We start from the raw sequence: 72,089 nt of genomic DNA on the forward strand, positions 1-72,089 counted from the left end.
ACGTGATCACCCGTCACACTAAAACTAGTCACACCCAAAAATTAGTCACGAAAAAACTGGTCACAACCAAAAATTCGACCAATTTTTAATTTTTGTGTGACCAATTTTCGGGTGTGACCGATCTAGAGCGACCGGTTGTCCTGTGACCGGTTCACATTTGACTAGTAATCACCGAACCATAATAATATCGTCGAGCACGGGTGTTTTATATGCCTTTGTTTGTGTTATGATTGTGTATCTGACCACAGTGACGGGTTAGAGTACTCTGTAATGTCAATGTGGTTAATATGTTAAATAATGGAAAAAAGTTCTAAGAAAAAAGCTGGATTTATAAAAATAAACGGAATAAGTTTATAACACATTTATTAAAATTACTATTGACACATTTTTCTAACATATATATATAGGTATATATTTATGTATAGCGTAACATAGATTAAGAACATTTTAAATTGTCTATTAAATAAATATACTCTTTCATCAAATCGACAGAAAAGTCGTACGAAATATCGTCTAAATTCATTGCGCTAAATTTATTTATCTTTTCCTCTAAATATCTTCTTCTGTCTAACGACACTTCCATGCCGATAACGTACATAAGATCTAATTCAATTTTGCTAAAGTTATTCGTGAATATTTTGGAGATCCACGCGTGTCTGTCGTCGATGGCCAACACGAACAAGAACCGTAAAAAATTATAACTAAACCCGTTGACGCCTATGTGCAAGTTCTCATCCAGAGAATACTTTTTTATAAACTTGTACTTTTCTTGAGAGAGCGACGACACCTTCACGTCCTTCTTCATAGACCGGCAAATGTCTTCGAAGCTCAGAGCCACGGTTTTGAACGGGTTATGCGGAACTATAAAGCCGTATTCAGTCAGCAATTTCAAATTGCAATGATCGCCGTACGATATGTAGATCTGATCGTACTTTTTGACCTCGGTCAGGGTCTTCAGCTCGAAGTACAACTCGTCGAGTATGTTGATCTTGTGGAGCGGCCGACTCTCAGACGTCTGGTCCTCCGGAATCAACTTCAATCCGGTCAGAGTCTTCGCTTCGGGCGAGTGATTGAACAGATCTAAATACGGGATCAGACCTAAATTAGGCCGGTCTGAAATTATCGTATAGAGATTCCTTTCCGTGGAATCGCACGTTTTGCATATATTCGTAAGGTCCATATATACACATCTAGTGTTCACAATGAAGTACGCCCATTCATACGTATCTAAGGAGAATTTTTCTAGAAAATAAGAAAACTTATCATTGACTTTGGCTACTTCTAGTATAATATTTCTAAAGTAAGTGTAAGACGTTGAAACTCTCTCTTTCTGAAATTCGACTATCTTGATTATGCTCTCGTCTAAAAAGTCCGTGGATGCTGATTTGTAAAAGTACGGCAGGGTGAACTTTTTAGGCAGGGTATTCAAGTAGTGTAACCAGAAAGGATATTCTGCAATGTGAGTCTTAACGTAGGCCAGATAAAACGCCACCAATTCTTGAAAGGAGCATTTGGCTCTGTCGGCGACACTGGTACCGAAGAGTAGGCTTTTGAAATTGGCATCATTTTCCAGTGTGATTAGACAGATGATTCCTCTGAAGGGCACTTCTAAGAGGACGTCCGAAGACTTGACATTCTCCAAAGCCATGACGCCTCGGCCCGTCTCGGGGAATTCGACTAGTCTTACTTTTTTGGTCAACTTGAAGCCAACACGCTTTATCCATCTGTTGAGGTTTACGACGTCGGTCTGATCGTCTATGTGTGAGATTTTGTCTTGAAATCGGGTTGCAGATTTTCTGTTTCTGTGCGTTTTTCCTTTTCGCATAGTGTCTCAAATACCCAAGTGTGAAATCAAATGTATAATTGTTACAATTCTGATGAATACAGATCCAGAACATTGACAGTTAACAAAACAGGCACCTAACCAATCTGACATCTGAGAACTGTCAAAATTAATTTGGCCGAAATTTATTTTACGGCCATGTTACTTTCGATATAAAACACAGTAAAACATGATTATCCGGACTAAATTGGGATCAGATTGTTCAGGATAATATAAATAATAGAAAAAAATGCATATAATAAAGGGCACATTTGAATTTTTAAGTTAAAAACATAATCCCCATTAATTAATAAGATTTTTTTGCCTTTAACTATGCTTATTTTTACCACTTACTACATAATTTATAATTAGCCAGCAGTTTGGCTTAATGGTAGCGTATATATTTAGCACCACTCAGTGGCGTAGCGTGAATTCCAGGCACCCCCCCGCAAAATATTTTAAGGCGCCCCCCCCCCCCCCCCATATATTCATATTATTTCCTTACAGCAGAATAACTTTCCAAATTAATAATTCATACCTTTTTTACGTAGAAAAACTTCATTGGCAAACACGACTATTTTGTTAAAATTTAATACTAATCATTGCTAATACTTTAAGACGATGTTGTGGCGTAGTTGACCATAAGTAATTTTTAATAAGTTTCAACTTGTAAACGAGCGCTCCGTAGTGGCTACAGTTACCGGAAGCGTGAGGAACAAGATGATTTAAATGAGGAATTTAAATTATAAAAATTACAAATGATGAGCTTTGCCAAATTATGAACACGCTGATCTTCTTTATTTTTACAAGGTTAATTTTCTTTTAAGCACGAACGGAAATCAGTATCTGATCGGGCAATGATTTGTCAAAATCATTGACATATTAGTTGGCTAGAGACATAGCTTCATGATATACATATGTACATATATATATGCAGTGGCGGACTGGGACTGAAATCAGTGCAGTTCGACTCGTCAAACTGCTGGTTAGATTTGGGGGTTTTGTGACTCAGAAATCCTAGAGGAATGCTACAAGACCTTGCAACAAAGAGTAAAAAAAAGTAGGGCTTACATTGAGCAAAACAAAAACAAAGGCTATCACAAACCAAGCCAAGAGTATCATCAAGGTAGACAGTGAGCCTATCGAGTATGTGAAGTCCTATGTATACCTCGGGCAGATTGTATCTTTCAATGACCATATGGAAGCAGAAATAGAGAAGAGAATCACTAAAGCGTGGAAAAGATTCTGGTCCCTGAAAGACATAATGAAGGGTAAACAACATGCCAATACAATCAAGAGAAGAATATTCAGCACCTGCATACTTCCAATCATGACCTATGGATGTCAAACTTTGGCTACCACTCAAAAAAACTTCCAGAAACTTATAACATGCCAGAGGAGCATGGAAAGAAGTATGATAGGATACACCATAAGACATAAGAAAAGAGCAGTAGACCTAAGAAAAATGATCAAAGTTGAAGCCAGCAGTTTGGCTTAATGGTAGCGTATATATTTAGCACCACTGCGATCGATGGTTCGACTCGTCAAACTGCTGGTTAGATTTGGGGGTTTTGTGACTCCAAATCGATCGTTTCTCTATCAGAGTTTGCCAATTTTATCTGATCATTGTTGAAACGGTTCCTGAAAATTGGTAATAGATCATTTCCTGTTGTCACAGAAATCTGTGTGTATAATTTGTAGAAATTATATACAGAAATCTGAAATCTATAGATGTCTCTGTAATTTCATGTTTATTATGTGTATAAAAATTGTAATAATAATTGTGCACAAAATCTAAAAATAATCCATAGATGTCTCTATGACTATTAGTTCTGTACTTGATTAATTATTGTATTCGATGTTTATTGAACGTACTGTATACGTTGTCTGACCGTTCTCGTACACTCGTCGCATTGGAGCGATCTGTTATGACGAGTGTACATTGATTGTAATAAAAATAAAATAAAATAATAGGGTTCCCGGAATAGTAGCGCAGTTTTGAGAAGTCCTAATTTTCAAAGGCGCTCAATAAGAACTTACGCAATAGAATTTCACACAAAAGGGTTAGCTCCGCCGGATAACATACAAATACCCCTTGACGCTTTTTTGTGGACTTCCATTGCGTTTGTTCTCCTTGAGCATCTTTGAAAGTTTGGATGTCTCGAGAGTGCAACCATCTTGAGTGCATTTTTCCGGTCACCATATAATAGTAATAGAGGAATATACATATATAATTGAACTTTATTTTTACTTCATCTATGTACGCAGTAACAATAGATGAAGTTTTGTGATCATGCGAAAATTCGAACTCGAGATTTTGACTGATTCGAACTCAGAATCGATTACTGATCACGTTTTAATGATCTAGAAAAAATGTGTGTGTGTCTGTGTACTTTGGGGATTTTTTCAACACCGAACCGAAACTTAGTATCGGTTAATGAAATTCTTATAGACACTACGTACATTTTTTTTCTAATTTTTAAGTTGACCGGAAATGGTACCTCCCCTTATAGGTGTCCTCTTTTTTATAAGTTTTTGAATTCGATTTTCTCCCAAACTACAAACTGAATCGGACTGATTTTTTTTTACATGTACTAGAAATAATAATTTTTATAATTTTATATTTGTAAAATATTTTTATCTGAACCGGAAGTAGTACTTTTACTCTAGAGAATCGAGGTTTTTTATGTTTTTCTCAAAAGCCTTTTGATTTATCGAACCAAAATTTCATATCGATCAGTTTAAGCTCAATACCAAGTTATGTGTAAAATTTGGTAAGCGTCTGTCGACCGGAAGTGGCAGTTTACTCTTGTTCGATTTTTCTTCCACTATTTTTTTCGACCCCTTAAACATGTGTGGTCTTCACGAAAAAATGCAAGTATAATTCTTGTATCAATGTGATTAAAATAAAAAAAAACCACTAAATTTAATAAACCGGAAGTGGGATTTTTTCCCTTCCGGAAGTATCCGGAAGGAAGGTCAAAAATGTTGTCGGCTGGATCCTGACCACACCCCTGAACGTATTAAGCTGAAAATTTATATTTATATTCTTTGTGTACTAACTTAGATTTGGTAACGTTTTGGTCAGAATTCGTAAACCGGAAGTAGTATTTTTTTAAAAAACAATATTTCATTATTTTATTTTGACCTTTTAAATTATTTTAAGCTTCTTGATATTTATTGTGTATAATAAAAATAGTGATTTTAAGTAAAAATAAAAATAAAACCATCAAATTTAATGAACCGGAAGTGGGATTTTCTCCTATTAGAAAAGTCAAAAATGTTGTCGCCTGGATCCTGTCCACACCCCTGAACGTATTAAGCTGAAAATTTATATTTGTGCTGTTTATGTACTAACTTAGATTTGGTAACGTTTTGGTCAGAATTCGTAAACCGGAAGTAGTATTTTTTTTTAAAACAATATTTCATTATTTTATTTTGACCTTTTAAATTATTTTAAGCGTCTTGATATTAAATGTGTGTAATAATTATACTGATTTTAAAAAATTTGAACAAAATCCGCCAACCGGAAGTAGAAATTTTGTCTTGTGCAAGTATTTGCATATATTTGCGCTCAATTTGTATCGCTATCATAGTTATTAGTTCAATATCGAATTTTGTTTTGTAACCATCTTATATTCCTCAAATACATAGATAAAGTCATGGGTTGGTCACACCCGAATTTTTTAACTTGAATTCAGCCATTTTACATTTAAAATTAGATATAATTTATTTAGTATACGTATATTATTCTAAATATTAATGTACAGCAAAATAGGAAAAATAGCTCATAAACGTATTTACAATTCTTGCACATTAAAAACAACAATCTATCTATCCCGTTGTCCCCAAGAGAGTTAATGGGTTAGCGCTTGAAAATTACATGCATGTGCCATTATACCACAGAAAAACATTATGTTATGTTTACAATAATAATGAAAAGCCGCATGAAAACTATCAACCACTCATCTGATATTAAAACATGTTTACAATAATAATGAAAGACCGCATGAAAATGATCCGATATTAAAGCCATCGTGTTCTGCTTAGATAAAAACTAAGCAAATCTGCCATGCATCTTTTGCATTCAAAAGGAACCAATGTTTAAAGGTTAATGAGATAATATTCGCTTGATAATTAACGCAAAAATATATATTCTTCAAGAAAATTTCAATGACATTGGAAAAACCGAAGATGGTTGATCAGTGACAATCTTCAATATTTTTCTTCACTTATTGTATGTATGTATGTAGGTCGCAAATAATTCTTGATTAGTTTTAACTGTGAAAAAGTTATTTTTCTCCTAACAACTGAAACTGGCAAAGTCACAAGTATTCTCAGTGCTATTAGTATAGTTGGAAAGAGTTCCTCTAGGTAGTTGTTATATATCAACTTCATAACCACATATGATGTACTACCTTCTTCAATTTATCGAAACAACAATTTCAACTTCTGCTTCTACATATATCCTTCGTTTCTTTGTCACTTAATACTTTTTATAATGATCTAAATATTTCTTTCAGTTGTTTGTCCTCGATTGTATCACTCTTTTGGAATGAAAAAGTCTCTTGGATTGATATTTGCAATATTGGCACATTGGCACTTGCATATTGGCACATTGTCATAGCCTTGACTACGAAGATTTATATTAGATAAATCATTTTGTTTCAAAGAATTTAATATTTATTCAGTCATCTTTGCCCCAGTTGTGAGTACAATGTTAATAAATTCTAAAAAAATTTCTTTAATTTCTGCACTAGAATTTCGCATCTTGGCTGATTTTTCGATGTGAATGTAACGCACAACAATTGAAATTTGTTATTTATGACTTGCATGAGGTGTACCTTACATACATATCTTTTCCCAAGTAATGTGACTTCTGTAAACGGGCAGTAATGCCCGTTTTACATGCTTCTCTAACACCGGATCATATTTTGAGAACAACTCGACAATTTTAACCCTCTAAATGCAATATTTTCTGAGTAAATCGTTAAAATAATTGAAATTATAATCTTGAGCAACTCATCCCAATGTTTGATCTTGCTCAAACATAAATTATTTGCTATACAATCGATAGTTTGATTTGTGGAAAGCACTATACACTTTTCATAGCAATCAAAACGATGAGTGCTTCCCTCGTGTCCAGAGGCGTCATTTTAGCTTTTCCCAGGGGGGGGGGGGCAAAATTATCAACCAGTAAAGGATGACTTTATGGGGAGGGGGCGGGTGTGTTGTATTAAAAAAATGAGTGTATATGAATTTTAAGGGTTTGGTGTAAACGATTGACAAGCGCCAGACAGACTGAACCACAGATTAACTGGATGGCTGCTTTAAACGCAATTCTCGACTTCACGAATGATAGATTGTACATCAGATGACGAGTAACCTTTCGATGTGCACAGATGCAATTATTAAAATAGTAATTATTATAATTGAGTTGGATCTTTCTGGCGAGTTTAATAAGGCAAAATTCGGAACTAAAGTATCAGAAGCACATAACGTATACAGGGTAAGTATGTTGGGACTTCGGGTGGATTTCGCTTAGTGTAAGTGCGAGCAGTGCGCACGCATAAGGTACACGTGTCGTAAATCTGTGGTTCAGTCTGTCTGGCGCTTGTCGATCGTTTGCACCGCATCGAAATTTTAACTATTTCTTTTAATCATTTTTATATTTATCGTTTGGTTTTTTTATAATTATATGAAATTATTATTATAATATCATTTAATTTACAATATTACAATATTATAATAATCATTAAACAACGTGTATAGTCCCATTCAAATCTAGAGGGAGGGGTGCGGCTGAATACATTTAATTAAAGTTGAATAATTTGTATTTCGTATGATATATTAGTTATGAGTGTGCATTATTTTTTATGAAAGTTAATATGGTTAAAATTAAAGTTCAATTAATTAGTACCCATTGTAAAAATTAATAAATTAATTCATATAAAATGTGCGAGGTATTAACTTCTTTTAGAGATACATACACTCTTAAATAACCAAATTTAAATGGAACGCTACCTTATATTTACTATATATTAGTAATTGACCTACATATATCGTTTTTTTTTTAATATTATTTCTATACGATGTTGTATTTTTAAAAACTGTTTTCGTAAACGTTTAATAATAATATAATTTCATAATGAATACATTCTTACAATATTCCAAAGTTGCCATTGTAATCCATGTACAAAAAAAACCCTAAGATTATCAATATCGTGAATATTTTATGCTAATTTATTTATTTGAAGAAAGGTTACGTTAAAGGTATCATTGAAAACAAACTTATTATAAAATTATTATAAAAACACACATAATTATGAATTTACATACGTATATCCGCCCCCCTATGTGCGCGCTTGCATATAAATATGTTTATGTATGAATATTCAGTACCTCAGAATTATCAAAAAAAATTGAAATATTCGTTGAAATTTATAACTCGCATACATACAGTCCCTGACCATAATATTACGCCACCCCTCTCGAGATGCGTTTGGGTAAATTTGTCACGGTCGTAAATAACTCATTATGGGAACTATTGGCCTCATTTTTTTTGTGATCTTATCCTTAAATGCAACTCTATTCACTAGCAAAAAATATCGGTGGATTATCCCTTAAAAGGTCTTCAAAAACAAAAGAAAGATGTTTGAAATCGGTTTGCGTCTGAATTTTGTTCAATATTGACGTGCGTTTCCGTTAAAATCATTCATTATTTTGTGAAAAGTGTTTTTTTCTCTTTGCATATTATATATAGTATATACCTGAGGGATATATATATATATATATATATATATATATATATATATATATATATATATATATATATATATATATATATATATATATATATATATTTGCATATTATATATAGTATATACCTGAGGGATATATATATATATATATATATATATATATATATATATATATATATATATATATATATATATATAAATATATATATATATATATATATATATATATATATATATATATATATATATATATATATATATATATATATATATATATATATATATATATATATATATATATATATATATATATATATATATATATATATATATATATATATATATATATATATATATATATATATATATATATATATATATATATATATATATATATATATATATATATATATATATATATATATATATATATATATATATATATATATATATATATATATATATATATATATATATATATATATATATATATATTGAGTGAATGCGACAATATATATCAATATATTATATTAAGTGAATGCGACAATATATATCAATATATTATATTAAGTGAATGCGACAGTTGCGCCTCGACCAGATAATACCTATGTTAAATCGACAAAATCGAGGTTTCGTATTCTCCAGTTTTCTCCTCCAAAACTGGACCAATTTAAAAAAAAATTTCATCATCGGTATGAGAAAGATATTTTCTATGTTTGTGTCTTTTTATTTTTTTCTTTTCATGGGTGTAAAAACGAAGCGATTTTATACATGTTTGGTGGCTTCTAGCTCCTAAAAAATATAACTATTCAAAAATAATAAAAACATGAAAACATGCCTATGGTAGATATCCCTAGCATTTAAAAAAAATGATTTCTCTAGTGCCATAATTGCGGAAGGGAGACGTGTAATACGTTTGTATGGACAAGGCGTTGGTGTCCAGGCCTCTTAATGGATACCTCTATGGAAGATGACGTAGAGTCTGTTCAAGAAACGAGCGACCTGGTTGACAGTGTTCGTAACTACCGGTTGACTACCGGTTGGCACCACGAAAGAAGATCCACCAGTTAGAATGCCCACCTGCTAAGTGATCCAGACAGTAAAAAGCCCAGATAATAAAACGTCCAACCGAAAAACATCCACCCTTTTAAAGGTCCAGCCACAAAAAGTCCGAAAACATAATTTTGCGTTTTATTAAACATTATTACTATGTTTATTATCTATGTTTTATATCTAACGGGTGGATCTTCTTTCGTGGTGCCCTTGTCGTTGGATCTTATAGCTTTGGACCTTATGTCGTGACACGGTTGTAATGGTATCCTGGTAAAAAAAATCAGACTATCGCGATTGAATGTATTAAATTTTGTTTGTATTTGCAGTGGTTTCGCATATTGTTTTACTTGTCATGGCCAATGATGATTTGTGTCTTATTTAGTGGACGCCTTTTCCTCAATGACGACTACGTTTATGACCCTATAATCTCTGGCGTATACGTATCTCTCCACAGACCCGTATTTGCTTTCTTTGCAATGACTTTTATTCTTGGAGCTATTCACAAATGCTACAGTAAGCATATAGTCCTTATACAATATTAGCAAAAAATAAAATATTAATTTTTGTAATTTACATTGTTTGTAATTTACAACAGATATTTCGAGAGGATTTTTGGAATGGGACGGTTTCCAATTGTTTAGTAAATTTTCGTATTGCGTTTATGTAATACATTACATGGTGCAAAGGTATTCCAGTGGATTTTTTTACCAGCCATATCATATTGCATTTTACAATTTCGTAAGTACATATTTTTGTAATTATTCATATTTAAATTGTAAATATTTAATTGAAACATCTGCAAATCCATGACACGTTTTGTGCACTATTATAAAGTTGAAAAAATAGTACATATTTAAATTTTTATTAGTTGATCAACAATTTGCGATCATGGTAAAACAAAATATGTGATTTTATATATGTATGTACATATGTATGTTTGCAGTGTATGTTAATCAGTGCAGTGATCTAATTGTGCAGTGCAGTGCAGTGCAGTGAGTTAATTAAAGCAGTGATCGTTTTCACATATGAAAACGATCGTAGTATATACCTGAGGGATATATATATATATATATATATATATATATATATATATATATATATATATCAGTGGCGTGCGGTCCATGGATGCGGTGGATGCGGCGCATCCCCTATAACTTTAAAAAGCCAAGAGTATTTTTAATAAATATTTGAATTTCGCTTCGATGTATTCTTAGTGATGTACGTGATTATGATGTAGTATATGATATATATTTCACATATCACGTGTTTTTTGTTACATGATGCATTATATAGGATCTTTTGATAATTTTTATTAAGGATTCGCATAGGCCGCATTCGCATAGGCCGGCCACAGGCGAGTGACGCTGGCGAGTAGACGCGCGCGCGACTGAAGTGCGCGCGTGTCATGGATTCGGAGTTCGGACCGATCCCATTTGCGCATGCGCACTATGAGGCTGTCATATTCGCGCGGACGCGTTGACACTTGTTTAACCTCTACGGTGGATTCGGTTTCTCTGTTTGCTTATCTATTGAGTTTCACTTGGAAGCCGCTGTTGATCGATATTTCCGCACGCTACGCCCCAAGTTATTTATCAAAAAGCTAGCCGATTCATTTCTTTAGACGAAGTTAATCATTTATACTGTAAGTTGGTTATTTTTTACTTTTGAATTAAGTTTTCATTTAAATTAGTTTCGTCTAACTTTATTTTTAGTTTACTGTTCCACTACTTACGAGTTTTCATTATTGCCTTTAATATGGATATCGAAAATAACAATGAGAGTGGACTTGTCGTCGAGATCAATAATAATTGCAATTGTTTAATTGAAAATGTGCTGAAAAGAAGATTTGCTTCTCTCCCATTTAATGAAAAGGAGATTATTGTTAAGAGCCCCAAACCCACACCAATATTAAATATTCAGTCTAAAACAAAAACATTTAAAAGGTATTTTAACACAGAAACATACGAAAAAATTTCATGGATTTGTGGATGTGCTCACTTAACGAAATTATTCTGTTGGCCATGTATTTTATTTTCTCAAGAAGTGAATGTCTGGAGTAAATTTGGATTTTCTGACCTAAACAATTTAAGTAAATCGCGCAAGAGACATGAATGTTCTCAAGCTCACATATGTTCTGCTGCTCAATTTAAAAAATTTGGAAAGGGACCTCGTATAGAAAATTTTTTAAGTGCTCAATTTAAAGCAAATATTGAAATGCACAACAAAGAAGTTACTGCAAATAGATACATTTTGTCGAAATTAATAAGCGCGATCTGTTTTTTAGCAAAACAAGAACAACCTTTACGAGGACATTTTGAGCACCAGGAATCGGAAAATAGAGGGAATTATATTGAATTGCTGTATCTGTTGAGTGAATCAGACATAAAATTGAAAACTCATTTAGATAACTCTACGGTGTTTACTGGACTATCGAACCATATACAAAATGACTTGGTATCCGCAATATCAAAAGTCTTGCTAGATGAGATTAAAACTGAAATACGTGCATCAAAATTTGTTTCCATAATTGTGGACGAATCTACAGATATCAGTCGCAAAGCTCAGCTATCTACTATTTTTAGATATGTAGATGAAAATAATGAAATTCAGGAGAGATTTGTTGGATTTGTCGATGTTAGTCCCAATAGAACAGCTAATGCTCTTTTTCAGCACATACGTGAGACCTTGGAAGAATTTGGTTGTTTGGACAAATTAATTGCACAAACGTACGATGGAGCGGCTGTAATGTCCGGGGAGCATAATGGAGTGCAACGAAAAATTCGAGATATTTGTCCTAATTCTTTATTTGTCCATTGTTACGCTCACAGATTGAATTTAGTTTTGTCGCAATCTGTTAAACATATATCCGGATGCAAACGTTTTTTCAGCCGTATGTTGTCATTTTCAACTTTTTTTTGTAAGTCTTCAAGAAGAATTTCCCTTCTCGATTGTCAAATAAAAAAACGATTTCCCACTGCTGCCCCTACACGATGGAACTACAATAGCAAAATTTTAAATATGATATTAGAATATCAAACAGAATTAATGGAAATATTTAATCAAATAATTAATGACGAAGACGAATGGGATACTGATGCTGTCATAAATGCTGAAGTCCTTCATCGTTATTTAAAAGAGTTTGAATTCAATTTCAATTTGCATTTATTTTCTGCAATATTTAATTCGGCAGATTTTTTATTTGAAATTTTACAAAAAAAAACCTTTGACATATCGTATTGCGTAAGTGAAATTAAAAAATTTGTAAAATATTTAGATAACAAAAAAGACGATTTTGATTCATTGTGGAACAAAGTAATAACTAAAAATTTTAATAGAAAAAGAAAATATGCTGAATGTGAAGAAGATGTGAAAACAACGTATAAACTTCACTATTCTGAAATTTTAGAAACTCTTTCAGTAAATACAACCAATCGATTTCGAGATATCGAAAATTTAAAATTTCTCGAATTTTTTAACGTCAAAAAATTTAAAGAATATGAAAATAATTTTCCAGATTTCCTATTTAAATCACTCCACCTAACTTATGGAAAATACTTTGATTTTATGAAATTAAAAAGCGAATTAATTTACATGTACTCAACGCAAGATTTTCATTTGAAATCTATAAATGACGTAAAGGAATTAATTGTGAAAGATGATCTAATAGACGTTTTGGAACAAGTATTTAGTTTAATACAATTAATTTGTACGATACCTTCCACGAGCGCATCGGCTGAACGATCATTTTCGACTATGAAAAGAATTAAAACGTTCACCAGAAGTAGTCAAAGTGAAGAAAGACTCTCTGGTCTTGCTTTAATTGCAATCGAAAAGAAAATAATGTCAAATTTAAAAAACAATAAAAAATTCTATGATGCGGTTATCGATGAATTTTGTAAAAAGGAACGAAGAATAAAATTAAATTTTAAAAAATAAATTGGTCGGTTTTTTTTTTCAAACAAGGGACAGCATCCCTTGTTTGAAAAGTCACCGCCCGCCACTGATATATATATATATATATATATATATATATAAATATATATATATTTATATATATATATATATATATATATATATATATATATATATATATATATATATATATCCCTCAGGTATATACTATATATAATATGCAAAGAGAAAAAAACACAGTGCTTTTCACAAAATAATGAATGATTTTAACGGAAACGCACGTCAATATTGAACAAAATTCAGACGCAAACCGATTTCAAACATCTTTCTTTTGTTTTTGAAGACCTTTTGAGGGATAATCCAACGATATTTTTTGCTAGTGAATAGAGTTGCATTTAAAGATAAGATCACAAAAAAAATGAGGCCAATAGTTCCCATAATGAGTTATTTACGACCGTGACAAATTTACCCAAACGCATCTCGAGAGGGGTGGCGTAATATTATGGTCAGGGACTGTATGTATGCGAGTTATAAATTTCAACGAATATTTCAATTTTTTTTTATAATTCTGAGGTACTGAATATATTTTGAATACATACATATCAGTGGCGTGCGCTGACTTTTCAACCAGAGGATGCTGTCCAAAACACGATAAGTTTATTTTTTATACGATACAAAACACGATAATTTATATGTCTGATGTCTATATTTTTCATTATAACTTATTGACATAGTTTGCTAAAAACACAAAATGGAATTGTTTACAAACATTTTTCGAGCATTTACCACCTCAATATATCTTCTTCTTGTTAATGCCTTGTCCGCATCCGGACGTTGGCGACCACCTCGTCGAATATTTGAATATATCCGCATCGGTCTTCAGCGGCTCGGAACAGTCTTCGGCGCTCATATCGGTCCACATGCGCATGTTTCGAAGCCAAGATAACTTTTTCCTGCCAATCCATTTTTTTCCTTCTATTTTCTCCATGGTTATCAAACGGAGAAATTCGTATTTTGGACCCCGTATCATGTGTCCGAGGTACTCCATCTTTCTCCGCTTGATGACAGAAACAAGTTACCTGCCTCTCCCCATCATGCCGAGGACAGCTTCGTTTGATATCTTTTTGGTCCACGGAATCTTCAGCATACGCCTATAGACCCACATCTCAAAAGCTTCAATGCGGCTGATCATCTTGGTTTTCAGAGTCCACGTCTCAGATCCATGTAGTAATACTGTCCAGACGTAGCTCTTCGCGAATCTCAACCGCGTATGAAGATTGAGATGCTTGTTTGTAAGCGCCGCCTTCATTTTTACAAATGCTGTTCTAGCCATCTCGATACGGATTCTTAGATCTTCATCTGGGTCCATCTCTTCATTCATCCAGGTACCCAGGTATTTGAATCTTTTTACTCTTTCTATCACCTCTCCATCCAAGGTTAGATTCCCGGTGTCTGTTTGCATTCTATCTACTATCATAAATTTTGTCTTCTTTAGATTTATGCGCAGACCTCTTCGATTGCTTTCTTGATGTACACGGTCTAGAGATCTTTGCAGGTCTGCTAAATTTTCAGCGACTAGTGCCGTGTCATCAGCATATCTTATATTGGTGATCGTCTCGCCGCCCACCTTGATGTCCTCCGCCTCTTGGAGAGCATCGTGGAAGATGGATTCGGTGTAGGTGTTAAAAAGAGTAGGTGATAGGATGCATCCTTGCCTGACGCCCCGTTCTATAGGAATCTCATCAGTGAATTGATCATCGACACGTACTACTGCAGTCTGATTCCAATAAATATTTCGTAGCAATCTGACATCTCTGTCATCCAGGCCAATATTTTTAATGTTTCCATCAGGCGAGCGTGTTGGACACGGTCAAAGGCCTTTTCAAAGTCTATAAAGCAGATGTACACAGGTTTACGGACTTCTCTGCATCTTTGGAGTAGTGTTTTCATACAGAAAAGGGCCTCTCGGGTACCCAAGCCTTGTCTGAACCCAAACTGCTCTCTGCTAATCGCCTCTTCACACCGTGAGTAAATTCTGCAATATATTGTAACGTATACTAAACAGAGCCGCCGAGTAACTGCGATCGGATTAAGACGGGTAGACGTCCTGAGAGACCGTGAGATCGGTGTAAGTGGTTTTAGGGATTAGCGACAAGCTAAGTGCATGAAAGCTAAACAATGATTGCACTTCTCATACCGTGGGAATACATATCCGAATACGTGACTATACAGTAGGTAAACAGATTAGACGTCCTGAGAGATCTACCCCTTATAAGGCGGTACGTAGGCGATATCATAGTATTCTGGACTGAACACTGGCAATACGTGTATCTCCTTAATCATCAATAAATGCTGTGAAACGACTGTTGGCCTTTGACTTGGATCCTCCACCCACCTCTACGCAACAATATGTATATGATACCTCAATATATGTATATGTAATATTTGAATGCTATTTTTTACAGTCAAAAACTAGAAAATTATGTTAAACGAGAATTCTTTGCTTGGAATTTTATAACTTGGAATTTTATAACACTTCTGTGAACTCCTAGTTCTAACTAAGCGTGCTATTAAGTACATACATATACATATGTATTATACTTGTGTAATGTTCGGAAGATATCTTATTTTTTTTTACATCATCAACTTTTAAGTAACAGTAAGTAAACTATATAGTATATACATATGTATAATACGTATCACAGAAATAGACATATATGTAGGTTTGGTATATTATATTTATATGAACATTTTACATATATTTTTGGCATATATTATATACACAATTTTAAACATATGTCAAAAACAAAAAAATAATTGTTAATAAATTAGTCTTCACTAACAGTCAATATGTTTTCCGTTTTGTTTCTTTCTTCCTCTTTTTTAGTAGGTTCTTGTATTTTTTTTTTTTTAAATGCTAGTACTAGTAAATTTTGAGTAGGCAATTCAACAAACAAATACAATATGGACGATATGCAGAAAGTCACGAAGAAAGTTCCAAAGAATAATATATTCTGTAAAATAAAATATATAACATTACATATATTTTGTTGCAACACTAATCATAATTGAGAATAATAATTAATTAAATAATTATTGACATCAAACTAATCAATAAATTATTTATTTTTTATACTAGCTATTACATATAATAAGTGTATTTTCAAATCAGTTAACATTTAATTTTAAGATCAGAAGAAAATTTTTTTAACAAAATAGATATTATGAAGAATTTACTTCATTATCATCATATACAGTCATTCGTCATCCACTACTGGGTAAGGGCCTCTTCAACACGCTTCCATACGTCTCTTTTTTGTACAACTTTCATTAATCACATCCCGTATATTGTTTTACTATTTCATGGCCAATGTTGTTCTTGTAATTGTACTAAGTGGAAGACTTTTCGATCAACTTCGTTTATGACCCTATAATCGCTGGCGTATACGTATCTCTCTCACATGTACCGCTATCTGTCTTTCGTTTGTCAATGACTTTTATTCTAGAGCTAGTTCACAAATGCTACAGTAGATTAATACTCCTTCAAGTAGAATATATAATTAAAATAATTTGTCTTGAACTGCATATAAGTTTGCGTTTTGTAAATTCATCAGATATTTCGCGAGGCTTTCTGGAATGGGACGGCTTCCAATTGTTAAGCAAATTTACTTATTGCGTTTATTTAACACATTTCATGATACAAAGGTATTCTTCGGAAGAATACCTTTGTATCATGAAATGTGTTAAATAAACGCAATAAGTAAATTTGCTTAACAATTGGAAGCCGTCCCATTCCAGAAAGCCTCGCGAAATATCTGATGAATTTACAAAAAGAAAATTATATGCAGTGACAAATTTTATAATTATATATTTACTTGAAGGAGTTTTAATTACTGTAGCATTTGTGAATAGCTCCTAGAATAAAAGTCATTGCAAAGAAAGCAGATAGCGGTCTGTGGAGAGATACGTATACGCCAGCGATTATAGGGTCATAAACGAAGTTGATGAAAAGTCTTCCACTTAGTACAATACAAAACAACATTGGCCATGAAATGTAAAACAATATACGAAACCACTGAAAAAACGTACAAAAATGTTACAATATAAGTTAAATTAAAAAAAACAAACTGTTGTTGTTTAAATGCCTTTATTTTCGCCAATGATATGTCTTTTTTTTCCATGTAGTAATGCAAATAACCAGCGGTTATGCCAATTGTAGAACCAAATAGATTTCCTGACACTGTTGCATATATATTTGTGAACGTTGGATTGTTCTTGAAATGATTCAACGTGCGACTGCAATTAAAAATATAATTGACAGATCGGCAAATGCACATAAACATCAGTTAGAAAAATATTATACAGTAATTATATGTATATAGACACATTCAAACATTCCGTATTATGTACATGGCGTAAACAGCAGTAACTGACACTATCTATTCATATTATTCAGCAGTACATGTCACCAAAACTTATCAACCAGAACTGGGTTTCTTTAGCCTCTGTGGAAAAATTCACGATTTTGCTTTGCACTCGATTAAAACATGTTTGAACGTGCCGAAATGTACGCTGCTGTATAGTATGAATAAGAAGTATTCTTTTCCGATCGTCTGAATTAACAATGAACTAAAGAATGCACTTTCCACCTGGAAGCCAAAAGGACTAAAAAAACACGTGCTGCGTGCCTCTCTATATGTTTTCGCCCTTAATTCGTAGATGACCGCTATATGAGTCATGCGAAAAATGTCAGTAGTGAGAATGGCGTGACTCACTATTTAAAACAATTCAGGTGTCAATTGACATAATCGGTTGAATAAATATTACAATATATATTTATGGTCGAAAACCCGATTTACAAATTCGCTGAAAAGAACCGCGGGTAAATGTTTAAGGTATACATGTTTATTCACGAATCATTGATATTTTACAGTCAGTATTGTTACTTCGAGTAGAAAAATTGAGTTCAGAGAAAGTCATTTTTTAAAAAATCATTTTATCAAAACCAAATTCTTTTTTTATATATTTTTCAATTCAATAATCAAAAAAAGAAAAAGGGGGCGCCTTGCAGCGCCCCTTGTCTATGGCACTCCTAGGCACGTGCATAGTCTGCTGCACCATTGAACCGGCCCTGGCACGTCAAATATATAGCAAAACACACCCCGTGGAGTTATTTAGGCAATAGTTTATCCTTATATTGACAGTGATCGATACATTTCAATTAGAATTACCATTAGAAATGTATGAAAGTAATAAATAATGCAAACTTACTCAGAGTATGGTGGAATTATTGGGTAATAATTGAAAATATACGTTTGAAGACCAGGAACGATAATTGCAATGATCATTAATAATCCAAAAACGTAACGAGATAATGATGGAAATTTCCATATAATCATCATTACTAACGTTCCATAGCAGAATAATTGCATATCAGCTGCTAAATACCTGAAAAATTACATTGAATTGTATAAAATAAGTATTTTTGTATACGTATGTACCTTTATTTTTAAAGATGATAATAAAAAAACAATAGCGTTATTGTTATGCTGCGAGTGACGTTCAAGTCACTCATCCAAACTACTCGAATCGTGTCAACGCGGAATATGTCATAAAATTTTGAAAGGTATAGATTACCAAGTTATGTCGTAGCAGGCTGTGGGTACGTCCAAATAATTATTTATGTAGATAAAATGTGTCCACCATAATTGTCGACACGCGTCTGCTTCGATTACTATATTGTCTTGCCATAATGGTCCAGATCCCATGTAATCATACAGAGTACACAAAAACCCGAGAACCACTGCATACACTGGAGTCAATCTGTCAAACATAACAAACTAATTTTTTAAACCAAATTTGGTTCGAAACATTTCGAATGCAATTGTTTTTTTTTAATCGTATATATAAATAAAAATAATATAAGTAATTACCGTAACCATCGTTCTAGTACCAATCTAAAATATGTCCAAATACTTTTTATTTGATTTTTTTCAACGCCAGTGAGAAAGTTATAAGCCAACAAAAAACTCGACATACAGAAAAAAAACTGAATGAGCAAGGTTATGTTAATCGTACCTTCCATTCCTCGAATCTGAAAATTAAAAAAATTATTATATTTAAACTTTATTATATTTAATTAAAGTTATTATCTTACATATAAAACACTAAAGTATGTTCGTATGTATGTACATATGTATGTTTGTATGTACCTATGTATTTTTCGTCAATTTAATTAATAATCGACAGTCTATTGTTCTGACGTCATCGAACAAATAATTCGCTTTTTTCCGATTCAAAGGATTCGAAGTTCCCGGGGGCGTAGGCGCTGAGGGCGAAGCCCTAAGTCTTCACCCCCTAGGGGGCGCAAACGCCGTGTGGGCGCCGAAAGCGAAGCCCTAGGGCTTCGCTCCCTAGGGGGCGCAGATGCCGAGGGCTGAGCCAAAGGGGGCGCAGACGCTGAGAGCGGAGCCCTAGGGGGCGTTAAACGCCGAGGGCGGAGCAGACCCCGGGGGTGTACATATAATTTTTTATAAGAGACTTACAATATATGCATGTTTGTTTGTTCGTGACAGTCAATTTAATAAAAAAAAAACAAATGAGTATTAAAATAAATTAATATAAATTAAAACTATTCAAATAAATTAAATGAAATGTTTACTATTAGATGAGTCATGTTTAAGCGGCTTATATTACAAATACCGAGCGAAGCCGGGTAATAAAGCAAGTTATTGAATAAAATAGTTTTTTATTATTATTTTAGGGTGACCTGGCATGTCACAAAATATATTAAAAAATAATTAAATATAATATAACGGGATGGCACATATGCTTATAGTTGTACATAGATTATATACATTTTTAAATATATTTTTCAATTTGGCATTAGACATGGTAAACATAGTTTAATTAATAATATAATCTAATCTAATTCTAAAATTGAGGCCATTTTGAATTCGAAACAGATTTCATCACTTTTCATAGCGCGAAATGCTTTGACGGCTTCTATTATACAAGAGACAAATCTCTTGACGTTTTTAGGATTCCAAATAAAAAGATGTTTTATACATAATAATTCTTACCGAATCAATTTTTATAGCATTATCGATATACGACGTGACGTATATAATTGGTGAATGGACAAACAAAAGACAACAGATTAAGAAAAAGCGTAGTCCATCTATTGGCTTAAAGGTTTTTTTTCTGTTTGATATACTTTCGAAAGTCATATTTCTTCTCCAATTAGATATGATAGAAAATGAAAGAAGGAATCTGTTTTCTGAAACAGTAAGAGTATTTTTAGTGTTAAATACATACAATTTTTAATACGGATGATACTGATCAATAGTACTGAGCAACAAAAAATACATGGAACGGAGACTATTCAATATTTAATAAATTATACCCATTCAAATTCAAATATAACAATGATTTTCATTGCTTTCTTCTCGTTTCTGAGACATACACGTTTTAAAGAATGCACAATTTTGTATTGAAATCAATAATAATGTGTTTTTTTGTTAATTGCGATTTTTTGTTGTTTTTAAATACTTTAGTGATACTAATTAGGGAATTTTAAAAGCAAAAAATATATTTTCATTTTAAATTGTTTTTTTACGAAATATTTCATTTTATTTTTATTTTTTCATAGGCTTATTTTATTTTTATTTTTTAAACTCGAACGGCAAATAATTTTAAAATTGGTAAAAATGCGATTGTTTGTGACCGTATGCATGATGCAAGAGTAAGATGATGAATGGAGAGCGCATCACTCCATCTCACTCGCTCACTTCCGAGTTTTGAGTACCCTTGCCTAGAACATTTTGTATTGGAATTTAAAATGTTTTATCACTTTAGTTAGTGCGATCAGATTAATTTAAAAAAAATAGAGATTGAAAACAGCTTTTGTAAACGTAGTGAAATACATATATAACTAGTCCAATAATAGCACAATAGCTCGATAAAAAATGTTTTAAAAATATCTTTTGCTTTTAGAATTCGCTAGATATTTAATTATACTTATTTTCTCAATCAATAGAAATAACATTTGACTATTGATTCTGATTCTCACTTTCTGCACAGTTATACTAGATTTTTAGATAAGGACTGCGAAAGCCAAAAGTATTTTTTTAAACACTCATATCTAAAAAACGAAATACAACCAACAAAATTTTAGTGAAGATTGATTAGACTCCGCTCCGGTGAGTAATCAATCAACCGGTGTGATTATGGTGATAATATTGTTCATGCTTGGAACGTTATTTACTCGAATGTGAGTTTGTTTATATGTATTCGAAATAATTAAAAAAATAAAAAATAGAAGAAAAAGTGAAAAATAACAGAAATATGCAAAATTTCAAACAAATATTCGGAAATAAAAATTCTTACCTAATTTAATTTCCCGCTTTTTCCGCCACACGTCATAAACAGTTCCGATACCATTCATGATCACTATACCCAAAATGATAGCGACGTAAACCCAATCAAAGATGTTGAATGATCTCGAGTAAACTTTGTCTTCACAATATCGAACAGAAACATTTCCTTCCAGTTGATACGCTTCTTCTAGTTCTCTAGTCATACATTTTGTAAGAAAACTTTCCACTATTTTCTTATCATATGTTACATTCTTAGAATGCTCCTCGGAGACATTGCATCTTTTAGTTACACAAATGCCTTTATGAAGTATATCGTGCCTAAGGTGAGCCAGTGGTTCCGAACTATAGTTCTAAAAAACAGTTGGTGATAAATATGATATTCTTACTATGAAAACGTAATAACTTGTGATAATTAAAGAATTAGTAGAGCGAGTGAAGATATTGTAATAGATCACATTTTCGTACGCTATGTATATGACAACACTGACAAAAACCAAGGAAATAATGTGTTATAGGCATACTGTGATAATATAAAAAAGGTCCCATTGAATATTCAGCAATAACAAGCGATAAAGTAAATGTAGGTACATTTCAATGTGCACTGATAAAGCTAAATGCAAATTTAAGGTATATAAAAAAATCTTAAAATAAGGGAAAATATTGTGGTTAATATATTGTAGGAAATTCTAAGATCTGTTACCTCCCACAACTTCAAATATTTAAATAAAATAGGTTTATATGAGAACCATTGCAATGATTTTGATGATAAGATGTTCTTACTATTGAGATATTGTATATGTCCATACCTTTATGAGATACCATATGTCATTGACTGTCTGAGCTTGCAATTGGATGTCAACGACACAATATAATCCACCTGGTTCCAAAAAGCATTCTTCATAAGGATCCAATGTGAACAATTTTGGCAATTTACTATATTCCAATTCTGTAAATAATTTAATTTAACATTTTTACACTTTTTGTATCGATATTTCATGTGAACAAATATAGTGTTTTGATAAATTAAAATACTAAATAAATTATTTTACCATAGATATCTCCTGAATAACATGTTTGAAACAAGTTCACGAAGATTACAATGGCAATTGCATTCTTTGCATCTTTGAGTGTCGTGGTTTGCATTTTGCCAAAAAAATCTGAGATGCTACTCAGCGGCTATCACATTACTGACTATAGATGAGGTATCATTCATTATAAATTAAAATATTCTTAAAAAAAATTAACAATGTAACCGCTTAATGAATATTTTAATATTATAATGTTATTTTAATTTGATTGCAAATATAATATGTACTTGTTGGATACGTGTAAAATATCATACATATGTAGATATATTGACTAAATAAACGTTATTATTTTAATACAATAAGCTGGTACGAGGTTCAATTTTTTTAGTAAATTTTATTTTTTAATATCATTTTCTTCTCAACCTAACGTGTTAAATATGTATGTATATGCATATACGACTTTTCAAGAGAGCCCATTATTTTAATTTTATATCAAACATTAATTTTTAAAAATGACAAACGTATGTAAAAAATTTTCATAGCATAATATTATATGAGCGTTTCATAATATAATATTATGTACGCACACACATTCACTCACTTTCAGTATTTAAAGCACTTTCTGCAATGGGTATCGTAAAGTGATGGCATTAACCGAAATGGTTTGTTAAAATGTTTGTTAAATGGTTTGTTACGTTGCTAGGTAGCATACTAACTAGCTGGTTCGTTGTTTTGATTGTCCGATATTCGGATGCTTTTTTCGAATATATTATCGATTAATAGTGTCGTGTTTTTGCATTGTGTGTAGTGTTATTGGTGTTGCTTTCATTTTTGATAAAAAATTTGCAATTGTGATTTAAATACAGTGGTTAAACTGATTTCTGAAAATATATATCGATAAATTATTATATACTTAGTACGGTAAAAAATAACAAAAGAAGAAAGAATAAGAAAAAATTGTCATTTGTTATTTTTTTTATTTGAATTTTTACAATGGGCGATTGTTGTAAAATGTGGCGTGAACTATGTGTCAATGCAATTGATCGTATTGAGAAAAGATTTTCATCCTTAGAGCAGTTAATACGAGGCTTGAATTCTCCTGTACTTATTAGAAGTGTTGTGCCTTCTCCTTCTGTTTCTCTCGTTGCTGATGCAGCCGTGAAGATGGGCAAAAAGAAAAGAAATAGACGTAAATCTGGTCTGCGAATTAATCATGAAAAACCTGGACAACCCGCATTACCTGACCGACCTTCGGCTGAACAACCTCCACTTAGACGTAAATTTGAGGTGGGAACAGCAGCTTCTGGAGTTATTGTTTCCGTCAAAAGGAATGTCAATATACATATATGGAAGCTCTCGTTGGACACTTCGTGTGACGAGGTTTTGACTCACGTTAGTGCCATCTGTGGATTAAAGGATGGCATTGTGGTTTCCCCTCTTAATGCACGAGGATCATATACATCCTTTAAGGTATCTGTTCCTGCTTCTGTCGCTGGCCTGTTATTTTCTGCTGGTTCTTGGCCTGCTGGTGTTCATTTTGGTAGATTTAAAGATTGGGGAATGAGCATTAAGAATATAAAATCGAATACTAATACTACTTCTATGTCTGCCACTGACGTTGTTTCATCATTAGAGCTGCGCCCAAGTGTTTCATTTGCTGATGTTTGTTCGGGAGCTGCTAAATGTTTGAAGCCTGATATTAAAACTACGTCTGCAAGTATTGGTGAATCTTCTATGGAAACGGTCGCAGTGACGTCTATGTATGCCTCTTCTCCTACATTTGCCTCTTCTCCTACATCTGCCTGCTCAAATGGTCCTGATAGTCGTGATGCTGTTGTGACTGTGTTGGCTTCTTCTTCTGCTCCCTCTTCCGTTTCGTCTCCGTTGGCTCAATCAAAACTGCCATTTCTTGTCTCAAGGAAAGTCACGCGCCAAACTGGGAAACCGAAAATTGGTAATTTATTACCAAAATGTACGAGGTCTCAGGACAAAGCTGGCTGCGTTTAATTCAGCCGTTTCTACTATTTGTGATGATATGGTAGCACTAACGGAAACATGGTTGACTTCATCATTTTTTGATGCTGAACTTTTTGATTCTTCCTGGAGGGTGCATCGTCGCGATAGAGTTGATCGACGTGGTGGTGGTGTATTATTTGCTTGTCGTGATTGGTTTCGGTCAGTCCGGATGACAGATTTTGAAACTCTATCTGGTGAGGACTTATGGGTGAGAGTTGATTTTATATTTTTGAGAATGTTTATATGTGTGGTTTACATTCCGCCTGCTGCGAAAGAGGACGTATACGAGTTATTGTTTGTGAATATGATGAATGTGCGTGATTTTATGAATGAACGTGATATATTGTTAATAATGGGTGATTTTAATCTACCTAGTGCTAATATTCATGTCCGCAATAAATTTAATTTTGTGATTTCCTATTGCGACATAATACAGATTGGTTCACCCATTAATCCAAGTATGCTTGATATTATGTTAGTGAATGAATGTAATGTGTCAGCAACGATGATCCAATGCCCAAAAGGAACTGCGATCATCCCTGAGGACCTATATCATGATGCATTACATATTGAGCTTTTGTTTATTTCTTCTGTGAGAGCTGCTTCAGCTTGTTCATCGGTTGGGGTTTCCTCACTGCGATGGAATTTTGCTCGTGTTGATTCTGAATTGGTTTATAATGAGGTTCGTTCAATTGACTGGCGCCAAATGTACCTCATGAATACTGGTGATGCTGTTGAATATTTGTATTATACACTTTATAATATTTTTGACAGTCATGTTCCTCGGTTCATCAGTTATCCTAATTCGGAACAACATCGGCGGGTATTTCCGCCGTGGTTTGGGTGCAAACTTATAGCTGATGTTCGTGCAAAATGGTTGTCTCATAGAAGATGGAAACGTAGCCAATCATTTTGTGACTATGAGAAATTCCGGACTCTTAGGAAGATCGTGAAACGTGGTGTGAGTGAGCGATATACTGTCTATCTTAATGAGATGGAGAGTGCTATTGCGGTTAATCCTAACCACTTTTTCAGATTTATTAAGAGTAAGCATATTTCACATGGTCTTGAGCATTCATTCTCATTTGGTAATAAAAGTTTTGACGGTCCTGAGATCGCCAATGCTTTTGCTTCATTTTTTAGCTCTGTCTTTGACCAGAGAAAACCATCCCTTAATGCTAGTTTGGCTTCACAAATTGGTACTGAGGGTGTCGGTATAGACATTCCGCGGGTATCGCTGGGATATGTTAGGATGGCTATTATGAAGCTGAAGGGGTCTGTTGGGCCTGACGGTGTGCCCCCTGACGTATTAAAGGTATGCTGTAATTCGCTTTTAGAGCCTCTTCAGTTTATTTTTAACCTTATTCTTGCTTCTGGTAATTATCCTGAAAAATGGAAATTATCTAGAGTCATTCCTATTCATAAGAGTGGCTCTAAAAATGAGGTTGAAAATTATAGACCTATTGCTATTATCTCGGCTATTCCCAAAATTTTTGACATCATCCTTCACCGTTTGATTCTTGCGCAGTTTAAAAGATTATTGTGTGATGAGCAACATGGTTTTACACCCTGTCGTTCCACTACCACTAATCTCGCCTGCTTCACACATTTGATCATGTCTAAAGTTGACGTTGGTCAGCAAGTTGATGTAGCCTACTTTGACTTTCGTAAAGCCTTTGATCAAGTCAATAATGACGCTCTTTTGATCAGGTTAGCTGAAGTGGGTTTTTCAACGCGTCTTCTTAAACTCTTTGCTTCTTATCTTAGTGATAGGAAGCAATTTGTTAGATATGGTCTTTATGAATCTCCTTCATTTTTTACTCGATCTGGTGTTACTCAGGGGTCCACTTTAGGCCCATTACTATTTACAATTCTTATTAATAACCTCCCTAGAGTTTTATGTAATGCATCATGTCTCTTGTTTGCTGACGACGTTAAATTATTTTTTGCTGTCAAGGATGAGAGGCAAGCCTCTCTCCTTCAAGCTGATATTAACGCTGTCTTGGAGTTCAGTTCTAGTTTAGGCCTTGAACTTAATTTAAACAAATGTGCAATTATGAGCTATGGACGTGCACATTCACTCTATTGTCACGGATATTCCATTAGATCCGTCTTGTTGAAGCGTGTGGAATCTATTGTCGATTTGGGTATCACTTTTGATCCTCAGCTCACCTTTCACAACCATATCAAAAAAGTCGCTGACGTTTCCTTTCGTCGACTTGGATTTGTTTAGAGATATGCAAGATTATTCTCCAATCCTTTGTCTTCTCGCTTGCTTTTCAATTCGCTTGTGAGAAGTAAGCTAGAGTATAATGCGATTGTGTGGAATCCTGCAAATTACTCTCTGATGATTGAGAAAGTGCAAAAAGCATTTCTTCGTTTCCTATATAGGAAAGAATATGGGTATTACCCATATCTCTACCCCACTCCTTTCCTTTTGGGCATGCTTGGGTATAATTCCCTTGAACTTCGGAGAAACTTCTCATTAATTCGTTTCGTTCTCCTGCTCTTACGTGGTAATACGTCATGCCCGTTGTTGCTGTAGCAGTTGGGGCTTTATGTCCCTATTCACTATGTGCGTGGTAGACATCATCATTTGCTGGCTGTACCTCCTGCCCGCACAGTCCTTTTTCGAATGGCTCCTATTCCAAGAGCTATCCGACTTCTTAATGAAATCGTTGCTGCCGAGACTGAATGTGATATTTTCCACCTTAGTGAGCGTAAATTGTCGGAAATTACTCTAACCCATTTATCTGGTAGTCTGCGCTCATCATTGTTTTTATGATTGATTGTGATTTATGAGTGAAATTTTGATTAACTCTCTTCCATTTGGGCCTTACAGGGATGTTTTGTATTTGTAGTTGTTTCTTACATATTTATTGAAACTGGCTGTAGGTGCAAGGCATTCCTTATGCTATATTTTATTTGATATTTTTACTTTATCTGTTATTATAAATGCTATTTTTTATGTATGTATGGATGTATTTATGTTTATGTTAATTGTTATTTTGTTTTTTTTCTTTTTTGTGTTATATTTTTTGACCATTGTGGCGCTTTAGGAATTCCTGTTATGCCACAATGGTCTGTTTAAAATAAATAAATAAATAAATAAAATGGAAGCTTTGACCAACATTTTCGTACTTTGAACACCTTGCTACTAGAAATACAAAGATTTTCAGACAAAGAAATCTTTGGAATTGTCTGAGTTTAAAAAAATAACGTAAAAACTAATTTGACAAATTATTATACACATATATTTGTACATAAATGTCGTTTGCGGAATTAGTTGCAATGGCGTCTATTCAATTTATTTGATAACTAAATTGTACATATAATTTTACATAGATGTCATTAGTGAACATTTATAAGGACATCTAGGGAATTATTTCATAATAATTAATATTGTGTCATATAGATGACACTAACAATAATTTATTTACTGGTAATTTATTGATTTGATTTTTGATTTTTAAATGCATTTTATTATTACCAAATTCTGTTCTCAATCAGTGCTGGTTTTAGGGGGGGGGGGGGCTAGGGCAGGCGAATATATATATATATATATATATATATATATATATATATATATATATATATATATATATATATATTAATTTATACATATGTTTAATAAAAATAAACAATTGCATTCGAAATATTGCAATGGTATAATATTCATCGACTATCTTAAAAAGGGAAAAACCATAAACAGCGACTATTACGTAGCGTTATTGGAGAGTTTGAATGACGAAATCGCGGAAAAACGGCCCCATTTGAAGAAGAAGAAAGTGCCGTTTCATCAAGACAACGCACCGTGTTACAAATCAATGAAAACGGTGACAAAATTGCATGAATTGGGCTTTGAATTGCTTCTGCATCCATCGTATTCTCCAGATCTGGCCCCCAGCGACTTTTTCCTGTTCTCAGACCTCATGTGGATGCTCGCTGGACAGAAATTTTGCGCCGATGAAGAGGTAATCGCTGAAACTGAAGCCTATTTTGAGGTTAAAGACAAATCGTACTGTTACGTATACTAAAATAAGAGGGTAGTAAAGAGCCACCGGTTAAGGACAATCGGATTAAGTCAAGGCGTCGAGGCCATGAGACCGTGATAATTGGTTTCAAGGATTATATCTAGACCCAAAGTGCATGTAGGCTAAAAAATGGCGGCCGAGTTGGCTGTTATTGGTCCTTTCTCAGAACTGACCCATGTCGTGGGACAGAATGTCGTGGGAATACATATCCGAATACGTGACTATACAATAGGTAAACAGATTAGACGTCCTGAGAGATGTACCCCTTATAAGGTGGTACTTAGGCGATATCAGGTCATTCTGGACTGAGCACTGACAGTGCATGTATCTCATTAATCATCAATAAATGCTGTGAAACGACTAAGGCCTTTTCTTGGATCCTCCACCCACCCCTACGCAACAGTACTATAAAAATGGTATCGAAAAATTGTATGACCGCTATAATCGTTGTATCGCCCTCGAAGGCAACTATATTGAATAATAAAACCAAATTCTAACAAAAAAAAGATTTTTTCTATGCTAGCCTACGAACTTTTCAGCCCAACTGTAATTATATGTCTGATGTTTATATTTTTAATTATTATTTATTCACATAGTTTGCGAAAAACTGGAATTGGAAGTGTTACAAACATTTTTCGTGCATTTACTACCTCTTTATATGTTAATGTTAGGATTTACAGTCAAAACCTAGAAAATTTATCGTCATGAATATGAATGTACATAAATATATGTAATGCGGATTCTTTGCTTGAAATTTTTCAAAATTATCAAATATTTGAGACACTTTTTAATTTAGTCGTGCTATTGAGTATATGTACATACATATGTATGTATTTATTATTCTTGTCTAATGTTCGGTAGATATGTTATTATTTTTTACATCCTCATCTTTTAAATAATAGTAAGTGAATTAAAAAACTGGAAAAGACTTCGATAATGGTTTAGATGTAGTTTATTGATATTTTAAAATTATACACGTGGAATATGAATCAGCAAAGCGTTCGAGACACAGACAACGTCCTCGTCCGCCGTCCCAATGCTGGCTACCTGACCGGAGCGGTTGAGTCGCTTCGGCTACGATTTATCAGTGACGCCAATCGACACATTAGTTAACGAAACTGTGTGTAATGAAAGTCGGAACATAGTCCCACATAGGAAAACTGTTGAACAATACAGTTATTCTACAGAGTTACCGCATCACTGATGAATCGTTTACAACAAATCATAGCTCTTAAAATAATTAAATAGAGGGTGAGTAATGAAACCTTTTGCCTCATCCAATGTGAGGATATAATCAATTTATTGGTTCAATGATATCTAAAACTTAAAGGTATACCTCTGGTGAATGTTATATTGATTTACATTAAAATTTTTGAAATCTCTTTTGAAGCTGTGAATAAGCATTACAAGATAAGTATACTTTAAAGAAGAGAGAGTGGACTGTATAATTTAAAATTTTAAGCATTCCTCCTCTTGATGTTAACTTAGATCATACAATATTGAAACTATTACAGCTCTCTAAATATTAACCAGTGAGTGTAATGCTCCTAAGTTAACTTGATTTCATCAATAAGCAACACAAACATTGCTGAATTAAAAGTACATTAGAAAGTCAATCATTCATTCCTACAAGCAGGAAATGAGGGTGAGCTATGATTATAGATGTCTCTACGTTAAACATTGAAATGTTCAGTACTATGGTATTTACTTATTCTATGATTCACATAGATAATATAAACAGTAAGAGTTAACTTATGTATTCATAACAAAGATACATAAGACCTGCGGATAACTACCGGCAGGTAGACATGAAATAATTTAAGATGCTCCATTAAGTTGGCTTGGAGACTAACGCTAACAAGATCATGAATATAACTTTAACTGGCAAATTTGAACAGTAAAATTTAAACTCGGAGATAATACTGTCGAGTGATGACATGAGACAAGTCTTATATTATAAAGACAAAATGATTAGATTAAATTCGGAGATATATACTGCCGAATGTTAAAATGAAAATAGCTTAAATTATACACACAACACAATTAAAGTGAATTACGGAGTACCACTATTAACATTGAACGATTTAAACTTATGATTACATCTAATAAGTAATATACGTTGGGGGTAGTATCTTCGGGTTAAATTAAGCGACCGAAGTTGACGGAATTGAAGCTGCTATTTCTCCTCCATCTTGCTGATCTTCGTTCCTGTCAAGTGGTCCCTGTGGTAGAATCGGCAATGGCGCCACTAGATGACTGGACCGACGAAACTCTCCGTTGGCAGTAAAGACGTCGACGACTCGAACTCTGCCATCTGGTCCGGGATACAATTTAGTGACTCGACCATCCATCGGGTTGGCAGCATATGTTCTTCCTTTAACAGGACCATTTGACCCACACTCAGATTGTTGCTCGAGTCCTTCTTCCATTTGTGTCGTAACTGCAAAGAATGTAAATATTCCGCCGACCAACGTTTCCAAAATGCTGCTGTGGTCAATTGTATCTGAAGCAGATTGGCATGGACATTAGTGTTATATTTAACCTCCATTGGAAGAGCGAGTAAGGATCTGCCAATTAAGAAATGTCCAGGTGTGAGGGGTAAAAGGTCTAGTGGATCCGATGACATGGGACTAAGAGGACGGGAATTCATGCAAGCTTCTATTTGAGTCAATACTGTACAAAATGATTCGAAATTTAAGGTGGTGGCCTTTAACACCTTGTTTAAATGATTTTTCATGGATTTAACCGCTGCTTCCCACAGCCCTCCCATGTGAGGCGCCCTTGGCGGGTTAAATTTCCAATGAATCCCTTCGGAGGCTACATACCGTAGTAGCTTCTCCTCATGAGGACGTTCATAAATTAATTTTACTAAATTAACGAGTTCACGACTTGCACCCACAAATTTAGTAGCATTGTCGGAATATATCGTATTGGGCCTGCCACGTCTGGCCACGAATCTTCTTAAACAATTTAAGAAATTTGAACTCGTTAAGTCTCCGACAAGTTCCAAGTGGACTGCCTTGCTGGAAAAACACACAAAGACTCAAACGTAACCCTTAATTATCTTAGAATTCTTATTGCAACCACTCTTCACAGGAAAAGGTCCTGCGAAGTCTATCCCCACATGACTGAAAGGAAAATTTGCAGTAGTACGTTCAAGCGGGAGTAATCCCATTAATCTATTGTGTGACAATGGTTTATTTCTGAAACAAATGACACATGAATGTACTACTCCTTTAACAGTATTATGTCCGGCCAATGGCCAATAGGTCTGTCGCAATAACGACAGTAAGGCTTGAGTACCCAAGTGAATATACTTCAAGCGCGCATCTCGGACAATCATGTGTGTAAGTTTATGGTTATTTGACAATATAATGGGTGACGTTGATAGAGTTGTTCCCAGAAGAAGTCTACTTCCAACACAAATTAAATTCTCATGGAATACAGGGGACAATTTAGCTAATTTACTGCTACTGGGAATTGGATGTCCCTTACTCAGCAAACGATATTCCAATGGAAATGATTCCATTTGCGATAACCTAATCAAATTATTTAAAGCATCTTTTAATTCTAAAGCGGACGGTTCGTTAGTTTCTTTAACGTTTAATTGTTTGTTCCTTAGTGGCCGGCGAACATATGATAACACTCGAAGGAGTCTTGGAAGATGAGAATATTTATCTATCCAATCATTCTCCCTCACAAGGGTAGCGTTAGTGACCACCCTTCTTTCTGGAAGATCTATTGTGATCTCCGGAGGTCTTCGAGGCCATCGTGATTCGTCTAATTTCAACCAACTAGGGCCGTCCTACCATAACGAATTATGATTTAATTCTGATGGTTGAGTCCCTCGAGAAATTAAATCTGCTGGGTTGTCTGTAGAGGAGACATGGAACCACTCAATGGGTTGAGATATTGATTGGATTTCGGCCACTCGATTGGCAACGAAGGTAGTCCATCTACATGATTCTCCCCTAATCCAATGCAATGCGACTGTAGAATCAGTCCAATAATATTTGTCATTAATTAACTTTGATAATAACATAACGGAGCACAGCTCTAAACGCGGAATAGTTACAAAACTTATTCGGCCGTATTCTTGATCTAGTTTTATCAAATGAACATTTGGTAGTAGATGCCTGTTTAGATCCTCTCGTTCCTGAGGATCCTTATCATAAATCTCTGTTAATTACTGCTGATCTAACTTTTTATCGATCACTTAAATCTAAACCTTATACTAGATTCCTTTTTGATCTTGGTAACTATAACGAGATTCAAAATGAATTAAACTCTGTTTCTTGGTCTTATTTACATACTGTTTCTCTTGATGATGCTGTAAATTCATTTTATAATCTTATATATAATTTAAGGGATAAATATATCCCACAGAAACATGTTCAAAGTAGAAAATTTCCCGCTTGGTATACTGCACCCCTAAAAAAAGTCCTGAAGGAAAAGTACAAATTTTTTAAGAAATTCAAAAATTATAACAACCTGGCTGACCATCATACCTTTGTACTATTACGCAATCGGGCAAAAACTTTAGAGAAAGAATGTTTCAAAAATTATATGACTTTAGTAGAAAACGACATTTCCTTGAATCCCAAAGCATTCTGGTCCTACATTAAATCAAGGAACAAAAACAACGTCCTACCTCATATTCTGTATCATGGTGACATTACTGCTGATACGGGGGTGGACATTTGTAATTTGTTTTCTTCCTTCTTTTACTCGACGTTCCTTAAACCGGTCTCTAATCAATCGACTTCCTCTTATCCCTTACCAACCAACGTCTGTTCTGTCACATCTTCCTCTGAAATTGGATCAATTGAAAGTCGAAGTGAAAAAGTATTAAATATTTTGAAATCAACTGATATTCATAAAACAGCAGGCCCAGATTTAATTTCTCCAATTTTTATCTCAAAATGTGCTGAAAGCCTAACTTTACCACTAACCATTATCTATAAAAGATCTATTAGTGAGGGCCTTGTACCTTGTATCTGGAAATCAGCATTCATATCTCCTGTACATAAGAAAGGAAAAAAAAACGAAATTTCCAATTACAGGCCTATATCAAAGCTATGTATATTTGCTAAGATATTAGAAAAATTAGTGTACGACCAACTTTTTCCAGCTATCTCGCAATCTCTTAGTATGCAACAACATGGTTTTCAGAAAGGACGCTCAGTTACAACAAATTTACTACTATTTAATGATTTCGTTACTAATGCCATGAACGATCAGTCTCAGGTTGATACTACATATATATACAGATTATAGTAAGGCATTTGACAAGATTGATCACGATATTCTCCTTGAAAAACTTTTACAGATCGGTATTCATGGTGATCTCTATAGATGGTTCACCTCATACATTACGCGTCGATCACAGGCTGTCTCATTAAATGGATTTATATCGAAATGGATGAATATTCCTTCTGGTGTTCCACAAGGCTCCCTCTTGGGACCTCTATTATTCAATATTTTCATCTTCGATATTGAAAAATGTTTTCAGAATTCAAATGTACTATTATTTGCTGATGATATGAAGATTTTCAAGAGAATAGACAACCGAAATGATGCTTTGGCCCTACAAGATGATTTGTTCAGACTAGAGGCTTATTGCAGCATAAATAAGTTGGAAATTAATGTAGCAAAATGCTCCTGCATAACCTTCACCAGAAAACTATGTCCAGTTGACTTTCCTCATTCAATTAACGGACATAGACTCACAAGGGTATCGGAAATTAGGGATTTGGGAGTCTTTTTAAACTCTGATCTATCCTTTAGTAAACATATTGACAATGTTGTAGCTCGAGCGTCGAAGGCCCTCGGGTTCGTCATCCGGTCCTCCAAATGCTTTACTTCTATAAAATCATACAAAATACTATATTGTGCATACGTAAGAAGTATTGTTGAGTTTGCATCCCAAGTTTGGAACCCAGATTACTCTGGTGCAAGAGACAGATTGGAGCGCATTCAGAAGAGATTCCTGAGGTACGTCAGTAGCCGTTTTGGATTAACCTATACTTCCTATGAAGATGCTTGTAGGTGTCAGCATCTACTTCCTCTTGTCAAAAGAAGGGAGATAGCTGACATCTCAACAATTTTGAACATCCTTAACGGCTCGATTGACTGTCCTCAATTATTGAGCAGACTATCATTGCGTGTACCAAATAGAATGACTAGATGTAATGAGCTCCTTTACATACCTAATACTTTTTCTAATTATGGAAGAAGCTCATTCATCTGGCGTGCAAGCTCCACCGTCAACACACTAATCTTAACAATTTCTATGTTTGACTTATTTAATATTAATGCTATACAAGCTAGAGTAATTATTGCAAATTTGTTTTTCGATGATTAATTTTAATGAAAGTTTATGATTATGATTATGAATTTTTATTTTGATGTATTTATTTTGTCTTTTTGTTTTTTGTTATATATTATATTTTTTATATTATTTCATAATTTTTATCATATTATTATTCTTATTATTCTGATATTTTTATTATACTGTTATTTCTATTTTTTTTTCTTTTTTTGTTTTCTTTAACTATCTTACTCTATTATCATTTTTGTTTCTTATTTTAAATGTTTGAGCTTTTCTTTTTTTACCTATATGTGAAAATTATTAATGGTTTACTTAACATAATTATATTTTTTTTACTATCAATCTAATAAACTGTAAACTGTAAATTTTCCAAATAAATAAAATAAAATAAAATAAAACTGAGCGGAGCAACTCTCGAACGAGAACAAACAAGATGACATTTGGAATTTCCTAATTGATCAGTACATTTTACATAAATACAAGCACCATAAGCTTTCTCGGATGCGTCACAAAATCCGTGTGCTTGTATATTAATGGCGTTATTTAGTATTATCAATCTAGAAATTTTATAAAGTTTCATGACTGTATTGGATAATTGACAATCTTTCCATTTTTTGAAGATTGTCTGAGGAATAAGTTCAATAAGTTTTAATAAAAATAAACTTAACCAATCTGATTGGACACTAGGTCCCACCATCAGAATATTATTTAGTGAGATGTTGGACGTTGTCTTTGCGGATGCATCAAAAACTACACGATCTTTAGTGGTAAGGCTAAACTCCTTAACCACGACGTGATGAGGTAAATAACAATGATCCTCATGGGCCTCCGGGGGTTCGCACTCTGACATATGTCCTAATTCTACATACTCCTCTAAAACTTTATTGTATTCCGTTTTTAAATTATTATTAGTTAGAAAACGTCTTTCCAATGCCTTGTGTCTCTTCTCCGCGATATGTAACGAATTTTCTATTACTTCAGGGGAATTTTTGAATGGTAAAGCTACACCGAATCTACCGTTCTTATCTCGTGATGTGTGTGCTTTCAAATGTTCCTCACATCTTTACTCCTCAAGAGATTGATGTTTCACAATAGGAACTTGTTCTATCATCCAACGGTTTTGAATATGACTGTCTAATTGACTTAAGCCTATGTGGCTCTTCCCTGGAGCATTATTTACTTCGGGATATGGACCTACGATTGTCCATCCGAATTCGGTATCCTTTAAGATAGGCAGACCCTTTCCTAACTGGATGGTTCCTGCTTTCATAGCATGAACACAAATCTCGGCGCCGAGCAATAAGTCGATTGGCGTCGGTTTATTCCAAAGGGGATCTGATAAACTGATTCTCGCTGGAATCGAAATCAACTGTTGATCCAGTTTCACAGTTGGAATGTCGCCGGTAATTTCTGGTAATACCAAACACAACACTTTGGTTGAGTAATTAGTGATTGAGGACCTTATGGTCACTTTGGTGATGTGACGAATGCTACTTTCTTGATTAGCGATACCTACAATTTTTTGAGAGATTTTTTCTAATTTGAAATTATTCTTCTTAGCGAAAGATGTGGTAACATAGTTGACTTGTGAGCCGGAATCTAATAATGTACGGCCCTTAACGACCGTTCCATTGGACGTTATAATGTCTACTTGTACCGTGGGTAAAATTATCTCCCTTTGAGAGAAATGAGTAGAATGAGCATTAATTGATTTCCTTTCCGTATTATTTGAACTAGATGTATCGTCCTGATGCAACAAAGTATGATGGTTTTGTTTGCACCTTAAGCAATTAAAGTTAAACCTACAATTTGTTATCTTATGAGTTGAATTTAAAGGTTTAAAACACATGGTATTAGATTTAACGAATTCATTTCTTTCCGAACTGGATTTTGCTTTGAATTTATCGCATTTACCTATGAAATGATTGTTTCAACAAAATGCACATGAGTTTACCCTACTTGATGGGTTTTTGTTCGCGACATGAGTTCTCCTGATTCGTTGATGGTTATGAGGGAATTCTTTCACCGTAGTTACAGATGCAGTAGATTGTAATACGTTACATCTATTCTGCAGGAACGTCTCTAACTTCTCGTACGGTGGCATTTCTCTGTCAACCAGAGATGTTTCCCAGTCCTTTAATAAACTAAATGGTAATTTCCTTAGAACTAAACATGTTACCCATGGATCTAAAATTTCTCTCGCGTAACCCAATGATTCAATGTTTTTAATACATACCGTTACCTTATTCAATAGATCTCTCAATTCGATATGTGATTCCTTTGTGATTAATTTTAAATCACAAAGTGAGTTGATCCTAGTTTTGAGATTGAGTCTCGGTAGATTATATTGGTTGTCTAAAATACAACAAGCTATTTTGTAATTGTCTGAGTTAATATCTAACCCTGATACAACTGCTAAAGCGGGACTGAGTAATGATTGATGCAAATATAGTAATTTAGTGACATTCGAATATTTCGTTTTATTTCCTATTGTATTCCTAAAAGCTTGTTGAAATGATTGCCATTCAGATGGATCTCCCTGAAATGTGGGAATAGTTAACGTCGGTAACTTATCTCTAGCAAATTTAATTGTTGCTTGCTCTACCTTTAGTTGATTATCTTGAATGGATTGTCTATCTAATGTCGCTTTAAGATTTTTAACTGTTATTGTAATCGTGTCGTACTCTTCGTCTATTTTAGCCGCTTTCTGTATATCTGTAAGGTTATCTAAATATTCGTAATGGAGTTTTTGTACATAGTCGTATGCTTCTTTAATGGTTTGATACTGTCCTTCATTTATTTCGGAGGTTTTTTCTATTTTTCCTTTTAGTCTTTGTACCGCGCCCAAATACCTTAATTTTATTGACGTCATTGTAACTTCTACTTTATTTTCTTTCGCTAATGTTTTTATCGATTGAGTACGACCTCGAGTCTGAGTCTAGAGCTTGACCTGTCTCTAATAAATTCTAAGTTCCTAGTTGGACTTCGACTCTTACGCGACTTGGAAGTTGAAACTTCTATTTCCTCGTTTTTAGAACTTGACATTTGTTTCAGAAAGTTGCACTATTTCGTCTCATAAATAAAGTTATCCTCTACTGTAGCCGTCAATTGAACTATTAGTAGAGATGTGGTAACAATATTCAATAATTAACCGTGAATATCTATATTCTACTTTAACTGTTATCACCAGATTCTATCCAACATATTTTGGAAGAAATAACAACACCTACTTGGTGGGTACTTGATTTATGCCCCTTCGGCTACAAGTAAAAACAGCCCTGTTTTAAACACCGTGTATTGTGATTTATTTTAAATCACCAATTGTTTCATCACACATTATGAAACGAATAACTTCCACATTTATTGTGGAGGAGGGGGGGGCTAACTGTGACTTATTGTCGCAGTTTGAATTCAACACGTGCTTTCTTGGCTTTACACTACATCTATTGATTTTACACTTTTAATAAGAAATTCGATGCGACCAATGAAACATTCCTTCGTGTGCGCGATATTATTATATACGATTACGTGAATATATATTTTTTTTAAACTGTCCTACCCACATGATTGCCTTTTGAAAAGATGGCCTGTGATTGAATACATTCACTTACTTGATATCCTTTGCGCCGTTTATCTGATCGTTCTGATAATTTCGGATTACCTCTGTGTCCCATGCGCCTTTTTAGCTTATGTTTTTATGTATCTAATTTTGCGTCCAACCACGCGGTCTCACCTCTGTACCTCTGTATATCAATCAATTTATTGCTGAAATAGAAGCAAACATATTATTAGTATTGGAAAGATAGGAATAGTATAAAAGGGAACGATACCGATTTCTTAATAATTGACATCCATTTTTTCTCGACCACGTTTATCCTTTTGGTTTTGTCCGTTTGGTTTTGTGGCTTAGGTTACTGGCTTAGTGTCCGGTTCGATGTGACCATCATGGAAAAGACTTCGATAATGGTTTAGATGAAGTTTATTGCTGTGTAAAATTATACACGTGGAATATGAGTCCGCGAAACGTTCGAAACACAGAGAACGTCTTCGAACGCTCGCCCCACGCCGATTCTCGGCCGCGACTGACTAGCGGTCCAACCCATCAGTAGTGCCAATAGACACATTGGTTAATAAGACTGTTTGCCACACATTGATATATAAAGTCGGAACAGCAATCAAAATGATGAGTGCATCCCTCGTGTCCAGGGAAGCACTCATTTTAGCTTTTCCCAGGGGGGGGGGGCAAAATTATTAACCAGTAAAGGATGACTTTATGGGGAGGGGGCGGGTGTGTTGTATTAAAAAAATGAGTGTATATGAATTTTAAGGGTTTGGTGTAAACGATCGCCAAGCGCCAGACAGACTGAACCACAGATTAACTGGATGGCTACTTTAAACGCAATTCTCGACTTCACGAATGATAGATTGCACATCAGACGACGAGTAACCTTTCGATGTGCACAGATGCAATTATTAAAATGGTAATTATTATAATTGAGTTGGATCTTTCTGGCGAGTTTTATAAGGCAAAATTCGGAACTAAAGTATCAGAAGCACAGAACGTATACAGGGTAGGTGTATGTCGGGACTTCGGGTAGATTTCGCTTAGTGTAAGTGCGAGCAGTGCGCACGCATAAGGTATACGTGTCGTTGATCTGTGGTTCAGTCTGTCTGGCGTTTGTCGATCGTTTGCACCGCATCGAAATATTAACTATTTATTTTTAATCAGTTTTATATTTATCGTTTGGTTTTTTTTAAATTATATTAAGTTATTATTATTATATAATTTACAATATTACAATATTATAATAATCATGAAAAAACGTGGATAGTCCCATTCAAATCTAGAGGGAGGGGTGCGGCTGAATACATTTAATTAAAGTTGAATAATTTGTTTTTCGTATGATATATTAGTTATGAGTGTGCATTATTTTTTATGAAATTTAATATGGTTAAAATTAAAGTTCAATTAATTAGTACCCATTGTAAAAATTAATAAATTAATTCATTTAAAATGTGCGAGGTATTAACTTCTTTTAGAGATACATACAATCTTAAATAACCAAATTTAAATGGAACGCTACCTTATATTTACTATATATTAGTAATTGACCTACATATATCGTTTTTTTTAATATTAATTCTATACGATGTTGTATTTTTAAAAACTGTTTTCGTAAACGTTTAATAATATTATAATTTCATAATGAATACATTCTTACAATATTCCAAAGTTGCCATTGTAATCCATGTACAAAAAAAAACTGAGATTATCAATATCGTGAATATTTTATGCTTATTTATTTATTTGAAGAAAGGTTACGTTAAAGGTATCATGGAAAACAAACTTATTATAAAATTATTATAAAAACACACATAATTATGAATTTACATACGTATATCCACCCCCCTATGTGCGTGCTTGCATATAAATATGTTTATGTATGAATATTCAGTACCTCAGAATTATCAAAAAAAATTGAAATATTCGTTGAAATTTATAACTCGCATACATAATTAATAAGCTTACGTCTTTATTTTTTTTAAGTTAAGTTGTGTATTTATTTTTTTAAGAAAAATTAAAAGTTCAATTGAATATCATTAGATTATCCTCAGTCTTATTATGAATCTCAGATGTGCAAAGCATAGAAAATGCATCTCCCGATATTTGAATATTCAATGAATATAATCGCGATTCTAATTTTCACCAGCTCGTTCCAAATATGCTATTCATTAAAAATCGATGGTAAAATTCTGAAATTAATTCTTCTATTTTAATACTTTAAATTTTATACCCTTGTATATTAAATGATAGTGTTTTTGACACAAATTAAAAATACACTAGAAAAACGGTAAAATTAAATAAAACTTCTGAACAATTTACAGAATTGGAATACAGGAAAATGCCAAAAATTTTTACACTGGATCCTTATGAGGAGTGTTTTTCAAAACCAGGTGGAATATATTGTGTTATTGACGTCTACTTGCAGGTGAAAACACCCAATGACCTCTGGTATCAAATAAAAGTAAGTGTTTTGTATTGGAACATGTTCTGATTACTATCACTTGCCACATACGGGCGAAAATACACAGCAAGGAACGTGGCACATGTTTTTTTTTAGATACTTTTAAAAGATGCCAATAAATGTGGCATGCCCTGTACATATTCATGGCACGCCCAGCATAAAACGTCCCAAAATCACACCTTGGAGTGTTTTCAGTAAAATTGTATCCTTGTATTTATCCTTGCTTCTTTACAGTGATCGATAACGGTGTATTCCATATTTGAAGAAATGTAGAAGAACCCCCACAGCGGGATGCCAAGCCCACGACGTGACGTTCTTCCCTGTGTAATTTCGCCCTAACTATTCTTGTGGGTCTTAACATATTTAAATATGTTAAAGCGAATACGAGAGCTGTTTCTTTTCTAAACTGGCCTGCTTTAGTCAGCTTTAATCCACCTATATGTGTTTTAATTTTTTTATTATTTATTTTTAGAACATAAGTTCAGATACAATGAAGCACTACAGACACGATATACTTCATAAAGGAATTTGTGTGACTGATAGATGTAAAATACCTGATTATAGTACGCTATATGCTATGAATATTACAGATCTTAAGCAAATGATAGAGATTATTCTCTCGGAATGCATCGCAGAAGAACTCGAAGAAAAGTATCAATTGGAAGGAAAAGCTTCTCTTCGATACTGTGATAATGAAGTTTACACAAGAGCATTGAACGCCACTGATTGGGTTTACATCGCAATAATTTTGGGTATATTGATCATGAGCGGTATTGGAACTGTTTATCACGTGTGGTGTAAAAAGCGTGAAGTTAAAACAGGTAAGATATTTTTTAGTTTTACCATATCATATCAGTGTTTCTGACTGTGAGGTCCTTCAGAGTAATTTGAACTCTTTATGGAGCTGGGCGACTAATAATCATTTACCTTTTAGCATTAGTAAATGCCATATTCTGTCTTTTTCTCGCTCTTCTAACCCCACCTTATATCAGTATGATCTTGGTGGAACTCCACTGTGTAGACCATTATCCAAAAAGGACCTTGGCATTACATTTGAGAGCAGATGGAAGCTTGGTATCCATATTTCCAATATGTGCAATAAAGCTTCAAAGATGCTTGGTTTCGTTTTGCGCAATGCTCACAATTTCTATAATTTAAGAGTTTTGCCTCTTCTTTATAACACATTGGTCCGAAGCATCTTGGAATCTGGTGCCATTATATGGTGTCCCAGTGATTTAACTCACTCTCTAAAAATTGAAAGAGTTCAAAGGAAGTTCCTCCGCTATCTATATATGAGGGAGTTTGGATACTACCCGCAACTGTTTTCTAGTGCTTTTGTACAGGGATCTGTTGGCTATAGTTCCCTATCTCATCGGAGGGATATGCTTCTTGTGTGTCATTTCTTCAAATTATTAAGAGATGGGATTCGGTGCATCCGCTCTAAAATCGCCAGACAAATTGAGCGACAGATTAACGGACGGCTGCTTTAAATGCAATTCTCATCTTCTCGAATGATAGATTGCACATCAGATGACGGGTAACCTTTCGATGTACAAAGATGTAATTATTAAAATTGAGTTGGATCTTTCAGGCGAGTTTAATAAGGCAAGATTCGATACGTTCCGAATCTTGCCTTATTAAACTCCCCAGAAAGATCCAACTCAATTTTAATAATTGCATCTGTACACATCGAAAGGTTACTCGTCATCTGATGTGCAATCTATCATTCGAGAAAACGAGAATTACGTTTAAAGCTGCCGTTCTGTTAATCTGGCGATTTTAGAGCGGATGCACCAAACCCATACATAATATCGCTATTCTGGGAGTTTGTGTTCCGAGTTCGATTCAACATATGTACGTCACAGTTAAAACACTGCCAACAAAACGTACGAATATAATACGATCATAATAACAGATCAACAAAAAACTTCTATATATACTGCTTGCTACCAATTTTTCTTCTAGGCAAAATAGTCAATTTTTCTATTGGTGTTTTATATTTTTTATATGTACGTAGGTAGTTTTAACCATTTTTTTCATACTGAACAATTAAATATGAATATTAAATTAAATATATTTGAACACATTGATTTTTTAAGATAAAGACAGGCAATGAATGCCTCACAAGAAAATTTCACACGAGAAAATTTTATTGAGAAAATAACTTTATAAATAAAGTAAAAGTGCACGTTATTTAAAAATTGTTTGGTGTTTATTTATATAAAAAATCATGTCTTGTGTGAAATTGTTTTGTGTAAAATTGTCTTGTGTGAAATTCGCTTGTGTGAAATTGTCTTTTGTAAGTTTGTCATAAAATCACTAAATTGAACTATAAGTGGATATTCTTAAACCAAAAACATCATATAAATATATAACTAGAGAAACTGAAATTGTTTCAGAAAACAGATTCCTTGTTTCATTTTCCATTTTATCTAATTGGGAAAAAAATATGACCTTCGAAAGCATATCAAGCAGAAAAAAATATTTCAAGGCAATAGATGGACTCCGCTTTATCTTCATTAATTGCCTTGTGCTTTATCATTCGCCTATTGCATTTAGTACAACGTATGTCGATAACACTATTGGAATTGATTCGGTAAGAATTATTCTATTATATATGAAAAAAATATGAATTAACGTCAATTTTAAAAATGTTGTGTATATACATATACATATACATTCATTCATTCATTCCTTCTGAACTTAATTCACTTCTTATAACGAAAGATTGAAAAGAATTAATCTCACTACACTGGAGACGAGAAGGGGTTTGGTGCATCCGCTCTAAAATCGACAGACAAACGAACGACAGATTAACAGAACGGCAGCTTTAAACGTAATTCTCGTTTACTCGAATGATAGATTGCACATCAGATGACGAGTAACCTTTCGATAAGTTCCGAATCTTGCCTTATTAAACTCGCCAGAAAGATCCAACTCAATTTTGATAATTGCATCTGTGCACATCGAAAGGTTTCCCGTCATCTGATGTGCAATCTATCATTCGAGAAGACGAGAATTGCATTTAAAGCAGCCGTCCGTTTATCTTTCGTTCAATTTGTCTGGCGATTTTAGAGCGGATGCACCGCATCCGACGAGAAGAATAAGAGTTTTTAAAACACTAAATAATCATTATAAATGTCATATGTCCAATTTTATTACATTCAACGAAAACACTCACCTCAGAGGTCACTCGCTTAGACTCCAAAAAGAAAAATCTAATAAATTGATCAGAGATTCCTTCTTTTCAAACAGAGTGGTTTCAATTTGGAATGGTCTTCCCAATGATAGTGTAATTTCTGATAACCTTAACATTTCTAAGAATAAACTTGACGTATTTTTTAAACTCAAAGGATTTCTGTAATTCTTCTTTCCCAATATCTTATTGCTGTTTCTTGGTTACTTTGATTTTTTTTCCTCTTATTTTTATTTTTATAACGTCATTTTGAATGTATTATATTTTAGTTTTTTCTCGTTTAATTTACTAATATGTATAAATTGATAAAATATGTATAAATGAAACACAAAGTATGCTAAATAAATAAATAAAATAAATTTTCAGGCATATCAAATTCAAGGATCGCAATTTTTGACTAACCTGTCTTTGTTCATTCAATTCTATTTTTGTATATCGAGTTTTTTGATGGCCTACAATTTTCTCACTCGAGTTGAAAATAATCAAATAAAAAGTATTTGGGCATATTTTAGATTGGTACTAGAACGATGGTTACGGTAATTATTTTTTATTATTTTTATTTCTACGTATATTTAAAAAAAAAAAACAATTGCATTCGAAACATTGCGAAAAAAATTTAGTTTAAAAAATTAGTCATATAAATATGTATGTACTACATATACATATTATGTTCTACAGATTGACTCCAGTGTATGCAGTGGTTCTCGGATTTTTGTGTACTATTTATGATTACATGGGATCTGGTCCTTTATGGCGAGACAATATAGTCGCTGAAGCTGAAATGTGTCGTATATTATGGTGGACACATTTAATCTACCTAAATAATTATGTAGATTATTCAATAGTTTGCTATGATGTATCTTGGTAATGTACATATTTTTTCATTTTTATTTTTTTATTCACTGTATGATTCGTGAAATTGCTTGCTTCATCATATATATAATATCACTATTCTGTCTGTGTTTGTGTGTGTGTGTACTATAATAGTCGTTTCGATTTGACATACATATTATGTCACAGCTAAACCACTGCCAACAAAATGTACGAATATAATTACAAAAGAAAAACTTGGATATATACTGTTTGCTACCAATGTTCCCTCTAGGCAAATTTGAGCATTTAGCGCCATCTATTGAAAATTAATTTTTCTATTGTATATATGTAGTTTCTAGTATATCTAGGTAGATAGTTTTTACCGTTTTTTCATATTAAACAATTAAATATATTTAAAAGGTATTTGAAACGAATTCGGTCGCTTGCGAATCGAACACAGGACTGACACATTTCTTTTAATTTTTTTTTATGCCAACTTAATATGCCAACACACATGCGATGAGATTTCATCGGGTACAACGCCAATATAATGTAACTAGTTTTTCAGCTCTTTTTTCTATTATGCTGTACATTAACATTAGAATAATATAATACTATGATTACTGACCAAATTAAATTAAATTGTAAAATAGAAAATGATCAGTAGATCAGTAGCTATTAAAATATATAAGATGTGTTGTGAACATAATTTTGTAATAATAAAAAGCATTTAAAAATCAAAATCAAATGTAACTAGCATTACACCAGTTGAAATTTCAACGGGTGATTTGGGTTTTTTTTTTAAATTTCAGGTTGTATTATAAGTAATAACTACCTACTTACCTACATATAAACAATATATAACACCAATTGAAAAATTAATTAATTATTTAAATTTATTTTCAATAGATGCTTGTGAGACTATTTTTCTAGAGCAAACATTTGGTAGCAAACAGTATATATACAGGTTATTTCTTTATTCGTTATTATATTATATTCGTACATTTTGCTGGCAGTGTTTTAACTGTGACGTACATATATCAAATCAAAACGACTATTATACCACGGCGAGCGTTATCGCAGACAGACACACAGGATAGCGCTATTACATATATGTATGATATGGTATATGCAAAACGGTCAAATCGTTTGCCGATTTCATGAATACAGCAAACAGGCTTGCACTGTCAATTGACTAAATATAAAAAAAAATATACCACGGCATAATGAGACCCCGATCGCATTACATATTTTATCGTCATCTGGATGTACCGTGATAAATATTGTTGAAATCACTGATTCTAAATTGTCGTAAAAATTTTCAGGTATTTAGCAGCTGACATGCAACTGTTTTGCTGTGGAACATTAGTTATGATGATCGTATGGAAATTTCCTTCAATATCCAAATATCTTTTCGGACTTTTAATTACTGTAGGAATTATTGTTCCCGGCCTGCAAACATATATGTATAACTATTATCCAATAATTCCGCCAGATACTGAGTAAGTTTACAAAATTTGTTATATCCATTATTACAGCTCTGCTAATAAATATTAAATATGAAAAATCAGTTTTATATTCGGCCCCTTGATTCATTGTAAAAATTTTGAAAGTATATTTTGTAGAGCTATCACCTTTTGCGCGATATGTTACATTCAAATTTTTTTATTTTTGTTTGGTTTTAATTTTTTCGCGTCGAAATGCCGTTGCGCTGAAATGTTGCACGCCGAAATGACGCGCTGAAATGTCGCGCGCCGAATTAAATATCAATTTATTATAAAAATATTTCAATTTTTTAAATTCACACCTCCAGTATAACAAAAATTACATCATTTTTCATTACAATAATTTGCAATTGCAGTCGCACGTTGAACCATTTCAAGCACAATCCAACTTTCGTAAATATATATACTACAATGTCTGCAAATATCTTTGGCTATACAATTGGGTTAATAGGCGGTTGCTTGCAATACTATTTGGAAAAAAATGACACATCATTGGCAAAAATAAAGGTATTTAAACAGCGTATATTTTCCAAACATTTATCTTACATATATCGGGTTGACACGATGCGAGTAGCTTGGAAGAGTAATTTGGACATTAAATTGGCAACAGGTTCCATCCGTTTCGGAACGTTTTGGATGGCCAAGTTACTTGTCCAAGCTACTCGTATCGTGTCATCCCGGTACTAAGCCCGCTTAAATTAGGATACACAGAGGCATTAAAAGAAACCATTCAATTATTGCTCGAGCATTTTTGAGATGATTAATATATGTTAATTGATTATGAATTATAATTAATTATTATAACTTTTAATTAATTATTATAATTATAAATTTATTATTATTATGATTAATTATCTATTATAATTATTTTATTAATAACTTAATTTAATAATTAATTAATATAATTATTAATTAATTATTACAATTAGTGAATAATTAATACAATTAATTATTAATTATTTCAATTATTAATTAATTTTTACAATTATTAATTAATTATTATAATTATTAATTGTAATTGATTATTATATTTTCATTCATTATAATTGATGATTATAATTATAATTGATTATATTAATTGATTATATTAATTGATTATGTTAATTGATTATTATAATTGATTATTCTTTCGCTTGCAATACAATATAATCGGTCAGATGATACGAGAAAAAACATATGTATATATATATATACATATATGCAGTGGCGGACTGGCCATACAAGCGAACATGCCCGATGGCATGTGGGACTATCTGTTAGAAAATATGGGCCCTCAGTAAAATGAAATAACTTTTTAACTATTTTTAAATTTTTTTAACCCTGGGGGACCCCCTTTGACTCCTGGCATGCACTAATTTCAATCCCAGTCCGCCACTGCATATATGTATATTTTACAAGGTTTTTATTAGTTTCTCTTCGCCAATCGATATGACAAACTTCCTAAATTCTTCCGACCGCTTTGAAAATTTGCCATGTTGCGAATTTTGGCCGCCGATAGAGATTTCAATTGGGCCCGCTAAGTTGATGGTGAAATACGATCGTAATAAACACGTTTAATAATCCAAAATTTTAAGCTTACCAAAGCTTACCCTTACTAGCCACTAGCCTGTAGCCTTACACATTTGTTATCCGCATACCACTCGTTTCCACAGATTTTAATTGTTTAATTGTTTAAATTCCACGCATTTAACTTAATCTTTTAAGCTAGTAACAATGCTTGTTTAAATAATATTTTTTTGTATATTGATATTTTGCGAAGTGACGAAGCATAGTTTTTTTGTCAATGCACACATTCTATTCAAAAAAATAGTTTTTATTCGATAAAATATTCTCAAAAAGGCAGTCAAGCGATTAAGCTGATCGTTAAGAGCTACCTGGGTATATCGTTTTAATTTGAATACAAAAAAATTACAAACTTTCTGAAATATAATGATGCCAAAATAAAAATTTTAACGCACATGTCATGTTTTACGTCAAAACAGGTCATTCTGGCCTCTTTGTATTTCATAAAATTCATAATGTTTTTTTAATTTATTTGTATTCAGATTAAAGGTTCATTTAATTTTTAATTTCATCTAAGGAAGCGCAACGAATTTTATTTTCAAATAATTATGTAAACAAATGATAAAAATGACGATTTTCTGAAAATAGCGTTTCCCCCATACAAACATCCATTGCGGTGCGTTTTATATGAGGACTCTCTAGCGAAACAGCGACTTTGAATTCTCATTAATCCAAACCCAAAGAATATTTAAAAAATCATAATAAAAACTTTAATATAAAAATATAGAGTGAAAAAAGAAAAACTTATAGGCGGTTAATCAATTAAAATCTGACATGACGAGAGGCTGGCGAAAAGGGAAAAAAATTATCAGGACAGTGTGGACAAATGCGGCAACGAGGATAAATACGGCAAATAGACGTCGTCGAGAATGATAATGGATTTTTTTTTTTTTTTTGTTGCCATCTTATCGATTCCCGATAAATCATCACCAGCGATATCGTTGCTCTTCAGATCATGTACGGGCACTACGGAATCATCACTCCGTCCCCAAAATTGTGAATTGGGTTTCTGAATCTCTCACATTCAGAACACCAATTCGTGAGGCTTATTTCGCTTTAAACGCCTCTGCTGGTGAGTTGTGTCCAATAGCTGCAACGCTTCTATGTTAGGGTGACGGTGCAGTCTCAACTCGTGCCTTCCGGCGCATTCTCGGATGACTTCTTTTACTTTTTTGATTTTAAGGTCCTTGTGGATCTCTTCATTTGTGACGAAGCGATATGCATCGGTGATAATCCTCAAAAACTGGTTTTGACATCTTTGCATTTTTTCGATATTGGATGGCTTACTGCATCCAATTTCCACATATGATGACCAAACCGAGTGAAATGGCAAAGTTTGAAAATGATCGGAAAAATGAGGAAAAGGACCCAAATTTTGTCAAAAGAAAAAAATCGAAAGCGAGCTAAGAAGAGGCTAATAAAAAAGGAATGAAAAAACCTACATTTTTAAAAATTTTGTCAGTTGGAGGAACAAGTTTTGATTGGTTGTAGGTTTCAAAGGTACAAGACATTGTTAATAATCAATGATTTTTTAAAATTATTTAACGTTTCCTTGATACCAAGAAAGCTTTCCATTCATTGATGAAAATCCAAAATTCGCGTTTTTTGCTCCGGCCGGCAACATACCTCAATGATTAGCGTATAGTGCTTACAACCGAAGGATCACAGATTCGAGCCCTGGCCTGGCGGTGTTGTTGGCCTGACCTAGCTCCAGGTCAAGTTTCTATCAGAGTTTGCCAACTTATCTGATTTAATTGTTGAAACGGTTCCTCACCAATTTGGCCACCTACCCTCTATAGTTTATAAGGTGCATGCAAATTATATTATTAAAAAAATGGCAAAAAAAGTTGGTGTATTTTGTAGGTTAAGAAATTTATATTAAGTATAAAAAGTAAAATATTAATATATAATTGTATTTCAAGGCCTCATACTGTATATTGCGCTACATTGCTCGATCTATTTATTGGATTGTGTATTGATAAACTGCAGAAAGTGCAGAATAGGGTAATGCGTGCAATTTTTAATGTGAGGAAACGTAAGAATGTCAATAGTATGTTAGATGAATTGAAATGGTCGGATATTAGAAATAGTCTTAGCTTAAGCACTATAAAATTTGTATATAAGCTAGATAAGAATCTATTTCCCAAATATTTTAATAATCATACTGGATACCCGAAACCTTAATTTAGTTGCCGTTCCTTTCTTAGATATATATATATATATATATATATATATATATATATATATATATATATATATATATATATATATATATATATATATATATATATATATATATATTGAGTGAATGCGACAATATATATCAATATATTATATTTAGTGAATGCGACAGTTGCGCCTCGACCAGATAAAACCTATGTTAAATCGACAAAATCGAGGTTTCGTATTCTCCAGTTTGCTCAACTAGAAACTAGACCAATTTAAAAAAAAGTTTCATCATCGGTATGAGAAAGATATTTTCTATGTTTGTGTTTTTTTATTTTTTTTTAAATCAACCGTTAAATTAGCACACTGACTCTTTTCGTGGGTGTAAAAACGAAGCGATTTTATATATGTTTGGTGGCTCCTAGCTAGCTCCTATAAAAAATAACTATTCAAAAAAATAAAAACATAGAAACATGCCTATGGTAGATATCCATAGAATATTAAAAGATAATTTCTCTAGTACCATAATTGAGGAAGGGAGACGTGTAATACGTTTGTATGGACAAGGCGTTATATTATATTATTTTAGTATTACTAATTATAGTTTTGTCAAATTTTGTTAACTATGTTATATTATAGTTGTTAGTTTAAGTTTAAAATTGTTAATTGTGAAATTGTGAAATAGTTCATTAGCAATTTGCTATTTAATACTAATAAATATATAAATAAATATGTATATACAACTTTGGCCATAGGTGCCGCATTGTAATGGAACCTGATAAATAAAAAAATCATGACTATCACGATTGAATGTATTAAATTTTGTTTGTATTTGCAGTGGTTTCGCATATTGTTTTACTTGTCATGGCCAATGATGATTTGTGTCTTATTTAGTGGAGGCCTTTTCCTCAATGACGACTACGTTTATGACCCTATAATCTCTGGCGTATACGTATCTCTCCACAGACCCGTATTTGCTTTCTTTGCAATGACTTTTATTCTAGGAGCTATTCACAAATGCTACAGTAAGCATATAGTCCTTATACAATATTAGCAAAAAATAAAATATTAATATATGCACATTGTTTGTAATTTACAACAGATATTTCGAGAGGATTTTTGGAATGGGACGGTTTCCAATTGTTTAGTAAATTTTCGTATTGCGTTTATGTAATACATTACATGGTGCAAAGGTATTCCAGTGGATTTTTTTATCAGCCATATCATATTGCATTTTACAATTTCGTAAGTACATATTTTTGTATTCATTCATATTTAAATTGTAAATATTTAATTGAAACATCTGCAAATCCATGACACGTTTTATGCACTATTATAAAGTTGAAAAAATAGTAGATATTTAAATTTTTATTAGTTGATCAACAATTTGCGATCACGGTAAAACAAAATATGTGATTTTATATATGTATGTACATATGTATGTTTGCAGTGTATGTTAATCTTGGGAAACTTTTTGTTGATCTACTGCATATCACCTGTATTATATTTACTTGTTGAATTACCTTCTCGAAATCTGCAACAAATGATATTTAAAAAGAAAATACCAGAAATCACAAAAGAAGAAGAGGAAAATAAAACGGAAGACGTAGTGTCTGTTGGCGTGGAATAATTTAATTCGATCATATAAACATTACTAAATTTTTTCTAATGTTTATTAAGTTGTCTGTAAGTGTATTTAATGTAGTCTAAAAATGTAATTACCGTATGTATGTATGCAAAATAAAAAAATATAATTATATACATGTGCCGCACTTTAAAAATGCCGCCCAATATTGAAATATGGTTGCAACTAGGGCATGCATTGCCGGTTTTCGGTAAACCTATTTACCGGTAAATATGTCCAAATTCTATTACCGAATTTCCGGTGAATCATTTTGGAATTCCCGGTAATTTCGGTAAATAAAATAGTATAGGTATTAAAATAATTAAATAATGTTTTTGAAGTATGGTATTTTATGATGATATTTGCAATGAACAGGTTTTGTTAAGTTCATTCGTAATAAGCTTATTGTAAGAAACTAAATGTATGTAAGCTTATTGTAAATCATATTAACAATTAGATACAACATTATTGAATACTTATCTCGCAGATAAAACCCAGTGAAGAGATATATGTACTTTTAGTCGTGAAATGTCAGATCTGACATATTTGGCCAAAAATCAATATACATATATCGTGTATTACCTTACAAGAAGCTACACGCCAAATTTGAAATTTATATATACATATGAGAGTTAAAACTATAAATATTTATAAATTATAGATAACGAGAACCTATAGAGCAAGTTTTATAAAATATAGAGTGAATTATAGGCGTTTAAACAATTAAAATCTGATATGGCCATATCAAGGTGAAAAAGTTCGAAGACACGGGACGAACGCTTGTTAAACGTCAAGAAGGTCTACGTGCCCCGTTTTTAAAACGCGTTGTATACGATATTTTATCTCCAACGTAAAGGCAGACGATACATTAACGTATATTGATGACCAAAATGAGCAATATGGCAAAGTATGAAAACGATCGGATAAGAGATAAGAGATATAAAAAATGACCACTAACACGAAAGCCATGTGAAATGCAAAGGAGGTATGTAAAAACATGACTGAATACTCAGTTGAAGACGAAGGCTGAAAATGGAGACAGAGAAGATTGTGGAAATAATGAAGTTTTTGGTATATTTTAACTGAATCAGTTAAAATATACCAAATATCGGGTGGTTTTTTGGAACCCCTAGTTTAGTTTACTGTCACGCGGAATGTCCAATAAAATAAAGTTATAAATAAAATAAAACTTCAATGCATGTACATATACATAAACTGTACAAAAATTGGTTGCAGACCACTGCCGACCGCTGCATCCTTTCACCACTTCCCCGCTAGTTACACCCCCCGCATCCCTCAGTTAATGGCGACAACATCTCCGACCAAAAATGTCCGTAAGGGCGCATCTATGTATTATATATCCATGGTTTATACCTAATGTGCATACTTCTTAAATAAGAGGTCGGGTTATGATGAAAAATTGTTTACAAATTTTTAACTTTCGAACGGGCCAAATCTCATGTTCTTTTCTTATCATATTTTGACTACTTTCTGAATTGATCTTTATCTCATTTTGACCTGGATATTGAAACGCGTCAATCTTTAGACATTGCAAACGCGTCAATCCCTCAATTATCCTCTGAATGAAATAACGACATTTTTGACCTGACTTTTATTCTATTACTATTTATTTTTATTACTCTACCCGGCTGGCGGTGTCATCTTTGCTTTGGTGATTATAGAAGCCTCTCCGATAAGAAGAAATAAGGCGTGAGAATCGGCAGAATGCAATACAAAATTAATGCAAAAATTACATTCCAATAATGCGAAAACATATATTTGTATTCTTGAATCCAATAATGTTGAATAAACGATACGTTACTGTGTTATATAATTTTTTTCATTTATCAAAATTTATTGAGAATCTCGAGAAATTTCAGCAGTAATGTTGAGAATTCTTATTTCTCGAGAAATGAAAATCATCGAGAAATCAGAATCACTAGTCATTCTGCTACTAAAAGGGAGAATCTACAAAAGTACGTCAAGAAAGATTTTGGAAAGAATTTGTATTATTGCTGGACTCAAAAACTCGTTGGAATAGCTTTGGAACGATTGAACTAATATTAGAACGATTTGATTAGATTAAAAACTGTATAAGAAAGTGTTGCATAGATCTAAAGATAGAGATCGAATTTGGTAAGGATACACTTGATTTACTCACAAAATTAGTCAAAGCGTTGCTGCCGACTAAATAATTTGTGGAATCTGTGTAACCTAGATGAAATTTGTTTAGTGTATATAATACTGTATTTATGCTGGATGAACTGTTGAAGCAGGACACTGTACTGAGAAATGAATTTAATTTAATTTTTAAAAGATCAGATAACTATATTGTCAGATTTTCTAGATGCTAGGTTTTTAGGGGCTCATTTTGGTTACTCTTCCGAAAGAGTAGATATTATACAAATAATTTGCGCAAAATAAATGTTTTTTACAAATAAATATCTCTTCAAAGTTTTTACAAAACTCTTGAAGTTCTCTACAAATCTTTTGCGCATGCGCACAATTGAGCTGTCACTCTTGTGTATGCGCATGAGTGATACGACTTAACAGTCGTCTCGCTCGCGCGACACTTGCTCTGGAAGCAAAATCTACTTTTGCGTATGTATGTAAATGATTCGCTTTTTCTTTGATTGATATTTATTTGCTTGATTCGTTGATTGATATTTCACACGTTACGTCCTAAGCTATTTACTTTTATTATTTTATTGTGATTTATTACGTCCTAAATTATTATTTATAATGGCCCTAAATATAATTAGCCAAGGTAACAATGCAAGTGGATTTATCGCCGTTGTTAATAATAATTGCAATTGTTTAATTAAAAATGTACTAAAAATAGCATTTGCTTCTCTACCATAAAATGAAAAAGAGATTATTGTTAAGCACCCAAAACCCACACCAATATTGAATATTCATTCAAAATCGAAAGCATACCAAAGATATTTTAATAAATATAAATATGACAATGTTTGGAAGAATAAAATAAAATTAAAAAAAATAAACTTATCGTGTTTTGGACAGCATCCTCTGGTTGAAAAGTCACCGCACGCCACTGATCTGTATGTATTTATTTATTTATTTATTTTAAACAGACCATTGTGGCATAACAGGAATTCCTAAAGCGCCACAATGGTCAAAAAATATAACACAAAAAAGAAAAAAAACAAAATAACAATTAAACATAAACATAAATACATACATAAAAAATAGCATTTAATAATAACAGATAAAGTAAAAATATCAAATAAAATATAGCATAAGGAATGCCTTGCACCTACAGCCAGTTTCAATAAATATGTAAGAAACAACTACAAATACAAAACATCCCTGTAAGGCCCAAATGGAAGAGAGTTAATCAAAATTTCACTCATAAATCACAATCAATCATGAAAACAATGATGAGCGCAGACTACCAGATAAATGGGTTAGAGTAATTTTCGACAATTTACGCTCACTAAGGTGGAAAATATCACATTCAGTCTCGGCAGCAACGATTTCATTAAGAAGTCGGATAGCTCTTGGAATAGGAGCCATTCGAAAAAGGACTGTGCGGGCAGGAGGTACAGCCAGCAAATGATGATGTCTACCACGCACATAGTGATTAGGGACATAAAGCCCCAACTGCTCCAGCAACAACGGGCATGACGTATTACCACGTAGGAGCAGTATTATATCATTATATCATATAATGATATAATACATACATATCAGTGGCGTGCGGTGACTTTTTAACCAGAGGATGCTGTCCAAAACACGATAAGTTTATTTTTTTTACGATACAAAACACGATAATTTATATGTCTGATGTCTATATTTTTCATTATAACTTATTGACATAGTTTGCTAAAAACACAAAATGGAAATGTTTACGAACATTTTTCGAGCATTTACCACCTCAATATATGTATATGTAATATTTGAATGCTATTTTTTACAGTCAAAAACTAGAAAGTTTATGTTAAACGAGAATTCTTTGCTTGGAATTTTATAACTTGGAAAAATATAACACTTCTGTGAACTCCGAGTTCTAACTAAGCGTGCTATTAAGTACATACATATATATACATATGTATTATACTTGTGTGATGTTCGGAAGATATCTTATTTTTTTTACATCATCAACTTTTAAGTAACAGTAAGTAAACTATATAGTACATATATACATATATATAATACGTATCACAGAAATAGACATATATGTAGGTTTGGTATATTATATTTATATGAACATTTTACAAATATTTTTCACAAATATTATATACACAATTTTAAACATATGTCAAAAACAAAAAAATAATTGTCAATAAATTAGTCTTCACTAACAGTCAATATGTTTTCCGTTTTGTTTCTTTCTTCCTCTTTTTTAGTAGCTTCTTGTATTTTTTTGTTTTTAAATGCTAGAACTAGTAAATTTTGAGTAGGCAATTCAACAAACAAATACAATATAGACGATATGCAGAAAGTCACGAAAAAAGTTCCAAAGTAAAATATAAACTGTAAAATAAAATATATAACATTACATATATTTTGTTGCAACACTAATCATAATTGAGAATAATAATTAATTAAATAATTATTGACATCAAACTAATCAATAAATTATTTATTTTTTATACTAGCTATTACATAAAATAAGTGTATTTTCAAATCAGTTAACATTTAATTTTAAGATCAGAAGAAAATTTTTTTAACAAAATAGATATTATGAAGAATTTACTTCATCATCATCATATACAGTCATCCACTACTGGGCAAGGGCCTCTTGAACACGCTTCCATCCTTTATACGTCTCTGTTTTGTACAACTTTCATTAATCACATCCCGTATATGTTTTTCTAATTCTATCCACCCATCTCTCCTGTGGCCTTCCTTTTACATTGTCTTGGGTGCCATTCGAGCACTTTTATTGTCTATCTATTATTTGTTCTTGTATCTACGTGACTCGCTCATTGCGATTGAATGCTCTTTACTCGCATCATTGTATAGTAACATGTTAACCAACTTTGTCACATTTCTCACCCACGTATTCCGTTTTCAATCTCTTCTCGTTATGCCTAGCACACAACGTTCCATGCAACCTTTTGTAGGCGCCATTCCTTTTATAGCGTTTAATTGCCAAGTTTCGTGCAAATATAATTAAAAATTTACTTACTGCATTGAAACTCGAAATATGGTATGGCAGATGTGTAAATCCCGAAGAATACCTTTGTATCATGAAATGTGTTAAATAAACGCAATAAGTAAATTTGCTTAATAATTGGAAGCCGTCCCATTCCAGAAAGCCTCGCGAAATATCTGATGAATTTACAAAAAGAAAATTATATGCAGTGACAAAAATACATTAACTTGAAGGAGTTTTAATTACTGTAGCATTTGTGAATAGCTCCTAGAATAAACGTCATTGCAAAGAAAGCAAATAGCGGTCTGTGGAGAGATACGTATACGCCAGCGATTATAGGGTCATAAACGAAGTTGATGAAAAGTCTTCCACTTAGTACAATACAAAACAACATTGGCCATGAAATGTAAAACAATATACGAAACCACTGAAAAAACGTACAAAAATGTTACAATATAAGTTAAATTAAAAAAAAACAAACTGTTGTTGTTTAAATGCCTTTATTTTCGCCAATGATATGTCTTTTTTTTCCATGTAGTAATGCAAATAACCAGCGGTTATGCCAATTGTAGAACCAAATAGATTTCCTGACACTGTTGCATATATATTTGTGAACGTTGGATTGTTCTTGAAATGATTCAAGGTGCGTCTGCAATTAAAAATATAATTGACAGACCAGCAAATGCACGTAAGCATCAGTTCGAAAAATATTCTACAGTAATTATATGTATTTAGACACATTCAAACACTCCGTATTATGTACATGGCGTAAACAGCAGTAACTGACACTATCTATTCATATTATTCAGCAGTACATGTCACCAAAACTTATCAACCAGAACTGGTTTTCTTTAGCCTCTGTTGAAATATTCACGATTTTGCTTTGCACTCGATTAAAACATGTTTGAACGTGCCGAAATGTACGCTGCTGTATAGTATGAATAAGAAGTATTCTTTTCCGATCGTTTGAATTAACAATGAACTAAAAAATGCACTTTACACCTGGAAGCCAAAAGGATGACGGCTATATGAGTCATGCGAAAAATGTCAGTAATGAGAATGGCGTGATTCACTATTTAAAACAATAAACAATCGGTTGAATAAATATTACAATATATTTTTATAGTCGAAAACCCGATTTACAATTTCGATGAAAAGGACCGCGGGTAAATGTTTAAGGTACACATGTTTATTCACGAATCTTTGATATTTTACAGTCAGTATTGTTACTTCGAGTAGAAAAATTGAGTTCAGAGAAAGTCAATTTTTAAAAAATTATTTTATCAAAACTAAATTTTTATTTTTTTTTTTAAATTTAATAATCAAAAAAAGAAAAAGGGGGCAACTTGCAGCGCCCATTGTCTATGGCGCCCCAGAAACGTGCATAGTCTGCTGCACCATTGAACCGGCCCTGGCACGTGATAGTTTATCCTTATATTGACATTGATCAATAAATTTCAATTAGAATTGCCATTAGAAAAGTATAAAAATAATAAATAATGCAAACTTACTCAGAGTATGGTGGAATTATTGGGTAATAATTGAAAATATAAGTTTGAAGACCAGGAACGATAATTGCAATGATTATTAATAATCCAAAAAAGTAACGAGATAATGATGGAAATTTCCATATAATCATCATTACTAACGTTCCATAGCAGAATAATTGCATATCAGCTGCTAAATACCTGAAAAATTACATTGAATTGTATAAAATAAGTATTTTTGTATATGTATGTACCTTTATTTTTAAAGATGATAATAAAAAAACAATAGCGTTATTGTTATGCTGCGAGTGACGTCCAAGTCACTCATCCAAGCTACTCGAATCGTGTCAACGCGGAATATGTCATAAAATTTTGAAAGGTATAGATTACCAAGTTATGTCGTAGCAGGCTGTGGGTACGTCTAAATAATTATTTATGTAGATAAAATGTGTCCACCATAATTGTCGACACGCGTCTGCTTCGATTACTATATTGTCTTGCCATAATGGTCCAGATCCCATGTAATCATACAGAGTACACAAAAACCCGAGAACCACTGCATACACTGGAGTCAATCTGTCAAACATAACAAACTAATTTTTTAAACCAAATTTGGTTCGAAACATTTCGAATGCAATTGTTTTTTTTTAATCGTATATATAAATAAAAATAATATAAGTAATTACCGTAACCATCGTTCTAGTACCAATCTAAAATATGTCCAAATACTTTTTATTTGATTTTTTTCAACGCCAGTGAGAAAGTTATAAGCCAACAAAAAACTCGACATACAGAAAAAAAACTGAATGAGCAAGGTTATGTTAATCGTACCTTCCATTCCTCGAATCTGAAAATCAAAAAAATTATTATATTTAAACTTTATTATATTTAATTAAAGTTATTATCTTACATATAAAACACTAAAGTATGTTCGTATGTATGTACATATGTATGTTTGTATGTACCTATGTATTTTTCGTCAATTTAATTAATAATCGACAGTCTATTGTTCTGACGTCATCGAACAAATAATTCGCTTTTTTCCGATTTAAAGGATTCAAAGTTCCCGGGGGCGTAGGCGCTGAGGGCGAAGCCCTAAGTCTCCACCCCCTAGGGGGCGCAAACGCCGTGTGGGCGCCGAAAGCGAAGCCCTAGGGCTTCGCTCCCTAGGGGGCGCAGATGCCGAGGGCGGAGCCGAAGGGGGCGCAGACGCTGAGAGCGGAGCCCTAGGGGGCGTTAAACGCCGAGGGCGGAGCAGACCCCGGGGGTGTACATATAATTTTTTATAAGAGACTTACAATATATGCATGTCTGTTTGTTCGTGACAGTCAATTTAATAAAAAAAAAAAACAAATGAGTATTCAAATAAATTTATATAAATTAAAACTATTCAAATAAATTAAATGAAAGGTTTACTATTAGATTAGTCATATTTAAGCGGTTTATATTAATAATACCTAGTGAAGCCGGGTAATAAAGCTAGTTATTAAATTAAATAGTTTTTTATTAGTATTTTAGGGTGACCTGGCATGTCACAAAAAAAAATTAAAAATAAATAAATATAATATAACGGGATGGCACATATGTTTATAATTGTAGATTACATACATTTTTAAATATATTTTTCAATTTGGCATTAGACATGGTAAAAATGGCACTAATTCAAAAATTGAGGCCATTTTGAATTCGAAATAGAATTCATCACTTTTCATGGCGAGAAATGCTTTGACGGCTTCTATTATACAAGAGACAAATCTCTTGACGTTTTTAAGATTCCAAATAAAAAGATGATTTTTACATAAAAATTCTTACCGAATCAATTTTTATAGCATTATCGATATACGTGACGTTTATAATTGGTAAATGGACAAACAAAAGACAACAGATTAAGAAAAAGCGTAGTCCATCTATTGGCTTAAAGGTTTTTTTTCTGTTTGATATACTTTCAAAAGTCATATTTCTTCTCCAATTAGATATGATAGAAAATGAAAGAAGGAATCTGTTTTCTGAAACAGTAAGAGTATTTTTAGTGTTAAATACATACAATTTTTAATACGGATGATACTGATCAATAGTACTGAGCAACAAAAAATACATGGAACGGAGACTATTCAATATTTAATAAATTATACCCATTCAAATTCAAATATAACAATGATTTTCATTGCTTTCTTCTCGTTTATGAGACATACGCGTTTAAAGAATGCACAATTTTGTAGTGAAATCAATAATAATATGTTTTTTTGTTAATTGCGATTTTTTGTTGTTTTAAAATACTATAGTGATACTAATTAGGGAATTTTAAAAGAAAAAAATATATTTTCATTTTAAATTGTTTTTTTACGAAATATTTCATTTTATTTTTATGTTTTCATTGGCTTATTTTATTTTTATTTTTTAAACTCGAACGGCAAATAATTTTAAAATTGGTAAAAAATGCGATTGTTTCTGACCGTATGCATGATGCAAGAGTAAGATGATGAATGGAGAGCGCATCACTCCATCTCACTCGCTCACTTCCGAGTTTTGAGTACCCTTGCCTAGAACATTTTGTATTGGAATTTAAAATGATTTATCACTTTAGTTAGTGCGATCAGATTAATTTAAAAAAAATAGAGATTGAAAACAGCTTTTGTAAACGTAGTGAAATACATATATAACTAGTCCAATAATAGCACAATAGCTCGATAAAAAATGTTTAAAAAATATCTTTTGCTTTTAGAATTCGCTAGATATTTAATTATAATTATTTTCTCAATCAATAGAAATAACATTTGACTATTGATTCTGATTCTCACTTTCTGCACAGTTATACTAGATTTTTAGATAAGGACTGCGAAAGCCAAAAGTATTTTTTTAAACGCTCATATCTAAAAAACGAAATACAACCAACAAAATTTTAGTGAAGATTGATTATACTCCGCTCCGGTGAGTAATCAATCAACCGGTGTGATTATGGTGATAATATTGTTCATGCTTGGAACGTTATTTACTCGAATGTGAGTTTGTTTATATGTATTTGAAATAATTAAAAAAATAAAAAATAGAAGAAAAAGTGAAAAATAACAGAAATATGCAAAATTTCAAACAAATATTCGGAAATAAAAATTCTTACCTAATTTAATTTCCCGCTTTTTCCGCCACACGTCATAAACAGTTCCGATACCATTCATGATCACTATACCCAAAATGATAGCGACGTAAACCCAATCAAAGATGTTGAATGATCTCGAGTAAACTTTGTCTTCACAATATCGAACAGAAACATTTCCTTCCAGTTGATACGCTTCTTCTAGTTCTCTAGTCATACATTTTGTAAGAAAACTTTCCACTATTTTCTTATCATATGTTACATTCTTAGAATGCTCCTCGGAGACATTGCATCTTTTAGTTACACAAATGCCTTTATGAAGTATATCGTGCCTAAGGTGAGCCTGTGGTTCCGAACTATAGTTCTAAAAAACAGTTGGTGATAAATATGATATTCTTACTTTGAAAACGTAATAACTTGTGAGAATTAAAGAATTAGTAGAGCGAGTGAAGATATTGTAATAGATCACATTTTCGTACGCTATGTATATGACAACACTGACAAAAACCAAGGAAATAATGTCGTATAGGCACACTGTGATAATATACAAAAGGTCCCATTAAATATTCAGCAATAACAAGCGATAAAGTAAATGTAGGTTAGGGTTGCCATAATTGTCGGACCATAGACGGGGATCATGAATCATGTTTAACCGTTTGCCCGCGGCCGTCTTCTATGGAAACTTTGGGCGACAAGTCTGTAGCAGCGCGGCTGTCTTCCATAGAACTTCTGAACTTTGCACAGGATTTTGAGCCTTATATGCGCCTATTTCAACTGTTTTAAGGTTCAAAATTGGTTGAATATATTACTGAGAGTAGTATGCCATCTATTCAATTTGCTTAAAATTAATATATGCCAGTCAAAATTAGTTTTTTGTGGAACCATACTGAAACCTCGTCTATGTGACGTCACGTCTTCATACAATTTTGAAGTATGATTATTTGACAATTAATCTAAAACTACGAGATATATTATGTATTTTATTGTTTAAAATAATACTTTATGTGTTAATTAACATATCTGGGTACTTGAGTAAATATTAAAATCTATATTTAACGGTTTGCCCGCGGCCGTCTTCTATGGAAGCTTTGGGCGACAAGTCTGTAGTGCGGCTGTCTTCCATAGAATTTCTGAACTTTGCAAGGGATTTTGAGCCTTATATGCGCCTATTTCAACTGTTTTAAGGTTCAAAATTGGTTGAATATATTACTGAGAGTTGAATGCCATCTATTCAATTTGCTTAAAATTCATATATATCAATCAAAAATTAGTTTTTTGTGGAACTATACCGATACCTCGTTTATGTGACGTCACGTCTGTTGAACAATGGCGACGATACGTCTCAATTGTATGAAGAATGATTATTTGACAATTAGGCCAAAACTACGAGATATATGTATGTATTTTATTGTTTAAAATAATACTTCGTGTGTTAATTAACATATCTGGTTACTTGAGTAAATATTAAAATCTGTATTTAAGGTCGAAAACTCGATTGCCAAATTCGCTATATTTATTGCCGCGGGCAAAGGGTTAACAGTTTTGTATGCGATTGTTAATTCCGCAGCAGATATCAAAAGATCTTCCTGGGAATTTTGCTTAATCAAATAAGAAGAAATATTTTTGGCGGATGATACAGATACCAATCTTGAATTATGAGTTTCGGATTTAATATGCTCTTTTTAATGCTGAATTTTCCACTATGTTGCATCGATACAATAGTATTGCAAGTCCTTTGTATTCATTCCTTCCTTTTTTAATACATGACCACTCCTTTGGGTAGTCGTCAAAAAAATGACACTTTCTTCCTCCCATGATTGTAAATATTCTTCAATTTAAGGAATCACCTATATTATGAAATAAATAAGTAGAAAATTGGGACAAATATCCTTCTGAAGGGGACACTGGGACACAAGCCTCAAAACGGGGACATGTTCCCGTATACTGGGACGTATGGCAACCCTAATGTAGGTACATTTCAATGTGCACTGATAAAGCTAAATGCAAATTTAAGGTATTTAAAAAAAATCTTAAAATAAGGGGAAATATTGTGGTTAATATATTGTAGGAAATTCTAAGATCTGTTCCCTCCCACAACTTCAAATATTTAAATAAAATAGGTTTATATGAGAACCATTGCAATGATTTTGATGATAAGATGTTCTTACTATTGAGATATTGTATATGTCCATACCTTTATGAGATACCATATGTCATTGACTGTCTGAGACTGCAATTGGATGTCAACGACACAATATAATCCACCTGGTTCCAAAAAGCATTCTTCATAAGGATCCAATGTGAACAATTTTGGCAATTTACTATATTCCAATTCTGTAAATAATTTAATTTAACATTTTTACACTTTTTGTATCGATATTTCATGTGAACAAATATAGTGTTTTGATAAATTAAAAAACTAAATAAATAATTTTACCATCGATATCTCCTGAATAACATGTTTGAAACAAGTTCACGAAGATTACAATGGCAATTGCATTCTTTGCATCTTTGAGTGTCATGGTTTGCATTTTTCCAAAAAAATCTGAGATGCTACTCAGCGGCTATCACATTACTGACGATAGATGAGGTATCATTCATTATAAATTAAAATATTCTTAAAAAAAATTTACAATGTAACTGCTTAATGAATATTTTAATATTATAATGTTATTTTAATTTGATTGCAAATATGTACTTGTTGGATACGTGTAAAATATCATACATATGTAGATATATTGACTAAATAAACGCTATTATTTTAATACAATAAGCTGGTACGAGGTTCAATTTTTTTAGTAAATTTTATTTTTAAATATCATTTTCTTCTCAACCTAACGTGTTAAATATGTATGTATATGCATATACGACTTTTCAAGAGAGCCCATTATTTTAATTTTATATCAAACATTAATTTTTAAAAATGAGAAACGTATGTAAAAAAAATTCATAACATAATATTATATGAACGTTTCATAATATAATATTATGTACACACACACATTCACTCACTTTCAGTATTTAAAGCACTTTCAGCAATGGGTATCGTAAAGTGATGGCATTTACCGAAATGGTTTGTTAAAATGGAAGCTTTGACCAACATTTTCGTACTTTGAACACCTTGCTACTAGAAATACAAAGATTTTCAGACAAAGAAATCTTTGGAATTGTCTGAGTTTAAAAAAATAACGTAAAAACTCATTTGACAAATTGTTATACACATATATTTGTACATAAATGTCGTTTGCGGAATTATTTGCAATGGCGTCTATTCAATTTATTTGATAACTAAATTGTATATATAATTTTACATAGATGTCATTAGTGAACATTTATAAGGACATCTAGGGAATTATTTCATAATAATTAATATTGTGTCATATAGATGACACTAACAATAATTTATTTACTGGTAATTTATTGATTTGATTTTTGATTTTTAAATGCAATTTTATTATTACCAAATTCTGTTCTCAATCACTGCTGGTTTTAGGGGGGGCGGCTGGGGCAGGCGTATATATATATATATATATATATATATATATATATATATATATATATATACATATATATATATACAGTGGCGGCTCGTGGATAAGATATCTGGGGGGGCTGCGGTTGATTAAAAATAAATAAAATGTTTATTTGGATTATATTTTACTATTAACATAATATACTGTTACGTACGCCGTGGATTGAGCGAATTGTACTTAGACCAACGGATATCTGTTATCGGATTAACTAAATGCATGCACTTACTTCCAAAGATTATATCTGGACTCTAAGTGCATTCAGGCTAAACAATGACCGATATTAGTTATTCCTCAGAATCGGTACGGGGAGACCCAATATCGGGGAAATACATATCCGAATACGTGACTATACAACAGGTAAACAGATTAGGCGTCCTGAGAGATCTACCCTTTAGTAATATCAGGGCATTCTAGACTTAGCCGTGACAGTGTGTGTAACTCCTTAATCATCAATAAATGCTGTGAAACAACTGTTGGCCTTTTTACTTGGATCCTCCACCCACCCCTACGCAACACTGGTCGTCAGAAGTGGGATCCAAGATGGGCCGTGGAACAAAGTCACCAGCGAAGGAAGAGAAGCTACAGCGAAGCCATCCTCGGGAGCTGTAGGAGAGAGTTCGAGCCATGGAGACACGAAACAAAAAAATGCAGTTTTCACTGCAACACACAGAATCGGTCATCACATTTTCGGTTGTCGAATTGCAGTTATCACTGCAACTCGACTTTGACATTATCGGCGGTGGCCGCCAAGAAGTCATCGGGATGACGGAAGGAGGTTACGAAACGGGAGGTTTCGTACAAGTGCTGCCGGGAGAGGACAACTTGAGGCGTTGTCAAGGGCAACATCGGAGAGCAGCATCTGGCAATTGCAGAGTAATCCAAAGGGCGACCGGGACGAGTGCAGTTCACCGGTCCACTTACGCCGCAAGTACCAAGAATTAGCGGCTGTTGGGGACGACGATCCACGGGAAAGCATCGTCGTCAGAAGAGGAGCGGAGGAGCAAGAATTCATCGGGATGACGGAAGGAGGTTACGAAACGGGAGGTTTCGTACAAGTGCTGCCGGGAGAGGACAACTTGAGGCGTTGTCAAGGGCAACATCGGAGAGCAGCATCCGGCAATTGCAGAGTCATCCAAAGGGCGACCGGGACGAGGGCAGTTCACCGGTCCACTTACGCCGCAAGTACCAAGAATTAGCGGCTGTTGGGGACGACGATCCACGGGAAAGCATCGTCGTCAGAAGAGGAGCGGAGATCGACTACAACTGAGAGATGTCGATTACAAGCCACTATTCCCTTCAACTGTTTGTTGACGGCAGATGTCAACAAACTGGAAAAAAATCTAATTGGAAACTAGTTGAGTCTAATTGGAAACTAGTTAACCACCTGTTATGTCACAGGTGTCGTCTCGCAAAGAGTCGGAAAGTAAACGGATTGAAATGGAATTCAATCGGAACCATGCAATGGGCAAAGAGGCACATTTATCAGATTGGATAAATGTTGGTTGGTCAGTCGGCGGAGTCAATCAAGTCACTTTTGGGAGGATAGAGGCACCGCTTCAGAGGGAATGGGAACGGAAGCACGTTCTGGGTGGAACGTTGGTCTGCAGAAGGATGCTGGGCCACATGACAGGAAGACGGGGCCACCGCAACAAATTTGGACGTTGGGGAAACGAGCGACTTGGATCAACCACGTGAGGGCATTTGAAACCGAAGAAACGCCAGATCGCGACTTCAACGAGAGAGAGCGGAACAATTGATATACGTCAACATCGAAAAAAATCTAGTTGGAAACTAGTGGAAACACGAGTACCTGAAAAAATACATTGACAGTTGCAGCAGTGTTTAGATCATCTCGCAGATGTAACGGGAAAATACATCAGAAAGAAATGGATTTCAGTTGGGTCAATAGAACGGAAAAGAAGCACATTCAACAGAGTGGCAGACTGTTGGGTGCACATTTACCAAGGTCAATGGAACGGAAAAGAAACACAACCAGCAGAGTGGCAGACTGAGGTGTGCACATTTTCCAGGGTCAAGGGAACGGAAAAGAAGCACCACCAACAGAGTGGCAGACTGAGGGGTGCATATTTTCCAGGGTCAACCGTCACTTTTGTGAGGATGGTGGCGATTCTTGTGGGACATGGCTTTGGAGCACGTTCTGGGTTGAACGTTGGTCTGCAGCAGGATGCTGGGCCACATGACATAGGAACACTGGGCCACCGTAGCAAATTTGGACGATGGTGACACGAGAGACATGGACCAAATCACTTTTGTGAGGATGGAAGCGATTCTTGTGGGACATGGCTTTGGAGCACGTTCTGGGTTGAACGTTGGTCTGCAGCAGGATGCTGGGCCACATGACAGGAATACGGGGCTGCCATAGCAAATTTGGACTTTGGTGATACGAGCAACATGGACCAAACACGTGAGAAGTTTTGGACCGAAGAGCTAACAAATAATGATTTCCAAATGTAGAACATCGGATGACTAATTTTAGGCGAGTAGAAATGTAACTGTAACTGTTTCCACTGTAGAGGTGACGTAAAGTGAAGTGTAACGAAAGTTTAATGTAATTGTTTCCATTGTAAAGGTGTCGTAAATTGAAGGGTAACGAAAGGTTAATGTAATTGTTTCCATTGTAAAGATGACGTAAATTGTAGTGTAACGAAATTTTAAATGTTTTTGTTTCCATTGTAAAGGTGACGTAAATTGAAATGTAACGAAAGTTCAATGTAATTGTTTCCATTGTAAAGGTGTCGTAAATTGAAGGGTAACGAAAGTTTAATGTAATTGTTAACATTGTAAAGGTGTCGTAAATTGTAGTGTAACGAAATTTTAAATGTTTTTGTTTCCATTGTAAAGGTGACGTAAATTGAAATGTAACGAAAGTTCAATGTAATTGTTTCCATTGTAAAGGTGTCGTAAATTGAAGGGTAACGAAAGTTTAATGTAATTGTTTACATTGTAAAGGTGTCGTAAATTGAAATGTAACGAAAGTTTAATGCAATTGTTTCCATTGTAAAGATGACGTTAATCTAACTGTTACAGAATTTAAATTGTAAAGGTAACGTTAATGTAACGGTAGTAGAAATTAAATGTCATTGTTTTCATTGTAACTGCAAAGATAACGGCTGTAATTGTAAATGTAACTGTGACTGATATCGGAGATAAATGTAACTACTGTAGATTTATCAGTTATGATTTGTTGGTCAATCGGGACGATTTGACCTAAGAGGGAGGCAATGTTACGTACGCCGTGGATTGAGCGAATTGTACTTAGACCAACGGATATCTGTTATCGGATTAACTAAATGCATGCACTTACTTCCAAAGATTATATCTGGACTCTAAGTGCATTTAGGCTAAACAATGATCGATATTAGTTATTTCTCAGAATCGGTACGGGGAGACCCAATATCGGGGAAATACATATCCGAATACGTGACTATACAACAGGTAAACAGATGAGGTGTCCTGAGAGATCTACCCTTTATAAGGCGGTACGTAGGCGATATCAGGGCATTCTAGACTTAGCCCTGACAGTGTGTGATACTCCTTAATCATCAATAAATGCTGTGAAACGACTGTTGGCCTTTTACTTGGATCCTCCACCCACTTCTACGCAACAATACTAACAAAAGTATTTCTTTCTTTTATATCCTTAATAATAACATCGCACATATTTTTGGCTCCTATAATATGTGCGATAATATATGCATCACATATTTTTGGCTTCTATTCGCTTTAAGAATCTCATATTTGTACATATAATGACATTAGTAAAACTTTTTTAGTTTTCTTTAATTGAAAATGCATCGATATTACTAGATTGCATTTGGTTATAAATAATTTCTAGATGCGGCATTAACTTGTGAAAAAGTTCTGACTAAAATAAAAAAACTGTATTCAGTTAATTGGTAGAATCTGTTATTGTTTTATCAGTTTTTTCGGAAGAATATTTAAGTTCTTGAAAACATTGGCTCAGCTTCTCTTGATTTTGATACCATCTTAAATACTTAAAGTGACGTGTAGAAAGGTAGAAAGTGTAAGAGGTGTAAAAGGAAAGATAAAAGGTGCAGAAGAAATGAGGAAAAGTGAGGAGCGTGTCGAGCGCAACAAGAAATGTGTATAGTAACTGTTGGGAGTGCAGTACGGACCAAGCTTCTGGCTGCCCCCGCGCCCCTCCCTCGCCCAATTGGTATATTCCATCGAAAACCGTACTGCACAAAATCATAAACGATGCCTCACTTTTTGATATTAGTACCGCGATGTATGATCATTATTGGATGTATCGGTGTGCGGGAGAGCTTAATACACGCTTAAATAATATTGATATTTTCATATAATATACATACATTTGTGTATATAATAATATTTAATTTTTCTCAATTTCCTTGGGGGTGCTGCAGTACATATTAATTTATTCATATCTTCTTCTAATCTATAATTTGAAAAGAGACTTTGTATGTATGTAAATATGTATCCTTGGTCGTCGTCGTCGTCCGTAGATCGGTGACGTCATCGAACACGTGATTCGATTTTTTTTTTTTTTCGATCCATGGGCGCCGATTTGTTTTTTTCGATTCAATGGATTCACCCCCGCGGGGGCGCAAGGCGAGTAGTTCCATGGGGCCCCGCCAGGGGCGCCACAAGGGGCGCCACAAGGGGCGCAGCCCCGTGGGGCCCCGAAGGGGGCCCGGGGGGCCCAGCCTCATGGGGCGCAGCCCCATGGGGCTCAAAAGGGGGCGCCACAAGGGGCGCAGCCCCGTGGGGCCCGGGGGGCCCAGCCTCATGGGGCGCAGCCCCATGGGGCTCAAAAGGGGCGCAGCCCCGTGGGGCCCCGAATGGGGGCCCGGGGGGCCCAGCCTCATGGGGCGCAGCCCCATGGGGCTCAAAAGGGGGCGCCACAAGGGGCGCAGCCCCGTGGGGCCCCGAAGGGGGCCCGGGGGGCCCAGCCTCATGGGGCGCAAGCCCTAATAGGCATTAACTAAGGGGGGCGAAGCCCTAGACGGCAATTAATCATGGGGGCGCGGAGGGGCGAAGCCCTAAAAGGCAACTGATCATGGGGGCGAAGCCTTAGACGGCATTTAATCATGGGGGCGCGGAGGGGCGAAGCCCTAAAAGGCATTAACTAAGGGGGGCGAAGCCCTAAACGGCAATTAATCTTGGGGGCGCGGGGGGCGAAGCCCTAAAAGGCAACTGATCATGGGGGCGAAGCCTTGGACGGCATTTAATCATGGGGGCGCGGAGGGGCGAAGCCCTAAAAGGCATTAACTAAGGGGGGCGAAGCCCTAAACGGCAATTAATCTTGGGGGCGTGGGGGGCGAAGCCCTTAAAGGCAACTGATCATGGGGGCGAAGCCCTAAACGGCAGTTAATCATGGGGGCGCGGAGGGGCGAAGCCCTAAAAGGCATTAGCTAAGGGGGGCGAAGCCCTAAACGGCAATTAATCTTGGGGGCGTGGGGGGCGAAGCCCTAAAAGGCATTAACTAGGGGGGGCGAAGCCCTAGACGGCATTTAATCATGGGGGTGCGGAGGGGCGAAGCCCTAAAAGGCATTAACTAAGGGGGGCGAAGCCCTAAACGGCAATTAATCTTGGGGGCACGGGGGGCGAAGCCCTAAAAGGCATTAACTAAGGGGGGCGAAGCCCTAGACGGCTTTGAATCATGGGGGCGCGGAGGGGCGAAGCCCTAAAAGGCAACTGATCATGGGGGCGAAGCCCTAAACAGCAATTGCTAATGGGGCGTGGAGGGGCGAAGCCCTAGAAGGCAAAGGCTCAGGGGGGTGCCGAGGGCGAAGCCCTAGAAGGCAAAAAAAAAAATTTGATTTTTTTTTTTTGATTTTTTTAAATTTTTTTTTTGATTTTTTTTTGATTTTTTTTTAATTTTTTAATTTTTTTTTTTTTTTTTTAATTAAATTAGCTTAGTCATGTTTAAGCGGTTTATATTATAAACACTGAGCGAAGCCGGGTAATACAGCTAGTGTTTAATAAAAATAAAAAATTGCATTCGAAATATTGCGAACCAAATTTGGTTTAAAAAAATAAGTTATATACAACATATTATGTTTGACAGATTGACTCCAGGAAGAAAATAAATTACAAATCCCCCGTATCAACGTATTCATTGGAATACGTTTAGTCGTGTGAGCGTTACGTCGTGCGCTTTGTGTCATTGAGCGTTGTCCATGAGCGTTTTGTTGCAGAACCATGTTTACATATGTACATACATATTATATGCACGCAGTGGACGCCCCAAAGAGGCTGTTACTGACGAAAACATCAAAAAAGTCCACAAAATAATTTTGGATAACCGTAAAGTGAAGTTGATTGAGATAGCTGAGACCCTAAAGATATCAAAGGAACGTGTTGGACATAACGTGAATGAATATTTGGGTATGCGAAAGCTCTGTTCAAAGTGGGTGCCGCGCGAGCTCACAATCGACCAAAAACAGCAACGAATTGATGATTCTGAGCAGTGTTTGGAGCAATTCAATCGTAATAAACCCGAATTTTTGTGTCGATGTGTGACAATGGATGAAACATGGCTCCATTATTTCACACCAGAGTCTAATCGACAGTCAGCCGAGTGGACTGCACGTGATGAAGTGACTCCAAAGCGTGGAAAGAC

The 72,089-nt window shown here is 33.8% G+C and overlaps 5 protein-coding genes across 5 annotated transcripts; 2 read left to right on the forward strand and 3 right to left on the reverse strand.

Annotated features, from left to right (window-relative positions):
- Positions 1-352: 352 nt before the first annotated feature.
- Positions 353-1,948, reverse strand: LOC143910662 (SET domain-containing protein 4). Its single transcript, XM_077429235.1, has one exon. The coding sequence runs from the start codon at positions 1,823-1,825 to the stop codon at positions 437-439; it is 1,389 nt and encodes a 462-aa protein (XP_077285361.1). The 5' UTR covers positions 1,826-1,948; the 3' UTR covers positions 353-436.
- Positions 1,949-11,077: 9,129 nt separating this feature from the next.
- On the forward strand, positions 11,078-13,637 carry LOC143914560 (zinc finger MYM-type protein 1-like). Its single transcript, XM_077434823.1, has 2 exons — positions 11,078-11,278; positions 11,349-13,637. The coding sequence occupies exon 2, from the start codon at positions 11,392-11,394 to the stop codon at positions 13,570-13,572; it is 2,181 nt and encodes a 726-aa protein (XP_077290949.1). The 5' UTR covers positions 11,078-11,278; positions 11,349-11,391; the 3' UTR covers positions 13,573-13,637.
- Positions 13,638-18,815: 5,178 nt separating this feature from the next.
- LOC143913086 (uncharacterized) lies at positions 18,816-23,069 on the reverse strand. Its single transcript, XM_077432675.1, has 6 exons — positions 22,976-23,069; positions 22,733-22,872; positions 21,937-22,276; positions 19,627-19,642; positions 19,186-19,371; positions 18,816-18,996 (listed from the first exon to the last, which is right to left on the reverse strand). Exons 1-6 carry the CDS (start codon positions 23,067-23,069, stop codon positions 18,816-18,818), a joined length of 957 nt encoding a protein of 318 aa, XP_077288801.1.
- Positions 23,070-40,541: 17,472 nt separating this feature from the next.
- LOC143913103 (uncharacterized) lies at positions 40,542-52,639 on the forward strand. Its single transcript, XM_077432709.1, has 11 exons — positions 40,542-40,586; positions 40,650-40,665; positions 41,222-41,361; positions 41,834-42,182; positions 42,296-42,435; positions 44,924-45,093; positions 45,236-45,421; positions 46,696-46,872; positions 51,499-51,629; positions 51,707-51,849; positions 52,604-52,639. The coding sequence occupies exons 1-11, from the start codon at positions 40,542-40,544 to the stop codon at positions 52,637-52,639; spliced, it is 1,533 nt and encodes a 510-aa protein (XP_077288835.1).
- A 3,900-nt stretch (positions 52,640-56,539) lies between these two features.
- On the reverse strand, positions 56,540-63,639 carry LOC143913112 (uncharacterized). Its single transcript, XM_077432718.1, has 11 exons — positions 63,572-63,639; positions 62,408-62,462; positions 61,953-62,292; positions 60,650-60,843; positions 59,641-59,684; positions 59,228-59,413; positions 58,862-59,038; positions 57,828-57,999; positions 57,597-57,777; positions 57,230-57,526; positions 56,540-56,634 (listed from the first exon to the last, which is right to left on the reverse strand). The coding sequence occupies exons 1-11, from the start codon at positions 63,637-63,639 to the stop codon at positions 56,540-56,542; spliced, it is 1,809 nt and encodes a 602-aa protein (XP_077288844.1).
- Between the last annotated feature and the right edge of the window lie 8,450 nt (positions 63,640-72,089).

Source organism: Arctopsyche grandis, chromosome 1, assembly GCF_051622035.1.
Source record: "Arctopsyche grandis isolate Sample6627 chromosome 1, ASM5162203v2, whole genome shotgun sequence".
In the NCBI taxonomy this organism is placed as follows: Eukaryota; Metazoa; Arthropoda; class Insecta; order Trichoptera; family Hydropsychidae; genus Arctopsyche; species Arctopsyche grandis.

Excerpts from the sequence above, each read along its gene's own strand:
- LOC143913112 (XM_077432718.1), bottom strand. The coding sequence starts at position 63,639 with ATGCAACATAGTGGAAAATTCAGCATTAAAAAGAGCATATTAAATCCG. Across the intron at positions 59,685-60,649 it reads ATGCTATAAAAATTGATTCG|ATTCGAGGAATGGAAGGTAC; the intron begins GTAAGAATTTTT and ends TTTGATTTTCAG. Across the intron at positions 59,414-59,640 it reads AACATAACCTTGCTCATTCA|ATTGACTCCAGTGTATGCAG; the intron begins GTTTTTTTTCTG and ends TATGTTTGACAG.
- LOC143913086 (XM_077432675.1), bottom strand. The coding sequence starts at position 23,069 with ATGCAAACCACGACACTCAAAGATGCAAAGAATGCAATTGCCATTGTA. Across the intron at positions 22,873-22,975 it reads TTATTCAGGAGATATCTATG|AATTGGAATATAGTAAATTG; the intron begins GTAAAATAATTT and ends AATTATTTACAG. Across the intron at positions 22,277-22,732 it reads ACATATGGTATCTCATAAAG|AACTATAGTTCGGAACCACT; the intron begins GTATGGACATAT and ends ACTGTTTTTTAG.
- LOC143913103 (XM_077432709.1), top strand. The coding sequence starts at position 40,542 with ATGAATACATTCTTACAATATTCCAAAGTTGCCATTGTAATCCAT. Across the intron at positions 42,436-44,923 it reads TGAGAGCAGATGGAAGCTTG|GCATATCAAATTCAAGGATC; the intron begins GTATCCATATTT and ends ATAAATTTTCAG. Across the intron at positions 46,873-51,498 it reads ATAATTCCGCCAGATACTGA|TGGAGGCCTTTTCCTCAATG; the intron begins GTAAGTTTACAA and ends TGTCTTATTTAG.
- LOC143910662 (XM_077429235.1), bottom strand. The coding sequence starts at position 1,825 with ATGCGAAAAGGAAAAACGCACAGAAACAGAAAATCTGCAACCCGATTT.
- LOC143914560 (XM_077434823.1), top strand. The coding sequence starts at position 11,392 with ATGGATATCGAAAATAACAATGAGAGTGGACTTGTCGTCGAGATCAAT.